At 46.0% G+C, this 70,909-nt stretch overlaps 3 protein-coding genes across 3 annotated transcripts; 2 read left to right on the forward strand and 1 right to left on the reverse strand.

The window, feature by feature from the left end:
* Positions 1 to 11,810: 11,810 nt before the first annotated feature.
* On the reverse strand, positions 11,811 to 23,743 carry RGR (retinal G protein coupled receptor). Its single transcript, XM_077124449.1, has 7 exons — positions 23,665 to 23,743; positions 21,366 to 21,522; positions 20,158 to 20,279; positions 17,915 to 18,068; positions 17,229 to 17,346; positions 12,465 to 12,578; positions 11,811 to 11,957 (listed from the first exon to the last, which is right to left on the reverse strand). The coding sequence occupies exons 1-7, from the start codon at positions 23,741 to 23,743 to the stop codon at positions 11,811 to 11,813; spliced, it is 891 nt and encodes a 296-aa protein (XP_076980564.1).
* Positions 23,744 to 26,638: 2,895 nt separating this feature from the next.
* LRIT1 (leucine rich repeat, Ig-like and transmembrane domains 1) lies at positions 26,639 to 39,369 on the forward strand. Its single transcript, XM_077124371.1, has 4 exons — positions 26,639 to 26,760; positions 30,251 to 30,717; positions 37,370 to 37,675; positions 38,393 to 39,369. Exons 1-4 carry the CDS (start codon positions 26,639 to 26,641, stop codon positions 39,367 to 39,369), a joined length of 1,872 nt encoding a protein of 623 aa, XP_076980486.1.
* A 6,394-nt stretch (positions 39,370 to 45,763) lies between these two features.
* LRIT2 (leucine rich repeat, Ig-like and transmembrane domains 2) lies at positions 45,764 to 49,399 on the forward strand. Its single transcript, XM_077124450.1, has 3 exons — positions 45,764 to 45,873; positions 46,067 to 46,848; positions 48,633 to 49,399. Exons 1-3 carry the CDS (start codon positions 45,764 to 45,766, stop codon positions 49,397 to 49,399), a joined length of 1,659 nt encoding a protein of 552 aa, XP_076980565.1.
* Positions 49,400 to 70,909: the final 21,510 nt, after the last annotated feature.

Raw genomic sequence — 70,909 nt, forward strand, 5'->3', positions numbered from 1 at the left:
AAGCTGCCACCCACAGATAGACATACAGGCACCCAAGGATGTGCATGGGGGGTCCTCCTCTGCCTCTGGAACAGGGCTGGAAATCCCCAGTGGGAGATGCAGCTGAGCTCCACAACTCAACCGGGAGGGCATGGGGGAAGGACAAGCAAATTTGCTATGTACTTCTCCACCTTTTTTGGGGGGTGGGGTGGGGAAGAGGTGCATGGTCTGGGATTCGAACCAGGGTCTCCCGCATGAAAGGCGGGCATTCTACCACTGAACCACCCATGCACCCTCTCCTACCATTTTTAAAGCTGTGTTTTCTTGATTTGGCACTTGCCTAATTATTGCAACCCTTTCACCGTATCCTGGAATTTTGAGGAAGATGGCTCTGCCAATTTTTGCTAGTTGTTCAAAAATTATGGGGGGGATCAGGACCCTGGAGCATCTTATGCCACATCTCAGTCACATGGTACATTTTCTGCCCTCATTATTATTGCTGTTTTTTGAGTCATTTAATGTTGGGTTTTCTGTCACCCCCCCAAAAAAAGCATCCAAACTGATAAACTTTTTCAAACCACCAGCAAGTCCTGTCACATGCATCCCTAAAACCACATATCAAGTCTATTCACTTCTCACCGCTATCACTACAGCCAGCCTCACTCAAGACAGAGGCATCTGTTGCCTGGGCCGTTGCCAGAGCTCCTTTTTCACCTTCCATCCCACTGTTGGCCCCTCCAATCTAGTCTTCCCACAGCAGCCAGAGAGCTGTGTTAAAAATAGAAATCTAATCTGGTTATTTTCCTGAAAGAAAGCTTTCAAAGGCTTTCACTTGTTTTTAAAATAAAACCCAACCCCTTTCCTTACCTGCACCCCAACCTGTGGGACACGGGCCCTACCACCTCCCACGGCTTCTCTTCGACTTCTTTGCTCCAGACTCCTGCCTCTTTAAGTTCTTTAAGCAGCCCATGAAGTCCCACCCTGGGGCCTCTTCCTCCAATGCTTTCCCCTTGCATTGCATCCTGTTTCTCACCCTTTAAGTCTCAGCTCAAATATCACCTCCACCGAGAGACCCTTCCTCATCAACCCTCTCGGTTACTTCCTATCTTGTCCCCCATCCCGATTCGTAATAATCCTTTTTATGCGTTTACTTGCTTATTGTGACAAGCCTGAAAGCCTCCTCTGTCCTAGTAGACCCAGACTCACACGTGGGTTCAATGAAGCTTTGCTGCGGCTCTGCCTGAGGAAATCCCCTCGGGAGGCGTTCCCAGCGCGCCACCTGGTGGCGACCGGAGACCTAGCACGGAGCGCCGTGATTCGCAGGCATCCAATTACACACCTTGAAACATTGGCCTGAATCCCAGCTGGCAGGTGGGAGAGACTGGATGAATCCCCCAATCCGCTGGTAGGCGCAAAGGAGAAGCAGCTAGGATCTGCGTTGGCCAAACACACTACAACTTCGGCAGCAGTGGTTCACCCGGGGCTGGTAGCCACGCAGTGCCTCCGCCAGCCCCGGATCTATTGAATCCGAGTCGGCATTTAAGATCCGCAGGTGATTTACGTTCATCTTAGTTTGAGTAGCAAGTGCTGCTCTATAGCACCCTGGATGTGAACTGCCTGCACTGATAATGGAAAAGCACAGGGTTTAGGGGATTGAAATGTGCAGAGGAGTTTGAGAACGGCGCTTTTGAGGATGTTGTGGAGTGAAATGAGATAGTAGATGTGAAACATTGTAGCCAGTAATTGGCATTCAATCATAATTCTATGCATTCCTTTATTGAGTGACGAATAAATAAAATGGGGGGACAGCAAGGAGTAGTGATGAGGTCCCCAGTGGAGGGAATCCAGTATTTATAGAGCAATGTGTTCCCCGGGTGGTTTATGCCACCCCAATGAGTTCATTTTGGTTGGAGTGAAACCAACGGGATGATGAAGAAAAGAACTGGCTCCCCAGGTCATGCACTGAGTAGGTGGCAAATCCTGGATTTACGTCCAGTCCAAGTCTTTCTAACACCCAAACCTAAGTGCTTTCCAAGCTGCCACTCACACAGAAGGACTTGCGACAGCTGCAAGGGACAGCTGTGTGAGGGACACTGAGCAGAGACTCAAAGAAGGCCCTTTGTGGGAGGGCTGGGACGACAGAGGGAGAGCAGGTGTGCAGTGTTGCAACCAAGGGGACAGTCTGAGAGAGGAGCAGCAAGTTTCTTCCAAGAGGATGGCGAAGACTCGGGAGGTTACTTACCTGGTACTTTTTCACTACTTGGTATCTTAGAAACATGCCCCCACCCCCACCCCCATCACCAAATGCCATTTAGTTTTGCACCTGCCTGGGGTGCCTCTACGTGCAATGGAGTTGGAGCATCTTGAGGCTGGCTCTTGCGGCTGGCAGGTCCCTGAGAGTCCCACAAGACGCATAAGAGCCGCGCCCTCCTGTCCGGCAGCCGCAGTTTGCGGTGTGCCCTCAAAGTTGCCTTAGCAAAAGGTGTCACACCCCCACCTGTCTGATGAAGAAGCCGAAGTCAGAGGAGTACAGACACAGACTCCGAGCTCAGATCCTGTGCCCAGAAAGCATTCCGAGGTCTAGACTTTCAATGGTTGCTCCAGAGGCAAAGAAACGGGGAATTTTATGGAGCCGACTGGGAGCCCTTCGGCCTATGGGCAGGCAATTCTGTTTCTCTCGAATATGCGAGATGCAGAATTTCGTCATCATTTGTGTTAGGGATGGACCTCGGGCTTCCATACCAAGAGTTAGCAAAGGAAAGCTTGTCAAAGATTCCACAGGACTCAATAACCCACCACAGGACCATGCCAGGAGACTTCCAGACTCTTCCAAAAGGCACCGCCCCCACCGCTGGCTGGCCAGAAATAATTTATCATTGAGACGACACTGCCACCTTGCGATAGTTTCTAAGTATTGCAGCATCTTAAACCTCAGCTTATCAGATCTCTGCTTTTTCCCTTCCTTTTGCACTTCATTTAACTTTTAGATGTGTGGGTAGACAATACTGATACTGAGATCAGGAATATAAAAGGCGAGGCAGGTACAGTGGGAAGGAGAGCGACCTTGTTTTTTAGCAAATTGAACCAGGAGTCTCTCATGGAGGAAATAGCAGATATCCTATCAATTCCAGGGCAAAGGAGAAGAATAATCAGACCAACTTCCTTACTTTTGAATTTCTTTATCTACATGGAAAATTCACAAAATCACCTCATCTCTAAAAGGGAGTGTAGAGATAGTTTAAGCTACATCTAATTTATATTTACTATTTTTTGCTAATCCATCTGGCAAACAGCCTTTCCCTCCCCAGGAAAATTGTCCCAGGGGGAGTCTCAGGAAGCAGGTTGAGGGGAATGCTCAGGGACTGAGCATGCCTGTAACTTAAGAGACACTTTGGTACTTTATCTGTGAGCTTAATTCAATTGTTTTTGGCAATCACCAGAGCCACCTTTCCCAGTAAGAAGATGGGGTGGCATGAGAGGACATTATTCCATTGTACTTACATTTATTTCTTTGTTAAAGATCTTAACTAAATGATAGAATCAATGACTCTTAGAATGGTAAGAGAGCTTAGAAAGGAGATTTTGTGCTTTTAAATTGGGTTTTATACAGCCCTTGGGATTCTACAGAGGAGCCCCTGGGTATTCTTGGAGAGAAACAGGGGAGGGTAGCACCCCTCTGCCATCTGTTCTAAATAAGGCCTTTCTTAACATCTTGTTTGAAAAACAGTTCGACTTTTGTTAAGTTTGAACTCCTCAATTATTAGAGTCTTCCAGAACCTGAGCAAGCGGAGAGGGCGCTCTGGAGAGGACAGGTCAGTGAAGTACAGACACTCCCCGGGCCAAGGGGTGTGGCAGGGGAGGCAGGGAAGCCAGAGCCAGTCACGCCACGCGAGAACACGAACAGGGACATTTTTCGTGGGTTACATTCCAGGCACAACCATTCTTAGAAATAATGGCGGGCGTTTAGGCTCCCGAGTAAAACCACAGAAAGTTTTTTTTTAAAAAAAGCAAAATCCAGAATGCAGTCAAAATGCACTGTGTGTTGGAAATCATCAGGGAACAATTCTGCTGAAAGGTGATTAAACCAAATGCACAATAATAAAAAAAACAAAAAAAAAACCCCACAAAAAACAAAAGAAGAAAAAAACCAAAAAGATACAAAAGAACAAAAAAAATTAAAAAAATAAACCAAATGCACAAGGGAACTGACTTATTTAGGAGGGAAAAGAGAGTTTTGTTTTGAAGTAGGTGAAGACTGGCAGACTTCCTGAAGGAGCTGTCTTGATAATCTTGATAACCCTTATGCTTGAGCCCACTTTCTTGGACACAGGTGTTCCACAATACTTTTGATTTCTTAGCCATTGTTGGCACCTGGTTTTATTCCCAAATGCCAACAAGAGATGAAGAGACCACAGACGTGTTCCTGAAGTTTCCTGAAACTTCCCATGGTATCCCCAGCATTTTGCACAGTGTCTGATGTATCGTAGCTGTTCATTCAATATATATTGAATGAGCAAATAAGCAAGTGTTAAATGACAGAGACAGGGAAGAGGGGCCAAATGGATACTGGCTTACAGATGAGGAATTGGTTGCCGGAAGGGGGCATTTTCTGGCTCCTGGGGCTTGTCTGGTTTTAGTTGTTCACTAGAACCCACCCCAGAGGTGGCACATCAACTTATTCCTTCGGTGGAGCAGTGATGGCCTGGGCCAGTGGGCTAGGAGTGGAGTGAGGCAGGAAGGGGAGGGTGCAGCTGGCTCCCCAGGCCTCCAGGGAGGGAGCCTTGAACCTCCAGGATCCATGGGCAGAGCTCTGTGGGCGGGGCTCTGTGGTGGGGCTCCATGGGTGGGGCTCAGCGGGTGGGGCTTCGTGGACAGGGCTCTGTGGGTGGGACCCCGTGGGTGGGACTCTGTTAAGTGCTCTGTGGGCGGGGTGGGGGCGGAGCTCTGTGGGTGGGACTCGGTGGGCGGGGCTCTGTGGGCGGGGCTCCAGCAGAGTCTTGATTGCATTCACCATTCTCTTCTGGCTTTTGGAACTCGGGCTTCTCCTTCCAGCTCCTATTCCCCTTTCCCCGAGTGGCGCCCATGCTCCTGGGTGCTGCACTGGGGCTGGGCTTTGGGAGAATTCAGAGCAAGTATGGTGACTGGATGGCATGGGTTGGAGGCCTTTGGTGGGCGAGGGCGTTATGCATTAGGGGATAACAGGGGTGAAAGGCAGAATGAGTCTTAGGTGTGTCCGGGAAAGGGCCCCAGGTGGCGCCCGGGGAGCCAGGGGGAGGCAGGAGAGTGAGGGAGCTGAGGAGGGAATTCAAGAAAATTAGTTCAGGCCAGAAAACAAACCCTCCAAGGAGGCAGATGTAAACTTCTTTCTTGAAATATGTCTTTCTGATTGTAAAAGTGGTACACGTTCATTGCAGAAAACTTGGAAAGTAGAGAAAAGCCCAAATAATTCCAGGAATGAAAATTGTAAATGTTTGGTGTATGTCTTTCCAGAAAGGTACAAACACACGGATAAATATAGATGTAAAATACCAAGTGTGCTGGTTTGAAAGGATTTATGTACCTCAGAAAAGCCATGTTTTAATTTAATCTGTCTTGTGGGAGCAATGGTTTCTTCTAATCCCTATTCAGCCCTACAGGTTAAAAGTGATTAGGTTATCTCCACAGAGCTGTGATTCAGTCAATTGTGGGTATTAAACTTGATTAGATGGAGATGTGTCTTCTCCCATCTATGTGGGTCTTGATTAGTTTATTGGAATCCTATAAAAGAGGAGCAGAGAGAGAGTTCCTTTAGAGAATGACGAGGAGACACCGCAGAGCTGAGCAGAGCCACAAGGCTGAGACAACCAAAGACTCCCCCAGCCAGTGACTTTTGGTGATTCTGAGAGAAGAGAGAAGGATGACAGGACGACATAGCCACCAGAAGCAGAGTCCACCAGCCAGCGACCTTTGGAGATGAAGAAGGAAAACGCTTCCCGGGGAGCTTCATGATGCAAGAAGCCTGGAAAGAAAGCTAGCAGATGCTGCCATGTTCACCGTTTGCCCTTCCAGCTAAGAGAGAAACTCTGCATGTCATTGGGCTCCTCAAACCAAGGTATCTTACCCTGGACATTGCTATAGACTTGTTTTAATTTGGACAATTTCACAGCCTTAGAACTGTAAACGAGCAACTTATTAAATTCCCCTTTTAAAAGCCATTCTGTTTCTGGTATATTGCATTCCGGCAGCTAGGAAACGAGAACCATAAGTAACAATGTATTTTGCCAATCCCCATTGTTAGATAGACTGAAGTCATTCTTTTTCTTAATTTTTTTTTTTAAACATAACAACACACAATGAAATGATTTCTTACGGGGACATGACTTTATGTCTTGGTCTTCAGGAAATCTGAGTTCAGTGGGATCGCCCAGCAGTGTCTTGGTGTCTTGGAGTCTGCACACACAGGCCCACCTCCCTCACTGACCCTTTTCAGGGCCCTTTAACCCAGGATTTGGTTCCCCACAGACTTGGGATCAAACCTTGATGCTTCAACTTACCAGGTATTCTCAGTTTGCTAAAGCTGCTGGAATACAACCCCAGAAATGGGTTGGCTTTTATAAAGGGGATTTTTAAAGTTACAAGTTACAATTCTAAGGCCAGGAAAATGTCCAAATTAAGGCACCAACAAAAGGATACCTTTTCAGAAGAAAGGCTGTTGGCGTCTGGGATACCTCTGTCAGTTGGGAAGGCTGACATCTGTTGGTCCTTTCTTTGCTTCTGGGTTCCACTACTCTCAGCTTCTGATTCCAGTGGCCCTCCCAGCATGTGTGTCTGTGTGGGCTCTGAGCTCTCTCTCCCCATGAGCTCTTTTAAGGACTCCAGTAAACCAAGTCTCACTTTGAATGGGTGGGGTCATATCCCCATGGAAGTGATCGCACAAAAATGTCCCACCCACAGTTGGGTGGGTCACATCTCCATGGAAACAGCCTAATCAAAAAACCCCACCCATAACAAGTCTACACCCACAAGATTGGATTAAAGGAGCATGGCTTTTCTGGGGAAAATAATAGTTTTAAACCAGCACACCAGGCGTGTGCCCTGAGACAATCCCCAACACAATTTTTATCCTGGTTTCATTCTTTTTAAAAAAAATTTATCTATTTTTATTGATATATGTTATATATTCATATACCATGTAATCATCGTAAGTGTACAATCAATAGTTCACAATGTCATCATATAGATGTGCATTTGTCATCACAGCCAACTTTTTTTATGAAAAATAACATACATACAAAAAAACAATAAAATTTCAAAGCACATTGCAACAATCAGTTGTAGAAGAGAATTCAGGGCTTGGTATGGGTTACAAGTCCACCATTTTAGGTTTTTACTTCTAGCTGTACTAAGATACTGGAGAAAAATAAATATCAATATAATGATTCAGCAATCATACTCATTTGTTAAACCCTACCTTCTCTGTATAACTCCATCATCACCTTTGATCCTTCTCCCTCTCTTTAGGGGTATTTTTCATGTTGGAAGGGGCTGTCAATAATATGGGGTAGGGAGATGGAACTAGTTGATGTTCTGGAGAGGCTGGGCCCTCTGCATTTCAGGATTTATCTGCAACATCCCGGGACCCATCTGGAGGTTGGAGGTTTCTGGAAAGTTACCCTAGTCTCTGGAACTTTTATAGAATCTTATCTAGTGCCCTAGGTGTTCTTTAAGATTAGTAGGAATGGATTTGGTTGGGTTTCGGCAAGTTATGTTGGTAGCAATGTCTAACTGAAGCTTGTGTAAAAGTGACCTCCAGGGTAGCCTCTCAATTTTATTTGGACTCTCTCGGCCACTGATATTTTATTTGTTATGCTTCTTTCCCCCCTTTTGGTCTGGATGGTATTGCTGATCCCACAGTGCCAAGGCTAGGCTCATCCCTGGAAGTCCTCTCCCCTGCCTCCAGGGAGACTTTCACCCCTGGATGTCATGCCCCATGTAGGGGGGAGGGCAATGATTTCACTTGCAGAGTTGAGCTTAGAGAGAGAGGCCACATCTGAGCAACAAAAGAGGTCCTCCAGAAGTAACTCTTAGGCATACCTAAATTTAGGCTAAGCTTCTTTGCTACATACATAAGCTTCACAAAAGCAAGTCTCAAGATCAAGGGCTTGGCCTATTGATTTGGGTGTCCCTAATGTTTGACGCAGTATCAGGGGTGTGCTGGTTTGAATCTGTTGTGTACCCCAGAAAAGCCATGTCTTTTAATTCTCATTCAGTATTGCTGGATGGGAACTTTTTGATTATCCATGGAGATGTGACCCATCTAACTGTGAGTGGTAACTTTTGATTAGATGGTTTCCATGGAGATGTGTCTTCACCCATTCAAGGTGGAGTTTGCTTACTGAGCCCTTTAAGAGGGAACCATTTTGGAAATAACAGCCAGAGACCTTTGGAGATGAAGAAGGAAAATGCTCCAGGGGGAGTTTCATGAAACAAGAAGCCTGGAGAGAAAGCTAGAAGACATTGCCATGTGTGCCATGTGCCTTTTCAGTTGAAAGAGAAACCTGAATGTCATCAACGTTCTTAAATCAAAGTATCTTTCCCTGGATGCCTTAGATTGAACATTTCTATAGCCTTGCTTTAATTTGGACATTTTCACAGCCTTAGAACATGTAAACTTGCAACTTAATAAATTCTCTTTTTAAGAAGCCATTCTGTTTCTGGTATGTCACATTCTGGCAGCTTGAAACAAGGAGTCTCCCTGATGGCAAAGTTTAATAGTTCCATATTTTTTCTCCCATCCCTCAAGGGTCTTTGCCAATACTTTCTGATTATCTGCTTAATATATTCTGGGATGTATCCAGGCATTACCTTAAGCTATACAGCTTATATTAAAGGCCCTCATTCTTATTCTGGGCTCCCTGTGTTTGGATTGATTAAATGATCTATCCAGGCAGGTTGAGTTAGATTATGTGCTGCAGGAAATTTAGGTTCTGGGAAAAATAAACCTTTCTTATTTTGGTCCCAAAGAGTAGTTGAGGTTCTAAAATACAGATAAGGTCTTCCTTACCCCTGTATTCTGAATCATCTTAACCCTGACCTGATGGCCCAGTTTCACTTTTGAAAACCAGGATTGGAATTATAGTCTCCCAGGGGTGCTAAGAGGAGTAGGTGAAGCTCTCACCAAATGGGCACCAAATGCCCTGGAGGGCTGGGCTCCACCCCCAGAGTTCCCGATCCTGCAGGCCTGGGTGGGACTCGAGAAAGCGCATTCCCATCAGGGTCACTAAGTCTAGGGGCCACACTTGAGAACTACTGGTCCAGGGCATCTCTGGTCCTCCAACCCAAGGAAACATCATCCCCCAGCAGACAGTCTGAGGCCTGGGACGCCATCCTGGGACCTGGTGGAGCAAAGTGAGCCTCAGGAGTCTGTCCTGAGGTCCTGGTCACGTTAGTGACCTCCTTTGTCTGTCTATCCCAGAGGCACTAAGATGCTTGCAGTGCTGGAGAGCTAGTGGGAAGGAGGGGAGAAACCCTTCACGCCTCCCTCCCTCCCATCATTACTCACAGGGGACTAAAGATTTGGAAAGTGCCTGGAACTATCAGGCAGAAAAGTCAAAGGCGATGATGCTTTCTAAACCCATTGAGGTGGAGGCTCAGGGGCACAGGTGGACTTAGGGCTTCTGACACAAAAAGCCAGAGGATGTGGGTTTGGTCATTCTTGCCTGGTGCCATCTGCTAACACCCAGCTCAAGAGGGAGGCACCCTGAGCCCCTTCACTCCTCCAGGAAACCTCGGAGATGCAGGGCTGGAGCTAAAGGTGCCCTTCACCATGGCCGGCCCCCTGCCTTCCTTCCTTCCTCCTCTGAGCCTAGGTGGGATGTCGGTCCATTGGGCTGGTTCTCCTTCTCTTGGGGACCCAGAGACTGGTTCTTGGGAGAAGCAGACACTGGCCCCTCTTGCTGTGTGTATGTGTGCACTGAGCCTTCTTTACTCTCCACCCTTCTCTCCCTTAGCCTGGGGGTCACCTCCCTTCTCTCCTCGTGCTCTCTTCCTGCCCCATCTGTTGTGGTTTAACACTATTATGGACCCGAGGAAAGATCATGTTCTTAAAGCCAATCCGTCCCTGTGTGTAGACCTGTTGTGGGTGGGACCCTTTGATTAGGTTCTTTCAGCGGACACGTGCCCCAGCTGGTCTTAATCCTCTTACTAGAGCCCTTTATCAGAGCATGGCATGGAGAGAAAGATGCAGAAGCTAAGAGAGACTGAAGACAGAGATAAAGACACAGAAGCTGAGAAAGAAATCCATGACAGAGAAGCCGAAACCCGAAAGCAACGAAGCCCAGGAGAGAAGGGAGAGACCAGCAGGCCCGCCGTGTGCCTTGTGAGTCTCAGATCGCTGGTAGCCAGGCTTCAGGGAGAAAGCATCACCTGTTGATGCCTTGATATGGACATTTCACAGCCTCAGAACTGTAAGCTTGTAAATTAATACATCCTCATTGTAAAAATCAACCCATTTCTGGTATGCTGCATTTTGGCAACTTTAGCAAACGAAAACACCATTTTTAGCTGGTTGATGTCTCTAACGGCGGAGTGAAGGTGGATTCCCAGTAGAGACATCCTAAGGATCCGTGACCAGCATCTCTGGGCCCTGGAGCCCCCTCACTTTCCTGGTGACTGCTCAGCCTGTGTGAGCCCAGCTCTGGCTCAGATACTAGAATTCCCTCCACCCACCCACCCATCCCTCCTCTAGACCCTAAGGCAAGGCTGGGGCCCCTGAGGGCACCGGAGTGACGCCAAGAGTTATGGTCTCCGCAGCACCTGGCTCAGGGCCTGGGCAGCAAAAAGTGCTGCGGAAAAGGCTGCCCTCCTGCCTACCTACACTTCATTTTATAAAATGACTAAGCCGGCCTCCACTCTGTGCACAGACCTATTGTGAGTTCTGTGGGTGGGACCTGATTTTCTTCTGCATCTGTAAAATGAAGAGGCTGGTCCTGGCTGCAGGTATCCCAGATGCTGTTGGCCGAGCCCCTGCCTGTCCCCTCTGTGCACCCCCAGGACGTGTCTGCCTCCCTTCAGTGCCACTGTGTCTCCCCGCTGCAGCCCCAGGGCGGCTGCACCTCCCCCAGCAGACTTTCTCTATGGCCCTCAGTTGCCTGCCAAGGGCTCCCTTTCTCTCTAGATCAGCGGGTCCCGCCCAGGACTGTGCACCTGCCACAGCGGCTACATTTAACTCTGGTGCTGGTGGCTGAGTCTCAGCGAGCACTTACTCAGGCAGGTAGCATTTCAGACCTTCCATGTGGTCATGTTGCCACGACCATCATCACGTGTCACATGTTAGGGAACAGGTGCACAGGCAGAACTGGTCCCTTGGCCCAGATCATGATTTAATATGCAGCATTTGAAGCCTGGAGCCTAAGCCCTGTGCTCTGACTGTTTCCTGGGTAAGATTCCAAGTTCCTGGAGGGCATGGACAGGGCCTCTGCTACAAGCTACATTTAATGGGCATCTTCTGTGTGCATGGTGTGTACACATTATCCTGTTACATCCTTGCAACAACCTCGTGTGCTACACATTAACACCCTTATGTTGGGGTCAGGATGCTCAGTTGACAGATGCGTCTCCTGATGTCCTGCAGCCTCTGGGTGGAGGGTGCTGACCAGCGCTCAGACCCGTCAGACTCCAATGTCCCGGGTCTCTGTGCCCAGACTGGGACCAGGCTCAATGTGGGCAGCAGGGGTGGTGGACGAATGTCTGGGACTTGGCTCAGAGGCTGCTGGGCAGGACTCCCGGTGCAGGTCCGGGGTGGAGCTCTGTCCAGGGGTAGGGGGCTGGGCCCACGCGGCCACACAGGAGGCTCAGCGGGCTCGGTCATGCACGCTGGAGCGGCCTTGGCTCCACGGCCTCGGGAGGCACTGCCAGATGTTCCTGCCGGCTGTCTCCCTCCCCAGGGCATACTGGAGGGCGTTGATTGTGGGCACAGTTTTGGCAATGAGGGCAGGCACCTGTTGGGGAAGAAAAGTCCAGGAAAGGAGCTTGAAAGCCTCTTCCCTTTTCTCTAGTTCCACCTAGAGATTTCCCCCACCCCAGCCCCAGCTGCCACTCATTGGTCCTTGGTCAGAGTCCTCAGCCTTGAAGGCTTCCGTGACCTGTTGGGGGGGCATGCATGGGGCATGGAGCCCCGTGGAAATACACTCCTCCAGGCCCCACACGCTCCCCAACCACCGATCTCAGCCCTGGTCAAAGTGTGCGCTTGTGCACGTACCATCTGGCCATCTGCCCCTGGATCTCACATGGGGCTCAGTCAATGCCAAGCAGCAGCCAGGGGTGGCCCTGGGAGATGAGTTGGGTTGGGCGGGTAGGTAGGGAGTTAAGAGGCAAAATCTCTCTGCGCTATGATTGTTCACAGGACAAAGGAAAGAAACTGACACAGAGGACATAAAGGAGAGAGAAAGCTAGCGTGAGACAGAGACACCGAGGGTTCGAGGTCGGGGTGTGGGACATTGGTGTACCATCTGCAGTCTGGGGGAGATGGCAGTCATGTCTGTGATGGCCGCACACAGGTGCAGGAGGGCATAGGGGCCCCAGCCGAGCAGCAGCGTCCTGCCCGGCAGCCTGGTGTTCACCTGGGGGGAAAACAGCACAGGAGGCACTGCCTTGCCCAGAGCGGCGGGCAGCTCTGGGGCTCCTGGGAGACCAAGCAGGTCAGGGCTCAGCAGAGCTGGTGGCAGAAGCCAGAGGCCAGGGAGGGGCTGAGCCCACAGAAGGGCTCAAGTAGGCCTTGTCCCAGGGTGGGATGGGGGCGCCAGGACTTTGCTGCCTTTTAAGGCTGTGTGACCCTAAGCACGTCCTTTAAGCTGACTTGGCCTCAGTTGTCTCACCTGTAAAATGGCCTGATAAAACCTGACTTGTCTGGAGGCAGGGACTGGACCCTGTGATGAGGTTCTTTCCAGGTATAGGCCTTTTAATGGGGAATCTTAGGCTCGGGAAATGGGGGGCAGTGGATGAGGGGCCCAGGCTGAGCTGTCCTCAGATTTCCTTCCCAGGATGCATCTCTTTATCAGCAGCTGCAGCCACCTGGTGAGATCAACTTGTCCTGGGTTCAAAGGGGCTGTTTTCCCCCTGTGTGAGATACCCCCCAGGGAGCAGGGCAGACCCCCTAATTGGAGAGGCCATGTTACCGTCTCAAACCACAAGGGGGCGCATGGCTTGCAATCTAATTTCAGGGTAGAAGTTGCCACGTACGCTTACAAAAATTTTAATACTAAAAATCCGTGCTATTTTCTTACTGACATGTCTCTTTAACAAAGAAGGCCATTTAAGTGGAAGGAACGCATTTTCCTTGTGGAACAATTACTTATTTCAATTTGGGATTTTAAAAATATGTTGATGGAGGGATAATTTTTTCCCTTGAATTGTCCCTCATTCGAAAATAGAAGGGTCTTGGCACTGGTGAAGGGACTCCTGGGGAGAAGCTGGGGCCAGTGGAGAATCTGATCCCTCAGCTGAGAAAGAGTCTCTTCTGTAGAAGCTGCTCTGGGCACAGCTGGTAGTTTAAAAGTCAAACCAGAAAAATTATAATATCATGATGGCAGTTTTATCTCCTTGGGTCTTAAACCTGAGAATAAATGTGAGAACTTCAGACCACCAGATAGGATTTGGGATGAGTAGTGTGGAGCTGGTGGCCTGGAGAACTGATTCTGATTCTAAACACAAGTCTTGTTTTCCTTCTGTGACTTCAGAAGAACATAGGTCTTCAGCTAAAACTGGCTTGAATGAGTCTTTTTTCCAATTCACAGGAAAAAAAAATGAAGTAGCAGGTTATATGTCTCAATAAAAGGGGTATTTCTTTTGTGCATTATGATTGACAGCTGGGCAATCCAAACCAGGTTTGGATCTGACTTTGAACTTCTGAGCAGCCTGGCTTGTGTGAATTGCCTAACTAACCCCTCTCAGTCTCGATTTTCTAGTCTGCGACATAGGCATAATAAAATCTTCCTCAGAGGGTGATTGCAAAGATGAAATAGCATAATGTTCATAAAATAATTTTAGTATCTGTGTTTTGAACCTTTGCCACTTGTAATGATTCATCTGCTAGAGATTGCCCGGGTGATAAAATTACAAAACAAATTATAGTAAGTGAATAATAATTCAGAAATTTGGAAATGGCCTGAAGAGCTTATTCTTTTCCACTTTATGGATAAAGAAACTGAGACTTAAAGAAGTTAAATATTTTGCCAGCAGCTACACAGCTGGTAAGAGGCAGAGCTGAGATTTCTGCCAAGGATGGTCACTAGGAAGTCTGTCTTCTTAGCCATCATACTGCAGGCTCCTTCCCTAAAGGACTAAGGGAGCAGCAATGCAATCACACAAATGAAGATTTTTGAGCACTGTTAACCTGTTCAGTTTCATATGCCACTGGTTTTTGATGATCATGGTAGATATTGGGGAACATTCAAGATGCTGGGCAATCAGTAGTGTGGTACAGATGAAAATGTGCCAAGCTAGGATTAAAGACAACCTCTTGCAAAAGGAGTTTAATCTATTCCAGTTTGTCCCAGTGTCTATTTCAGAACACATTTCCAATTTGGCACCCTGAGCCAACCAATCGAAAAATGAAAGGAACAAACAAACAAAAAATAGGGTAGTAGTCCCAAGCTCAAATGTTAGGTGAGCACTGAATACCCACATCTTCCTCCTGGAGAATGACATTTTCACATCATTTTAATACAGGGTCTAAGAAGAACTGCAGTTAACTGTGGATTGCATTAAACTTTAACCCAGAGTTCCCCAAGGTTGTGTGACCCATGTGGCCTCTCTTCCTTTTAAAGCATAGTAATACCTTGGGGAATACCAGAGCTCGTCAGAGGTCTGTTCGGTTCTGTGGTCCATTCTTTAAGGAGTTCCTTTCTTGGGCAGTCACTCTAAATGAAAGAGCTTGCCCTATTTCTTTAAGCCTCTGAGTAAAAAGTATGGACATGAGTCTGAAAAACTTGTCATTTACTGCCCTGATGGGAGGAACAGATGAGCATATGTGAACATTTAGTTCCCTGATTAGTCCCATCTGTGTTTGAGCCAGCCATAGCTGATGGGGACGGAACCTTTGCATGGGATCATGTCGCCATTGCCATCCCATGGAAAGTTGAGTCTCACAAAGTTGCCAGGTAATGAAATACTTTAAGCCAGTTGGGTCATGTTGCCCAAGGTTAAGTCACATTACACAAGGAACCATCCGACATCAACAGAATTCCTTTTGAAAATATCCATCTTTCTCTGGGAAAGAATGATTGTCTATATCCTTTTGCCTACTGTTGACATCTGATATTTTCACTCACATGTTACTTATAAATGAAGCACTCAGTCTCTTCGGTAAACAAATTCATGAAATTCCTATGTGCAATTCTTATTGGGATGGACGTTAAATCTAGAGTGGGCTGTGAAAATAACATACAATGGTGTAAGTTCTTTGATGTACAGAAAATAAATGCACAGGGGAAAATGAAACTAAAAATCTCTTCTTTCTCTGTGTTCCAATGATTACTTTAAATAATTACTTTAAAAATAGAACCATAGAATTTTAAACCTGGAAAGGATTTTAGAAATCCTGTGCCCAAAGCCCTCCTTCACAGATATCAGTTCCACACAGCTCATTTGTGAAAGAGCTGGGGTGGGAGGTCAACTCTCTCTGTCCAGTGCTCTTTCTCTTAAACTCTTTTCTTCTCATTTAAGGATCCTTTTAAGGAGCTACTTTCTTGGGCAGTCACTCCAATGAAAGAGCTTGCACCATTTCTTTAAGACTTTGTGTTGCAGCAGCAGGCAAGCCGCGTGCATGTTGTTCTCAGCTCTCTGGCTCTCCTGCCCTCTCTATCACCCAGTGGAGGTTGCTCCCTGTTGACAGCCCTCCATTTTGCCCCCTTTTCTGCCCTTCTGCTCTCCCCTTCCACTTCAAAAGCACTTATCTTTGGAAATACATGTGTGCACTTTCCAAGCAGTCTGGGACACAGAGGAAGACGACTCTGGCCTTAGAGGGGTTTTTCCAGAGCACTTGAAATTTCCCCAAGGGTTTGGAAGGCTGGCGCACTAACCGAAGGTAAGTTGCCATCCTCTCTGTCTTTCCAGCCTGCTCTGTGTTCCTGTGCTCCATTAATATAAGGACATTTTGAAATAAGGGCAGCAAGTCCATCTGGAGAACTTGTCAAGTCCTTGGAAAGATTAAATGTAATGGTCTTGATGGAATCCTGCAGGCAGCCACAGCTCACAGGGCGGTGGGATCTGCATAAGCCTGAGCAGTCCTTATGGTGCCTCCCCCAGCCTTCCCCAGCCTCCCCCAGCCTCCCCCAGCCTCCCACAGCCTCCCACAGCCTCCCCCAGCCTTTCCCAGCCTCCCACAGCCACCCATAGCCCCTCACAGCCTCCCACAGCCTTCCCCAGCCTCCTGCAGCCTCCCCCAGCCTTCCCCAGTCTCCCACAGCTTCCCACAGCCTCCCACAGCCTCCCACAGCCTCCCCCAGTCTCCCACAGCCTCCCACAGCCCCCTACAGCCTTTCCCAGCCTCCCACAGCCTTCCCCAGCCTCCCCCAGTCTCCCACAGCCTCCCACAGCCCCCTACAGCCTTTCCCAGCCTCCCACAGCCTCCCACAGCCTCCCACAGCCTTCCCCAGCCTCCCCCAGTCTCCCACAGCCTCCCACAGCCCCCTACAGCCTTTCCCAGCCTCCCACAGCCTTCCCCAGCCTCTCCCAGTCTCCCACAGCCTCCCACAGCACCCTACAGCCTTCCCCAGCCTCCCACAGCCCCCTACAGCCTTTCCCAGCCTCCCACAGCCTCCCCCAGTCTCCCCCAGCCTCCCCCAGCCTCCTCCAGTCTTCCCCAGTCTCCCACAGCTTCCCACAGCCTCCCACAGCCTCCCACAGCCTCCCCCAGTCTTCCCCAGTCTCCCACAGCTTTCCACAGCCTTCCCCAGCCTCCCACACCCTCCCACAGCCCCCCACGGCCTTCCCCAGCCTCCCACAGCCTCCCACAGTTTCCCCTCCCCCTAGTTTTGCCCAGCTCCCTGCAGCCTCCCTCAATTTCCCCCAGCCTCCCCCAACCTTGGTGATCCCCAGCAACGGGCTGCAACTAAATATTCCAGCCCTAACATCCCAGGGCTCCAAGAAAGCTAGATTTGCTCCTGGTCATTGAAAGCACAGAGATCTCCTGGTTGCAGCCGCATCATTCACTGTCCCGTGTCACTGTTAGGGACAGAGAGGGCTCTGCGTTGTAGGATCTGGGTCCTTACCTGGAGATGGCTGCTCTTTTTAAGCTTCTGCTCCAGCAGCCAACAGGAGGTGAACGTGACAGAGAGGGGCAGGATGAAGTTGAAGAAGGCCACGGTGAACAGGAAGCTGGTGGAGTTCCTGCGGGCAGAGGGTCGGCTCTCAGGCTGCTGGACCCTCGCCCCTGATCAGCCTCTGGTCCGGATGAGACTCTGAGACAGCCGGGTTTGGAGAACCACCCCCATCAGACATGCCCTTGGAGGGTGGAGGTCGGGGGGAGGTCCTCGTGGCCTCCAGGAACCAGGCAGCTGAGGCAAGGAAGAGTCTCCTGCAACGCGCCTGCTCACCAGGGCTCAGCCTGCTCTCCGGACGTGTCCCCGCTCTTCTGCTTGTTCCCCAAGCATGGAGACTGGGACACTGTCGCTTGGGAAGTCCAGTCATCAAATAGAGGAGATGTTAGTGGACCAAGAAGACAGGGGATTCAAGAAAGTGGTCCCGGTACAAGGATTTGAAGGGGATCTCGGAATGGAAAGGAAACTGGAGACTGTGTCACAGAACATACAGTTGAAGGAACCTCAGAAGAGCCTGGGAGAGGGGTCCCTTTGGGTATGGTCAGGGGGTTGTGGGAGGAGGCTTGCCTCAGAGAGTGGAGATTGTCTGGCAAAGGTTGACATCTCTCCATTTGGATTTTCAGCCCCTCGCACCTCACCTGTCCCCCCTGGAGTAGCCCAGGGTGCAGCATGTCCCCAGTGGCTCGTAGTCATAGTGGCCCCAGCCCAGTAGGGGCAGCGCTGCCCAGAAGACAGAAGACAGCCACACACAGAGCACCAGGCAGCCGGCCGTGCTCCAGGCCAGTTGGCTTCCTGCACAGAACAGAGGGGGCCGAGGGGCCGGGAGGAGGAGAGAACCAGGCACGATGAAAAAGAATGGACTTTGTGGCCATGCAGCCAAATCTCAGCTCTGATGCTTAATAGCTCAGTGTCTCAGACAGTTCAGGGGCCTCTCTGACCCTCAGTGTTCTCTTCTGCAGAAGGGGGGTGCCAGGTCCCGCCTTCGATGATTGCGATGAAGAATGAAGGAAACACTGGGTGGGAAATGACCCCCAGCAGATGTTTTGAATCATCTTCATCAGAGGATGGGGAGAAGGAGGTGGTGGCAAAGAGATAGATGTGTTCCTCAAAGCTGAGGCTACGGAGAAGCATGTGCAGGAGTTTGGATGAGGCTCACTGGGGAGGGCAGGGGCAGGCTGGACTTAGCCCTCTCTTCAGCTCTTACTTGGAAACATGACAGTCTCTGCTTCCAGGGCAGTCTCTTGCCTCTCTTGCCTCAGGCTTGGGGCCCATCTCATGGGCAGTGACAGAGGCTGTGTTGCAGCAGCCACTTTTGGCATGATTGGGTCTCCCCGACCTGGCTTCCTCCACATCCTCTACTCCTGAGTCCCTTCCCGACACGTCCACTCTGCGGCCCCTTCAGAATCCCTTTCCCAGGTACCCAACTCTGTTCTGTAGACATGACCCCACGGCAGCGGACAGGACCCCAGCCGCAAAAAAGCATGTCTCCCACTTCCTTCATTCTGACACTGGCTGTCCATGAGTGCAGCCCCAGATTGTGCAATAACAAATATAACAAATAGCAGATATCCATTTTGCCCGAGGCTACCCAGGAATGGAGTTAAGTACAGGAACTGAGACCTCCTCCAGCCCTGGCTCCAGGCAGCTCCCCCAGGTCCCTCCCATACAAGAAGGGGCTTTGCTCTCGAGGCCCCTGCAGAGGGGCAAGTGGGGCGGGGGGGCTGGGACTGGGATGGAGTGGTGGCAGAGGGGTTCTGAGACAGGAGGAGGGACCAGGAAGGATAACCTCGTAAATGATAAGAACAAAGGCGTTTGGTGACCTGGAGGGAGGCGCCTGCTAGGAGAGCCCCACGTGGGTCAATGACTTTGTGGCCGGGAGGGTACCGAGGCAGAGCTGCAAACTCCATGGGGGCTGTGCCCAGGTGGCGGCCCTGCAGGAGTGGACCCCGCAGCCACCACACGGGGCAAAGCCAGGGCGCAGGACTTGGGGCTCCGGAGACGAATGGAGCACCTTCCTGCCCCTCTCCAGGCCACACCAGAACCTTGCTCTGTCCCTACTAGCTGTGTGATCCAGAGCAAGCTACTTAACTTCTCTGTGCCCCTGCTTCCTAATCTGCAAACTGGGGAGGGGGTGTTGCTGTGAGGGTGAGCTGAGCCACGGCTGCCCAAGTATATTTCCACACCCCATGTGGTGGGCAGAGACCCTTGATGGTTGATAGATGAACTTGTTTTAGCTTCAATAGTTATTACTTTAATGTATATTAAACTTATGTTATTTCTGTGATTTCGTGGGTACTGTTAACAATTGGACTAAAGTACATATTCAAATGTTTTAAAAGTGAGTCACTTTAAAGAAAAATCTCAAGTAAATAAACAGAGCAGGTGGTCCATTGATATGGACAAAGTTCTGAAGATGCCATGTAATGACCCAGCTTGGGAAACCTAGAGCTACTACAACCTTCATCAAACATCAGCATAATCCTGGGGCAGGTGCCCAGCTACCCACACACCCCTCCCCCACCTCCCTGCCCCTCAACATTTCACATCTGCAAGGGCATTTTCTGCATCCATGTCTCATTTGATTTCTAAAATAAAACTGGTCTTGGTTATATAACGTATCCTATAGAGGAGGAGACTAAGGTTCAGAGAGGACCACTGACCTTCCTGAAGCTGCAGTGATAGCACAGGTAGCATTTCCAATGTGTGCCCTTACACGTCTCTGCACACTCTTGCACCCTCCTTTCCTTCTTGAAATGAGTGCCCCCACCCAACCTTCGTGCTCCCTCATACCTGCCTGCAGCGCCCCCATCCCCAAACACCCTGAGCAGACCTTCGCCCTGACCACCACCCACTGCTCTGCTCTGGGAGCCCAAAGACATACGGGTGCAGTGGTGGTGACAGCGCTCCCAGGCAATGGCTGCACTGTTGGAGATGCTGGCCAGAGCTGTTGCAAAGCCCTGGAAGCCGTGGGCCTGGCAGCTGTCCGAGCCGTAGGGCCAGCGCCTATGGGTGACACCGGGCACCAGTTAGCCTCTGCCCTTCTCCCACACCCACCGAGCCACAGCTTGGGCAGCGCATTTGTGAAAGCCCAGGGCTGAGGGCTTTATCTGTGCTTTCCTATGAGGGACCCGAGACCATAGATCTCAAGGTGCCAGACACGAAGTTCGGCTAGAGGCAAGTTTTCTAGACTGTGTCTCTACAGCCCTACAGTGGGATTAAAGGATGTCCCTGTGTGATCACAGGGAGTGGTGGGGAGGGCCCTCAGACCTCATTGGCGTCTGCTGGGGAAACCGCGGCTCAGAGAGGCCACAGTATTGGGCTGAGGTCACATAGCAGATGAAGGCAAAGTCGGTGGGTCGTCCCTGGCCTCCAAACTCTCAGCCCCACGGGCCAAGTGAAGGTCAAGTCTACAGGTGCCCTATCAAGCAGAGGCAGGAGGGTATCAGGGCAATGAACTGGGGGAAGAGGAGCCCTCACTGTCCCCACGAGCTGGTCAGCCCTGGGCATTACCCACAGATGGGCTTGAGCCTCAGTGTGCAACGCCCAAATCCAAAACAGGAATGCTTAGTCTGTTTAAGAAAACAAACTTGCAAACACTTCTCAAGGCCATGCTGGAAGACCCTGGTTTGCTCAAAATAGGCCTTAATACTTTGCAAAACCCATTTTTGTTCTACCAAGCACCCATTTAGGGCTTATTGCATGCTAGGCATTGCTTTAAGTTATTTACAAATAATAACAAGTCAACACTCTCAACCACCCATATGCGCTGGGTAATTATATCCAATTTAGAGAAGAAGCTCTGAGCTCAGGAGTGAAGACAGAAGGGTTCAAATGTAGGCAGTCTGGTTACAGGTCCATGCTCTTAATTCCTACAGTATGATTTAATTTGAGCAACTCCTGCATCCCAGAAATCAGCTGCAGTTCTTTAGGGACAGTCTGGAATTTGGATTTAGCCTGCCCATCCTCCACCCTGGGGGCAATCTCCTGCACATAGGAGGAATGCCATTGGCATAGCCACCCAGGGCTGCTGTTCCCAAAAGAGGTAAGATTCCAGCTGGGGTGGGGGGCAGGAGGGAGGGTGGTCGGTACCCGAGGAGGCTGGACGTGGCTGCGATGAGCGCATTCAGGCTAATCCCACTGTCCGCCAGGGCCAAGCTCAGCACCAGCAGGCGTCCGGGACTCCGCAGCTCTGGGCTCTTGCAGAAAGAGAAGATGGTCAGGCCGTTGAGGGTGAGGCCGGAGAGAGCTGAAAGAAAGGGTGGGGGCCGCATCAGGGCTGCCCGGGCTCAGAACCTTGGGTGGATGGAGCCCCAGCAACCAGCTCCTTTCACACCCAATGACCTTCTCAGCACCCTTCGTCTAACATCTACGGACATTGACCGGTGCTTGGGTACAGAAGCCACAAGACATCTTGTCCTCTACCAAGTCCCAGTCTAATGGGGAAGACGGATGGGCAGGGGAATTAGCACAGCACAGCAGGCTCATGTACGACAGTATAATTTATCCCCCACCCCCCAGCAGTTGTCAGGTGCCAGGAATCATGCTAACCATTCTACAGGGATCACATCATTCAATCTTCACCCGATAGTATCTTCCCCATCTACAGTTGGGAAACTGAGGCTCAGGGAAGTTGGCTAGGTATTTCATATAAATGACATTATACAGTGCTGGTCCGGGTGTGCCCTGCTTATGTCACTCAACGTCAAGTCTTCAAGGCTCTTCCATATTGCATCATGTCTCAGAACTTCGTTCCTTCTTAGGGCCGAATAATATTTCTTTGTGTGTCTGTACCACAGTTTATCTGGTCATCTGTGGATGGACACCCGGGCTGCCTCCATCTTTTGGCTGTTGTCAATAATGCAGCTATGAGCATTGGTGTACAAGTATTTGTTTGACTCTGTTTCCTAGCAAATTCGTAGAGATGGAAGACAGATGTTGCCAGCGATGGAGATGGGGAGAAGGGGGATCTATTACTTGGTGGGTATAGAGTGTGAGTAAATTTTAGAAAATTTGTAATAAAATCTCTAATAATAATAATAATAAAGAGATTGTGGGAAAATAAAAAGAAAAAAATAGAAGGAGGCTAACTACTAACTTCCCTGAACACAGCCAGGAAGTGGTAGAGCTGGGACTAGAACTCAGGTCTATCTCATTCCAAAATGCCTGCTTTTCCCACCCAGGGATGTGGAAGCAATGGCAGGAAGCGCTTGGGCTGGAGGAGGTGGTGTTAGAGCTGGGGGCTGCTGGGGCCAAAGGCAGGGAAGCATGCTTGAAGGGAGAAGTCTCCGGCAGCAGAAGACCTGCCCTTGACTTCTGGTTTGACCACTCATTCACTGTCCCTGAAGCTCTCCGAAGCTTGGCTTCTGCCATCTAAAACAAGGAAAAGGGAAGGATCCTGCCTTCAAAGAATGCAGGAAGAACATTCCAGAAAGAGGAAACGTGCAAAGACATGAAGTGGTAAGATTGCATGGCAGGCTTGGGGACCTGGAGAGATGCTAGATTGTAGAGTTCTTAGGAGAGAGGCAAAGAGACTAGACTCCCCCCACCTCACACCCAGGTCCCACGGGTCCACTGCCAGTTCTCGATGGATAAGAAAAATGTGCCGCTTATTTCTCTAGAGTCACTTCTAATGAGGGCTGGCTTTCCCATCAACCTGGGCTTGGGCTGGTCCAGCCACCTTGGTTTATCCTGTCTCCAGTTCTGGCCTCAGCAAGCATCCTGGGGATTCTGGTTGGAGGCAGGTGCATCACGGATGCAGGTGGAAAGGCTTAGGGCATATGGAATGGGTGTGACGATAAGAATGATGAGGTTTTAGGGGGTGGGAGGGAGTAAACTTCAATTCCCCAGTGTCTACCTAGGCAGGCACTTTGTATCCTGATCCCATTGAACCTTCTCAACAATCCATTTAGAACGGCAGGGCACTGGAGGTCAGAGAGCTGACGTGCCTTGATTACAGTCACACAGAGAGCAGGTGGCAGAGCCAGGGCTTAAACCCACACCTGTCTGTCTCCAGAGCGTTTCAAAGGCTTTAGCTTATATGGGATTCTTTGCAGGATTTCCCAGAGAGCGGATTAAACTTTCCCTAGCTGGAGGGCCATGAGAAGTTCTGAAGTTCTTGGTCCTCTCTCCGGCAGATGTCTCCCATCTCAATGTTTCTGCCTCCCTGATCTTGCAGGCCTTCTCTGTTTTAGCTCCCAGCCCTTGTGCCACACCCTACAAGTACAGCCAACCAAACAGCCTGTGGGTCGAGGCCCAGGGAGCAGGTGGCCAGGAGCACAGCGTACCCTGGCTGGGATCAGGGTCCTCTCCTTGCTAGCTCCAACTGCTGTGGCCTGGGTTCTGCAAACCCGCCGGGCTTCTACAGCACCCCACATCCTGCCTGGCTCACCTTCCACCAGCAGCACAGTCCCCACGGTGAGCACCTCGAGCTCCCCGAAGCCGGTGGGCAGAGCCCTAGACGGTGCCATCCTTGCCTTCACTCCGGCTGGCCCAGCTCTTCTCTGGCTCGCCAAAGCCAGACCCTCCTCTCTTTAAAGGGCCATTGTGCTCGCTGGCACAGGCAGGTTATTACACTGCCCCTCTGGCTGCTTTTTGCTGCCTCCCCCTCTAAATAATCTTTTCAGCCTAAGCAGAAAGAACTCATTCACTGGTTGAACAGCACAGCCTTTGTGAAGTCAGGATGGAGTCCGGACTCACTCACTTCAGCCCCAGTGGGCAGGATTAAGGACCAAGAATCCAAATCGTGTGTGGCTGAGAGCCGAATAGGAAAAGAGTTGCATAATCAAAAAAGGAGGGGAGTGAAGGAGGGATTTGGGCTGCAGCTATTCTTGAGAATGAGGTAGGAGCCAGGTCCTTCTGGTTTTGTAGGGGCTAACAAGCCGAGCACAAGCATGGATGTGTATCTGAGTGTATTGTGTATATGTGTATCTGTGTTTCTGCGTGTGTGTATTTGTGTGTGCACATTGATTGTCTGTGTGCATGTGTGTGTGTGAAAGCACATGCGTGTGCTCACAGAACATCGAGGGAAGTGTTGGAAAGTCATCTGGTGTCACAGAAAGAATCCCAACTGGACTTGAGCCTGGGGTTCTGGTTCTGAATCTGCCACTGACTGGCGAGACTCCCTGGGGTGGGACCACTGGGCACTTCTTGGTTTCTCCCTTTGCAGTGTAAGAATTCCTTTTTTTCGTAGCCTGTAGGAGTCTCGGTTAGAACAACACATCTGGATATAGGCTGCAGGGTTGCACGGCCTGTCCCCATAGGGCACTTGAGCTACACAAGCATAAAGATTCAAGAGCCACTGTCCTGGCTGCCGGAGGGGCTGTTGTCTTCTTGGAAGTGATCCTAGGGTCCTCTAAGGGCCCCTCTGGCTTCTGCAAATGAGATCCTGGAACAAGTGATGCACTGGCTCGTGGCAAAATTTACAGCAGGAAACACTGATGTACAGCAGCTGAACTCATTTTTAGATAAAGGAACCAAGCCCTGGAGAGCTATTAGCAATCTGGCTGGCGCCTATTGCACACTGCCGTGGACCCGTGCAGAGCTAAGGTTTGTTCGTGTGCTCTTAGGATGACCATACAGACACCACGGATTGGATACTATTATCCTTTCTGTTTTCAGTGGAGGAAACTGAGGCTCAAAGTGGTTAGAAATGGGACTGAGATCCCCTCTGATTCCTGGAGGGAGACGGGACAAAGCCAGATCTCCTGTCCTCCGCTTCCAGCACTTTTTGTTGGTGTCTTCTGACTCCCTCCAGCCAAGCAACTCATCTGATCCCAGGAATGCTTGCCCATTTGCTCTGCCTTTCTTATAAGGTCCCCACTTACATCCAAGCCTAACCCCTCCCAGGTCCAGCGTCGGCCTGCTGCCTGCAGGAGTCTTCTCAGTGACTCAGTCACCACAGAGCCTTCCTTGCCCTTTCCTATCCAAATCTTGTATTTTTGGTCTAATATGCATGTCTCAGGCTTTTTCCCACACTTTCAAGGGTGCAAAAGGCCTCATGAGAGAAAAGGAAATGGGAGAGGGCTGAGAAATAAGAGCAGAGTTCAACGAGGCAGAGAAGAGAAGGCAGGCACCTTTGATGGATTCACTGGTCATAGACAAAGACACAGTTATAGGAATGGGCAGGGTTGGTTTTCTGGTTTGGGGACGAAGAGGTACAGCTGGAAGTACTGAGAAATCACAGTGGAAGGACAGGAAGAGAGGGGGGGATGGAGACCAACATTTATTGGGTGCTGATACTGTGAAAACAGGCCTGGCCCAGGGCTAAGCATATCACCTGTGCACCAGGAGCCCAAGGGGCTGAGCCTCGGCCACACCTCGCTCCACATCCGTGCTTAGACCCATGGGCAGGAGGGACTAAGGAGTCTTCTGAAAGAGCCAGCAGAGCCAGGAATGGCAGGGTGGAGCCAAGAGCATGCCTTGGCGTTAAAGTTGCAGGGGTCTTAGGTGGGGTTTGGGGGGGTGAGGTTGGGAGTGGGGGGCAAGATGTAAAAAATGGAAGAGCCTTCTCTAAAAACTGTGAGCCTGACACATCAAGGAGCGGGTGTTCTCTGAAGTCCCATGGGGATGGGGAGGAGCCCTGCTTCGGCCTTGGCTCAAAGGAGGCAGCAGGCACTGCAGACTGGGATGGTTCCTGAGCCCACTGGAAACATCTCGTGGGCCTCCGAAACCATGAGGCTCTGTCTGACCCCACGTGAGCAGCTGTCTGCAAGTGCAGGGAAATTTGGGCACTAGCCGTGAACAAGAAGATAGCTTCCGTTCCCACAGGCTGTCAGGGCCTAGGAAAATATGGGTTATTTAATTTTCATAAACATCCAGGGTGGAGCAACATTATGTTCCTTTGTCAGATGAGGATACAGAGGCTAAGAGATGCTATGTCACCCATCTGCGGTCATGGTGTGTAACAGAAAAGCTGGGATTTGAACCCCTGTAGCTTGGCCCCAGAGCTGGGGCTCTTTCTAGCACCTTCACTGCCCTCAGGAAGGCTTGCTTCATCTCAGATTGCTTTTTTTTTACTATCAGATAATGTCACAGGAAGAGAATTCTCAAATTCTCCAAATTTCCGTCTCCATCTCCCCAGAGCCCAGGGCCCCACCTGGGTCTACGCTGCCCACAGCCTGGCTGGCACGGTGGCTCTGCAGGTGGGAGGTGGTCCCCCACCCTCAGGAATGGGTGCATCCGGAAAGCAATAAGCTGCTGAGTGCTGTGGCCAGGGCTCCCGCCCTAATCCCCAGCCTGTCTGTGTTTATCTGATGGCCTTGGGTGGGGACAGACAAGTGGGTGGGCAGCTCAGCTTGCCGGGCTGGCAGGACAGAGCACTTCAGGGCCAGGCCCCTGCCACGGCCTGAGAGGAGCCAGGTGCCATGAGGGTGGTTGTGGGCCTACTCTGGCTCCTGGCCCTCGGGGGGACCTTCCAGATCCAGGGTTCCTGCCCGTCTCAATGCAGCTGCAGCCTCCACGTTCTGGGTGATGGCAGCAAGGCCAGGTAAGGCTCTGGGTGGGGGGGATGGGTGGCCCAGCCCCCCACTGCTCCATCAGCTGGACTGAGCTACAGCGGGGCTGGCACTGGGCTCTCGAACTGTGTGGCCAGTTGCCTGGCCCTCAAGGCCTGGGGTCTGGTGGCAGTGCTCTCTGCTACAAATCTCCCCTAGTGGGGGCTTGGCCCTGCCCAGGAGGTACCTCTGCACATGAGATTTGGGGTAGAATGTGGGGCCATGCCACTTCCTGGGAAACCCTCCTTGGGGTCCACCAGACTTCACGTAAAGAGCAGGGCCCCCTTAAAGGCATGGAATATCTTCTTCCCTTACCTCTTCCTTTTTCTCCCCTCAATTCCTTCCACTCCCTCGTCCTCTCTGTATCCTTGTATCTCTCACCCACCCCTTCTTTCCCAGCCTTTTCCATTCTCTTGCCTCACCTCCTTGGGACATTCAATCCTGTCCCAAATATCTTCTCCCAGACTATCCATGATGGGGCCTCCTTCCCCTTTGGATCTTCTCTGGTCCAGCCTCTGGCAACCTTGGCATTGACCCCTCTCTATGGGCTCCTCAAAAGGCCCAGGGGTGCCCATGGCACTGTGAGTAACCTCCTCTCTACCCTCAGAGCCTTTCCTCTGATTTTTCTCCATGCTCCTGTGAGCCCTTAGCGAACCTTCCTCCTCTCATCCCCCCTCGAATCCTTCCACTAGAATGTTCCCCATGGTCATGTGGTCTGTGGACCCTCGTCTCCCACCATGTTTAATCCTTTCTTCTCCTGAGCTGTCAGGAGACCATCCTCTCCCCCAACTGCTTCACCCCATCCATTAGTGACCTGAGCAACCCGTGACTTCCTCAGGGATTTGAGCCCCCGGCTCATGGCCTTTCCTGCCATCTTTCCAACCTTCTGTAATTCCGTCCCATCTTTCTCCCTTATCTTAGACCAGCAGTCGTGCTGGTCTCTGATCAAAAAGCAAGGTTATCAGAGCTGTATTCTGCATGATCTTGGCAATGGCTGTAGGGTCGATTGGGGTAAGAAGAGGTGGAGAATGGAGATACATCCTCAAGGAAAGACACCCCTTTTGGTTTGAAGAGCAGAAAAAGCCCCATTTCTGGCCCAAGTCCCTGTGCTCCAACCCATATGGGGGGTGAGCATACTCTCCCCTACGGAAGCCATAGCTGAGCCCTGGGGAGGTCCATAAATAGCCCCTGGATAAGAGGGCATGATTAGGTGATGAAGACCTCTCCCCCCACCCCCCTCAGCTCCCAACTCTCAGGAAAGGGCTCCAAGCACCGAGCTCACAGCATCAGTGGCAAGGCTGGTCCTGGAACCCAGGGCTTCTGCCTCCATTTTTAGAACTGTTCCCACTGGGGAAAGCTGCCACGTACAGGAACCACGCACAGGACTGAGGAGGGAAAATGAAATTCCAAGGACAGTTTCCAGGACCGTTAATTGTCAGCCAGTGGTCATTCCCTCCTCAGGAGCCAGAGCCCTTCACATCGGTTCTACCTGCCTGAGAGGCCCAGGGCTGCCATGGCATGAGGCCAGCTGCACGGAGGGTCCCACAAGCGAGGCCATGAAAGGCTGGAGCAGGCCTGAAGGTACAGATGGTGCAATCTGCCCGAGTTTCTGCCCACATCTCAGAGGCCTTCATCAGGCTCACAGCTCAGCAGCCTGCACAGCCCGCCTGGGCTCCGCGCTCCCATGGCGGGAGCAGAGTCTGTGTACCTCTGGACTAGAGAAGTGTCCCCTGGCTCTTTGTGTACAGTTTGCCCCGCTGTCTCTTGGTGGATTCCTCTGTTCCCTTTTTTTAAATCCTTTTGTCCCCCACCCTGGATATGCTCCCCCATCACCACTTTCCTCCTACCTCCCTCCAACCTTCCTCCTTGCAGCACTCAAGCCTGGGTTGTCATCTGATGATATCATCGCCACACATGCTCCTTCTTCCTTAGCTGTCTTATAGGTTAGAGGGACAGGGGCTGAGAGTCTGAGGCTTTGACTCATGGCAGTACCCACATTTAGTAGGGGTCCCAGGTCCATCTGAGGAGCCGCATGGATGAGTGGAGGATACCTGTGTCTTTTGTGGGCTCAGTTTAGAAGGAAACATACGCCAGCAGACTTTGAGCACACCTGTCCAGCTAGTGGATGCTGAGGGAGTGTGGTGTTAGGAAGGCCTGTTTTAGCATTAAATGATGACATCGCAAGAGAACAAGTGGCTTATCAAAGCAAAACATGGTCATCTCTTTCTCCTGCCCAGTGTGAGCGGAGAAGTGTTCCAGGTGAAACTAGGGCTGGGTGAGGGCGGAGCTCCTGATGACCAGCCTCCAAGGGGGGGGGAGGGGGGAATTTTTCCTTTTTGAGTTTTATGTGAGTGAACCTCCATCGTTGCTAGTGCAAAGCTCAGCCCTAAACTGTAAGCTCTGCGAGAGTAGGAAATGCTTCCAGCTCCGACCCTCTATCCTCAGCTTTTGGTATTCAACTTACCAGAAAGTGTTGAGAAGTCTGCTTGGGGAGGTGGGAGCCCAGCAGCAGCTGCTAACCCTTGCAGCTGTGGGCTCAAACCTGCACACGGTGGTTGTCACCTCGGAGGACAGGTTCCATTCTGAGCGAGGACGTGCGTGATCACGTGTACACTTCATTACCACCCGATGAGGTGCGGTCTGTGTTTACTTTTTCATATGCTGTGAGGTGGGGGTCACATTTCATTCTTTTTCACGTGAATATCCCACTATAGCAGCACCATCTGTTGAATTTATTTTAGGGCGTGGGGGGAGTGCATGGGCCGGGAATCCAATGCAGGTCTCAAGCATGGCAGGTGAGAATTGAAACACTGAGCTACCTGCACACCCTGAGACCTATTTTTAGGAGGAAGTTGAGGTCATACGGCCAATAAGCAAAGGACCCTAGATGTGACTCGTCGCTGAGAGGCTGCAAAGTCCAAGCTCTTGTTTGTTTTTTTTTTGGCAGGGGGGTGCATGGTCCAGGAATTGAACCCGGGTCTCCTGCATGGAAGGCGGGCATTCTAATCACTAAACTACCCATGCACCCAGTCCAAGCTCTTTGCATCTTTTGGTCCCTCGGAGTTAGGAGAGGCTTGAGGCACGTCCATTTTGGGTGCCCTTAGTATATTAAAAAATAAAATAAAATGCAGAAAAGCCAAAATGATTTTAAACATTGAGGTCTATTAACACACACATGCAATTCAGTGCATTCATTCCCAGTGCACTGCAGTGGGGCAGGCCTATTATGGTACATCAAAGTTTAAGCTCAGAATCCTTCTGGTCAGTGAACCAAGCCCAAATGGCCCTTCTGGGACTCTGTAAGAGGCTCTTAAGGTGAAGGATCCAAAAGGGAAATATGAGGCTGTGCGGCTGTGTGCCCAGGGGCTCCCTCTCCAGGGTCCAACCCCGGGGACCCCAGGAATGATCTCTTCAAAGGGAGGCGGTGGTGGGGAGCCCACATCCAGCAGGTCCTTCGCTCAACTATCCCCCATCTCTGCCCAGGACGGTGCTGTGCCATGAACGCGACATGACCCTGCCCCCTGCGTCCATCCCTCCGGACACCACCCGCCTGCGCCTGGAGAGGACGGCCATCCGCAGGGTGCCCGGGGAGGCCTTCGGGCCGCTGGGCCGCCTGGAGCAGCTGTGGCTGCCCTACAACGCCCTCAGCGACCTCAGCACCTTCATGCTGCGCGGATTGCGGCGCCTGCGCGAGCTGCGGCTGCCTGGGAACCGCCTGGCCATCTTCCCCTGGGCCGCCCTGGGGGACGCGCCCCAGCTGCGGCTGCTGGACCTGCGGGACAATCACCTGTTGGCTGTGCCACCCGAGGCCACGCACTTCCTGGGGAACCTCACCTTCCTCGATCTCTCCAGCAACCAGCTGATGAGGCTCCCGCAGGAGCTGCTTGCCGCCTGGGTTCACCCGCAGACCGGGCCCTTCCTTCCTGGCCACCACGCGAAGCTCGTCCTGGGTAAGGGACGGCGATGGGTCTCCAGCATCGTTCACCAGGAACAACCTTGGGGCGGGGTCTTAGGCCAATTCCAAGCCTCTCTGAATCCTGATTCTTTATCTGAAAAAATAGAATGATACCTGTCTTCCAGGTTGGAGTGCACATTGATTAAGAGGCAGAAGGAGGGGGACAGGTGTGGAATCTCAAGCTCCAATTCAGAATGCTGCAGTTCAAACCCCAGCTCTACCTCTTGGTAGCTGTGTGTCCTTGGGCAAGTTACCTCACTTCTCTGTGCCTTGGTTCCCTTCTGTTTAAGGGAGGAGGAGAATGATGTTGCTCTCAAAAGGTTGGAGTTGAGTGCAGGTGCCAGTGTCAGCATAGGGAGGTTTACAAATTGCTCCCTTCTACCAGAAAAATGAAAAAAGTTGGAAAAAGAGACTGGAGTTAACTAGGTGGTAATCCTGGAACCAGAATGGACATTTAGGCAACCACAGGACTGCAAGAGGTAGCAGGAGTCTGCCGAGAGTATAGCTTTTATACTATGGACCAGTGACCAGCCCCCATTCCTTAGTCCTGTGGCAGCAGCTGTGAAAAATGATGCGGCTGTGGCAAAGTCACCCAGATTCTCGGAGTGGCCAGACAGGACCAGGGCTGGCCAAGGAAACGTTCCCTTCTGAAAGTTGGATTTGAGGGTCAAAGTCCATTTGGGGGAATCCATAAGGGACCAGCATGGAACTGCCTCAGTCTCAGCCCTCTGGGCGACGTGCTTCTAGCCTCCCATTAGCACCCAACTGGTCTTAAAGAGATAGTGTCTTCTTTTCTTTCTCCTTCCTGATCTGGTAGCGCTCTGAAGGCACAGAGGAGACTCTAACGTTGGTTTCAGCCCTTTCTGCAGCAGCAGCTTCTGAACTTATACCAACATCTGCCAGGACTTAAAGACGCAGTGTATTTTTTCATCGGTAGGGTTTCTTCTTGCTCCGTCTTGAGTTGTATAGTCTGGCAGATCCATGAGTGACCAGGGCAAAAGTTACCCTTGGTTTCTCTCAGAATCAACATCTTCTGGCCTCATACCAGCATCTACAGGGACATAAAGACTCGGTGCACTTCATTCTCTTTTTCTTTTGGTGGGTTGATTTTTTTCTTCCTCTGTTTTATATTTTGAGACTTGTGGATCCCTGAGGGATGAGTAGAGATATTGGCCTCAATTTTGGCTTCAAAAGCAGTAACTTCTCCCTTCCCACCAGAGACATGGAGAAGCAGTGCAATTTACTGTGTTTTTCACCCTTGTTTTGTGGGGGGGGGGGGGGGTGAGTGGGGGGGTGTATGGTATGTTTATTAGTATATTTTCCCTCCCTTCCTTCCTTTTTTTCCTTCTTGTTTTTTGGCTGGTGGACCAAAGGTCGGATAACTAGATTTCCAGAATTATCACAACATAATATTTAGAATATCTAGTTCTCAGTGCAAAAGAATCAATTGAACCAGAAGATGTAACAATCATAAACATATATGCACTTAAATAGAGCACCAAAATATATGAAGCAAACACTGACATAATTGAAGGGAGATATAGATAGGTCTACAGTGATAGAGATTTCAATACACCACTTTCAACGCTGGACAGAACAGAAGATCAATAAGGAAACAGAGGACCTGAACAACACAATAAACTGACTAGATCCAACTGACATATATAGAATACTTCACTCAACAACAGGAGAATACACATTCTTTCCAATTGTACACAAATCATTCTCAAGGTAGACCATATGTAAGGCAAAAGAGAAATCCAAATAAATTTCAAAATATTGAAATCATAAAAAGTGACCTTGTCAATCATAATGAATGAAGCTAGAAATCAATAAGAGAAGGAAAATTGGAAAGTTTATAAATATGTGGAAATTGAACAGCACATTTTTAAACAACCAAAGAAAGGGTCAAAGAAGAAACTGCAAAGGAAATTAGAGAATACTTAGAGACAAACAAAAAAGAAAAAGACACAACATACCAAAATTTATGGGATTGCTTTGAGGGAAATTGCTATGAATGACTCTTTAAAAAGAGGAAAGATCTCAAATTAATAACCAAATTTTACATCTTGAGGAACTAGAAAAACAAGGACAAAGTAAACCCAAAGTAACAGAAGACAGGAAATAATTAAGACTGGAGCAGAGATAAATGAATTAGAGAATAGAAAAAACAATTGTGAGTATAAACAAAACAAAAGGTTAGTTCTTTGAAATAAAAACAGTGCAATCAACAAACCTTTTGCTAGACTGATAAAGAAAGAGGAAAGATGTGAATAACTGAAATCAGCGAGGAAAATAGTGATATCACTACTGACCTCACAGAAATTTTAAAAAAAGGTTATTAGAGAATGTTAAGAAAAATTGTATGCCAATAAGATAATCTAGAAGAAATAGTAAAATTCTTTATACCACTTACCCAAACTTACTCAAGAAGAAACAGAAAATATCAACAAACCTATAACAAGTATGGAGATTGAATCAATAATCAAAAACCTTTCACCAGGATCAACAAATCCATCCTGACCAAAAGGGGGAAAAGAAGTGTAACTAATGAAATATCAGTGGTTGAGAGAGTTCAAATAGAGTCAAGAGGCTACTCTTATGCAAGCTTCAATTAGATATTGCTACCTATCAAAACTTGCCAACCCCCAACCAAAACCATTCCAGCCTATCTTAAAGAACACCTAGGGCAATATATAAGACTCTACAAAAGTTCCATGGACTAGGGTAACTTCCCAGAAACCTGCAACCTCCAGATGGGTTCCTGGACCAGATAAGTCCTGAAACCTAGAGGGCCCAGCCTCTCTAGAACATCAGCTAGTTACATCTCCTTACCCCATATTATTGATAGCCCCTTCCAACACAAAAAAGTTAGAATGGCTAGAGTCCAAATACCCCTAAAGAGTGGGACAGAAAAATTAAAGGTGAAAGTTATACAGAGAAGGTCAGGTTTAACAAATGAATATGATTGCTGGATCATTAAATTGATATCTTTTAGTCTCCAGTATCTTAGAGCTGCTAGAAGTAAAAACCTAAAATTGTGGAATTGTAACCCGTACCAAACTCTGAAATTTGTTCTACAACTAATTATTGTGCTGTGCTTTGAAATTTATTGCTTTTTTGTATAGATGTTATTTTTCACAAAAAAAAAAAAAAAAAGAAAAAGAAGTCGTCTGTGATGATAAAAAAAACAAAACATTTATTCCTTCTAGCCTCCTATATTCTGGAGCAACTAGAAGGAAAAATCTGAGATGATGGTATGGTAGTCATGAAAAACTCTGGGATCTGTCCTGTAACTACTTGTTGAAAAGTGCTTCGAAAACTACCGCTTTTTTATTTCTTTGCTTCATATATATGTTACAATAAAAAAATTTAAAAAAAAGAAACAAAACACCTTTCACAGAAGTAAAGTCCAGGATCAGATGGCTTCACGAGTGAATTCTATCAAATATTTAAAGAATAATTAATAATAATCCTTCCTAAACTCTTTCAAAGGATTCAGGAAGAGGGAACACTTCCTAATTCATTCTATGAGGACAGTATTACCATGATACCGAAGCCTGGTAAAGACATTGCCGGAAAAGAAAATTACAGACCAATTTCCCTCATGACTATAGATGCAAAAATCTTTACCAAAATACTAGCAAACCAAATCCAAAGGTATTGAAAAAGAGTATATACCATGACCAAGTAAGATTCATCCCAGGAATGCAAGGGCCATTCATTATCGATTATATGAAAATCAATCAATGTAATACACTACATAATAAGAATGAAGGAAAAACATGATTATTTGAATAGATGCAGAAAAGACATTTGACAAAATCCAGCACCTTTCTAGACTAAAACACTCATAAAAGTAGAGAAGAAGGGAACTATCTCAACATAATAAAGATTATTTATGAAAAATCCACATCTAATATCATACTCAATGGTGAAAGACTTAGACCTTTCCCCTAAGATCAGAATGAGACAAGGATGCTTCTTTTTTTTTTCTCTTGCATGAGCAGGCACCGGGAATCGAACTCGGGTCTCTGGCATTGCCAGGGCAATTAGGCAAGAAAAAGAAACAAAAAAGGTTCAAATTGGAAAGGGAAAAGTTAAACTATTTCTATTTGCAGATGACATGATCTTATATACAGAAAACTCAAAAGAATCTACAAAAAAACTATTAGAGGTAATGAATGAATTCAGCAAAGTGACAGGGTACAAGAGCAAAATAACAAAAACACTTGTATTCCAATGCACCAGCAATGAACAATCCAAAGGAGAAAGTAAGAAAATTCCATTTACGATAGCATCTAAAACAATAAAATATCTAGGAATAAATTTGAAGATCCAAAGACACGTCTGCTGAAAACTACAAAACACTGCTGAAAGAGATTAAAGAAGACCTAAATAAATGGCAAGACATCTCATGTTCATGGATTGGAAGAGTTAATGCTGTTAATATGTCAATAGTACCCAAAGAAATATAGAAATTCAGTATAATCCTTATTAAAATTCCAGTAACCTTTTTTGCAGAAATGGAAAAAAACAATCCTAATATGTATGTGGAACTTCAAGGGGTCTCAAATAGGCAAAACAATCTTGAAAAAGAACAAAGTTGGAGGACTCACACTGCTTGATTTCAAACTGTATTATAAAGTGACAGTAATCAAAACAGAGTGGTACTGACACAAAATGAGACAAATAGATCAGCGGAACAGAATTGAAAGTGAAGAAATTGACCCATGCATTTATGGCCAATTGATTTTGACAAGGATACTAAGTACATGCACTGGGAAAGAATAGTCTCTTCAACAAATGGTATTGGAAAAACTGGATATCTCTATGTAGAAGAATGAAGTTAGACCCCTATCTCACACTATATACAGAAATCAACTCAATGATGAGGACCTAAATATAAGAGTTAAAACTATAAAACTCTTAGAAGATAACATAGGATCAAATCGTTATGACCGGGGGTTTAGCAACGGATTCTTAGATATGATGCCAAAAGCAGAAGCAATAAAGAAACAATAGACAGATAGATAAATAGATAGATAGATGGATGGATGATAGAAAAATTGATTTCCTCAAAATTAAAAAAAGCTTTTCTGCACTAAGGAAATTATCAAGAAAGTGAAAAGACAACTAAAAAATGGAAGAAAATCGCTCAAACCATATATCAGATAAAGCCTTAATCCAGAATAAATAAAGAACTCCTATGACTCAACAACAAAAAGACAAACAACCCAATTTAAAAAAACAGGCAAAGGACTCAAATAGACATTTCTTCAAATAAGATACAAAAATAGTAAATAAGTACATGAAAAGATGCTCAACATCATTAGCCATGTTAGCAAAATTCAAGTTAAAATCACAAGGAGATACCACTTCATACCACAAAGATGGCTGTTGTTATAAAAATGGAAAATAAAAAGTGTCGGAGAAGATACTGAGAAATTGGAACTCTAGTACATTGTTGATGGAAATTTAAAATGGCTCAACCACTATGGAAAGCAATATATTGACTTCAAAAAATTAAATGTAGAATTACCAAACACCCTCTCAATCCCACTTCTAGGTATATACCCAGAGAGAGTGAAAACAGGGTTGCTGCAAATAAATAGCTGTACACTAATGTTTATAGCAGCATTATTAACAATAGCCCGAAGTAGGAAACAACCCAAATATTCATCATCAAATGAACGGATAAACAAAACATGGTACATAACCACAATGGAATATTATTCAGCCATGAGAAAAAATGAAGTTATGGGACATACCACAACATGGAAGAATCTTGAAAACATGCTCAGTGAGATAAGCAAGACACATAAAGACAAGAAATAATCAAGACACATAAAATAAAAAATTGTATGGTAACACTTAGATGACCAGAAATAGCTAATTCAAGGAGACGGAAAGCATATGAGAAGTTTCCAGAGGAGAGAAGGAAGAGGAGTGTTTGCTTGTAAAAGAAAAGAAAGACAGAAGGGATAGAAAGGGGAAGGGAGGGGGAAAAAAAAGAATAAACAGACACAGGGAAGTTCTGAAAACCATATATACTTAACGTTTCTCTAGGGAAAAAAGTTGGAGTGCTGGGTACAAAGGTGAGTACACAGAATGGGAGCAGTGACAAGCTTTCAGCTCTACACAGGTGTTTACTTTTAGCATGAAAGAGGGCTGGGGTATGTCATAGAAAATTTTTGCCTCTGAGCAGCAACCCTCTCTACTGTAGTGATGCTAAAGCTGCCACTTAATACTGGGAGGATGGAGCCAAGGGTTAGGGGCAAGTGACAAACTTTAGAAATGGAAATTTCTAGTATTTTTGGCATCCCAGTTATTGCAGAAAGACTCTGTGCCTGGCCAGTGGCTTAACCTGATCAATCTAAGAATGACAGCAATGACTGTCAAATTTTACTAATATGCTATCTGGCCTACCCATCATTCATGCTTGCAGCAACCTTGAACGAGAAATAAAGCTGTCATTTGGGGCGCAAGCTCACACAGTTAGCAAGGCAAGGAGCTCAACCTGAAGCCCAGTTCCATGGACTCTGAGCTCAGGAAGTGTCTTGCCCTCCCCCAAGAGAAGGGGATCCTGGAATCTGGGGGTCTGAATACTTTCAGCTCATCTCTTGCCTTCTCTCTCACCTCTGCAGGACTACAGGACAACCCCTGGATGTGTGACTGCCGACTCTATGACCTGGTCCACTTTCTGGATGAGTGGACCCCAAACTTGGCCTTCATTGAGGCCGTGCTGAGGTGTGCCAGCCCGCGCAGCCTGGCCGGAGTGGCCTTGAGTCAGTTGGAACTGAGGAAGTGCCGGGGTCCAGAGCTGCACCCTGGGGTGGCCGGCATCAGGTCCCCTTTGGGCAGCACAGTATTGCTACGCTGTGGGGCCACTGGTGTCCCAGGGCCCGAGATGAGCTGGAGGAGGGCCGATGGGCACCCAGTCAATGGCACAGGTGTGTGAGCCACAGGGACGGCTGGGCTGGGGTTCCAGACTGGAGTGGGGGAGTGGGGTTGTCAGGAGCCCCAATGGGGAGTGACAGCACCTCGTCTGTCAGAGATAGAAGTAGTCCAAGCAAGGCTGGGCTCCCAGCCCTTCAAGTGGAGTTAGCACAGGATCAGAAAACCTCACATCCCTTCCATTGTCTTCTTTGTCTCCCTCAACCAGCCTGGGGACCACTGCTCTAGGACGCTGGGTTTGAAATCAATTTATAAACACAATTGTTCAAAGATTCCCACCACAATAAGGCAGAAAGTTGCAGATGCTTTGATTTGTGGGGCTGGACTGGGGGTACAGGGTACTTTCAGCAAGGTCTCTGCCTTCTGTTCACCCCTTGATCTGCCGCATCCAACCACACCTACCCTCTGCCCCGAGGTGTCAACTTGCAGAACTACAGGGCTCTGCAAAACAAGGTGAGCATCTCAGCTTCAGAAGGCAGACCGTTGTGAGGGCCTGCCCTAGCCTGGGGTTCCTGGGATTCCCTAATTTTGAGGCCAGCTCATCTTGATATCCTATTGGCTATTCTCAGTGAGGCTGAATGTTTCCCAGTGTTTTCTCCCTGGTTGACAGCAACCCGAACAGAGTGTGCACAGTCCAGAGGCTGAACTTGGCCTGCAGTGGGAGCTTGGGGGAGGGGGCTCATATTCACAGATGCCTTTTCTCCCCCCCTCAGTGCACCAGGAAGTCTCCAGTGATGGGACCAGCTGGACTGTGCTGGGGCTCTCTGGAGTGTCCCACCTTGACTCTGGGAACTACATCTGCCAGGCCAAGAACTTCCTGGGAGCCTCCGAGACTCTCATCTCCCTGCTCGTCACCGAGCCCCAGACACCCACGGAACTCAGTGGGAATCCAGGGGCACCGCGGACAAGGACTGGAGAGGCGGCAGAAGCTGCTGCCTACAACAACAAGCTAGTGGCCAGGCACGTCCTCCCTGTCCTAGGGCCTGCTGTGCCGGCCACCCAGCCCTCTGGACCCAGCACGAAGGACGAGCTGAGCCCCCAGCACTTCCAGTTGGGTGCCCCGGAGGAGCTCGCCCCGGAGCGGGGGGACCCCGAGGACGTCCAGGTGGTGAGGTCGCTCAAGGTAGTGGGGGGTACTCACCACAGCGTGTCCTTAGTGTGGAAGGCCCCCCCGGCCGGGAGCACCGCTGCCTTCAGTGTCCTCTATGCTGTCTTTGGGCAGCGCGACATGCGGCGGGTGGCTGTGCGGCCCGGGCAAACGAGCGTCACCATCGATGGGCTGCAGCCCAAGACCCAGTACGTGGCGTGCGTGTGCGCGCGGGGCCTGGCGCCCCGGAGGGAGCAGTGCATCATCTTCTCCACCGACGAGGTGCTGAACACCGAGGGCACCCAGCGGCTCATCAACGTGGTGGTGATCAGCGTGGCCGCCGTCATCGCGCTGCCCCTCACGCTGCTGGTCTGCTGCGGGGCCCTCCGCAGGCGCTGCCGCGACGGCCGCGCCGGAGCCGCTGCGGAGGCCACGGGCGCCTACATCCACCTGGAGAGGCTGGGCCGCCGCGGGGACGGCTCCGGGGCACTGGGCCCGCACAGCCCCGGCGAGACCCAAGGGCTCCTTTCCTCCCGCTCCAGCCTGGATTCGCAGGCCCTGGGGACCAGCGCAGGCGGACGGATCAATGAGTACTTCTGCTGAGAGGTGTGCCCCCGCGCCCCCGCAGCGCCCCCACACCTACCCTGTCCACTCGCCAGGGTGGCCTTTGACACCTGAGTACACGCTCACTCACGCTTACCAGCTCAGGGACATGCTTGCTTGTACACTCACAGACGCACACAAATCACATCAACAACTAACACTTGTGAAGCACTTACTATGTGCCAGGAAGTGTTCCAAGTGCTTTATATGCAGTGAATAATTTAATTCTTATGACAACCTTTAGTAGCAGGCACCACCAGTATCATCCCCATTTTCCTGCAGAGGTAGATTGCCCGCATCAGTCATTTTGTGTAGCAAATAGCCTCAGGATCTCAGTGGCACCTGGTAACAAGCACTTATTTTCAACTCATGGTCTGTGAGCTGACTGGCTGTGCTCAGTGAGTCTCGTTTGGGGCTCAGGTTGGAGGGTCAGTGGCTACATGAAGCAGGTTTTTCTCATGGAGAAAGTTAATGGTATCAAAGAACCAGGGGAAATGCCCTGCCTCTTAACGCGCTTGGCTCAGAACTGGCTCATCATGACTTCTGATCATATTCTATCTGCCAAAGCAAGTCCCATGGCCATACCCAACTTCAACAGGGCAAGAAAGGACAGTTCTCTCAAGGAGGTGGTGGTGGTGGGGTGGGGGATATTTGCTGAATGGTGTTGTAGCCTCCTATATTGCTGAAGATTACACAGCAAGGAAGGGGCAGATCAGATATTTGAATCAGGAATTTAGGTTCCAGAGCCAAAAGCCCTTACCACTCTCTGTACTGTATCTTGATTACACTTATGCTGGCTACCAGGCATGTACCCTATTCCGTCTCTCTATGCATTAACCACGTTTGTACAGAGACCCACACCCACCAACAAATACACATACACACACACACAGACATATTCAAAACCTGATGCACCTCTCAAGTTTTCAGATACACACAGGAGTGTTGTCGTGCCCATTCATTTCACACACACACACACGGGCCCTCACTGTGTGTGCTCACTGATTGTAAAATTTTGTTCTCTGGGTGCCATTCCCCCTAGAGATGGACATTTGATTTTCAGTGAATTCTAGAGGTTTGGGCAATACCTGAGACCACTGATGATTTATTCTTAGAAAGTCAGAATGGAGGGAACTGTACAGCTGGGAGCGATGTCACAGCTGATGCTGGCAGGCACACAGCTCAGCTCTGTCCACCTCCATCCTCCATAGCAGCCTTTATTATTATTATGGAAACTTACCCGGTTTTCGGGTGGGGGGTGGGAAGGGGTCTCGGGGCCTTTCAGGTCACTCAGAAAGACACTTCAAAGCAAGAGTTATGCTCAGTTTTGCTTAAATCTGGGAATTTACAGAGATGACCCTATCCCTATGCACAGGAAAAGGTGAACATTCTCCACGGAAGTCTGATGTGGGGACTTGTCTGCAGACCTGTTCTCTAATGGAGAGACAGAGCATTTGGGGTGCGTGGTTCCAAGATCTTCTGGCAACAGCTGAGGCAACTGGGTGACAGCAAGTGATCCAAAGAAACTGCTTTGTCAGCATCCCACAAAAGACTCCAAATTGCATTGAATGTTTCCTAGACATAAGCCAGGGTCATGCAGTGACTTCTAAAGTGACTCTGCTCCCCTCATGTTTAAAATGATCTCACAGCATATGACTTTACAATATATTTTCCCTGATTTTCTCACAGCTGATCCTTATAACAATGCTCTCTGGAGGCTGGGCTACTTCGTTTATAGACGAGAACACTGATGTGAAAAGTTGAATGGTTCATACAGGGTAGTGATGGACTGTCCTTTGGAATCCAGGTCTTTGACAACTTCTAGATCAGGCTGGGGTTCTTCATTCAGTGTGGTTCTCTGCCATGTGGTTCACAGGAGGTTCATTACGAAAATGGATTTTCTTGAACCAACGAAACTTGGGACCAGCACCATGAGAGCCACGGTGCATGTGGGTGTGGAGTTTCTGTACCTGAGTATTTTCCGCTTATCACCTGGACAGTGTAGCTGACAGTGATTCGTGGGCCATAGTCACTGGTAAGAGAAATTATGTGACTGGAAGATGAGAAAGCCACTGCCTAATCAGGGGTCAGCAAACGTTTTCTATAAAGGGGAAAGTAAGTATTTTAGGCTCTGTTACTACTACTCGACTCTACTGACATATTACAAAAGCAACCATAAACAATATGTAAGTGAATGAACATGGATGTGTTCCAGTGAAACTTTATGTATAAAACCAGGGGAAGAGCTGGATTTGACCCACGGGCCAGAATTTGCCAACCCCTAATCTAGATTTATATTGCCATTTCTTTGTATATTGAGAGATCCAAGACTCAAATCTGATTAATATATGAGAGTAACAGGAATCTCCCCAATTAGAATTAATATAAATGTAATGGATGAAATCGGCCATCTGTTGATGTGATTAAGATGTCTCTAAATGTTTAGTTGAGCCAATTAAGAATGAATTATAATTGGCCCAAACAAGTGATATCCAGCCAATTTTCATTGAACCACTTTTGGACACAATTGAGAAACTTGAAAGCAAGAATTTAGTATATATCCAATACCGATCTAGAAAAAGAGAAAGTTTGATATGCAAGCTTTCCAGTGTATCATTAACAGCCTGCCTTGGTCTCGATGGAATGACCCCTGTGATGGTTGGGTTCTGGTGCCAACTTGGTCAAGTGATGATGCCCAGTTGTCTGGTCAGGCAGGCACTGGCCTGACCATTGCTGCAAGGATATACCGTGGCTCTTTGATGAACTGGAAGACATTAAATCATCAGTCAGTTGACTGCATCTGTGGCTCATTACATCTGCAATCAATTAAAGTGTGTCTCCCACCGAGATAATCCAATCCATTGAGGGCTTTTAAGGAAGAAGAGAGACTCTTTCACTTCTTCAGCCAGTGAGCCTCTCCTGTGGAGTCTGTCCAGACCCTTCATCTGTGCTGCCAGCTTCACATCCTGCCCTGTGATTTTGGATGCTTCCATTCCCATGGTTGCATAAGACACCTTTATAAATCTTATATTTACAGATCTCTCCTGTTGGTTCTATTTCTCTAGAGAATCCTGACTAATACAGCCCCCCAAGATGGTCAGCCTCCCAATATCCATTTGTAAACCCTCCTTTTTGTGACATGACTTCTCTGGTTTGCTCTACTGGGGAAGAATCATCCTGGTGTGGGCTCATGGGCATTCAAGTCACTGGAAAAAAACAAGTTCCTATAATAAAAAAGTAAACTGGTATCTAGTTTATATATATTAGTCTTTATATGAGTCTGATTAGCATGAATCAGTCCCTGGAAATGGAATCCACTCTGAGTGTCCTGAAAAATGAAATTTTGGCTTTCTAGTACTGAAGACCAGCCTATCCTTTGGTGATCACAGCAGGCTATCGATGTAAGCCTTATTTGGGGGTTGGTTAGCATTATGGCATCTATACCATGCCTTTATCTGACTACAGCATGGTTATATTTCTCTTGGCCAGGCAGAAGGCATAAGTGGTGTCACTGATCTGTGATCACATGTCTAAGTTGTGGGATATGAAAATGCAAACAACAGAAGTTGTGTCCTGTAATGTAGATGTGCACTATCAAAACTTTAGGCTGTGCATCAAGGGACTCTGAGCAGTGGGTTCAGAGGCCTAAAGCTGCAAATGTTAAACTGTTAGACAATTCAGTAGAGACAAAAATCAACTCGCAAGTACTCAAGTGTATTTTATATCATTTCAAGGGCGTTGCAGTCAGGATGGGTTAAGCTGATGCTGTGTGAGTCATTTTGAAATTTCAGTGACTTAACATATAAAAATGTGTTTATTGCTCACACAGAGTCTATTTAAGTCGGGGAGAAGGGTGGATGGAGGGAGGATTCTACTCCATTTATTCACTCAAGGACCCAGGCTGATGAAGGCTCCGCATCAGGAATGCCAGCGGTGGCTACAATAAATGAAAAAAAAAGTAGAGAATTATGTAGGGGGGGGGGTTCAAGAATTTCCTCTAACATTTCATTGCCAGAACTAGTCCCAGGGCCCACCTCCTTCAAGGGGGCTTGAGAATGTACCCAGGCTTCCATAGACCATGGGTAGCCAAGGGGACGCCTCAGACCTGGTCAGCAGCATATGCAGGTGTTAGGGAAGAGCACAGGCTTGAGAAAGAGGAAGGATAACACGTTTGCCTCCCAGAAGGTTGTCCAGTTCTCTGCCTGAGCTTTCCCAAAGTTACCCTAATATCAGAGAGTTAAGTGATATTTAACAGATAAGACACACACTTACTAAGATTCTGTTAAGATAAGCCAGGGAATGCCTCCCAGCAATGGTTTATGTCTATTTCATAAGCACAGAGCAACTACCTTTGAAATAGCTCCCCCATAACTCTAAAAGCCAAGTTCTCAGAGCATTCTACAGTAGAGAAGATGGAGTTGTGATATGCTCTGACTCCTCCACTTTGCTTTCAGGTTTCCTGAGTTTAGGGACCCCATTTCACTACCAAAATGACATGACCCAAGCTAACTTTGATTGCCCTAATCTCCTGCCTAAATTCTAGCAAAGCTACTCCCTATGCCCAAAGCTACTCCCTATGCCCATGTGCCAAATGAGGAAATCTGAGGCTTAGGAAGAGGAGAAAGGAGCAGTGGAGGGATGGCTTGGATGATTCCAGGGATGGCATACCAACATTACTCACAAGCTTTCAGCAAACTTCTGGAAAGTTAGGTTGAGTTGGATTCATTTATAAAGGGTGGTTAGAGGGGAAATTGGGGAAAATAGAGGACTTCTTAGGACCTGACCTTTCAGAGTGTGAGAAACAAAAGGAATTCACCAGTGATTTTTGATACCTATGGATTGAATCACATTTTTCCATGAAGTAAGTCTAACAAGTCTCTGCCAACTTCTAGGGGGCTTAGTAGCAAGAACTGCCTGTCAGAGTTGTCCACCATCAGGCTAACATCAGTCCTCACCTCCCCCAGTCCCTGGAATTGGGTTGCCTTTCGAAGGACATGACCTTGTGCATGCATTCCTCGCAGCTGAGCATGAAGTCATTCCCTGAAGGGGAATCTGGGAAACACATCCCAGATCATGCTCCCAGTTTTGGATTTTTACCTTGACATAAACTGCAGAGATCTAACCAGATTGTAGAGTTACTCTGCCTGGAAGGTCCAGGAAATGTATCCAGTCTGGGCTGTAATCAGCTTAGTGGATGACCAATTTCCTGCACTGGTCAGCTGCTAAGTGGATTTTCTTCTTTGAGGCCCATTGCTTTGTTTAATGTATATCATGAAACCTAGGGGAATCCTATGAAATGTTAATGTTCATCTAGAATTCTCCAAGTAAAACAGAAGTGTACTTTTTTTGCACCTCAACAATTGCTTGGATGGGAGGTAAATTAACATTTATTGGAGTAACCTACTGGAACTTCAGTGCTTTATTTTATATGGTATCAAAATTTCCTATAAGCACTATGCAATATCTACTAATATTCTCAGTTTACAGAGGTCAAGTGACTTTCTTAAAATAATAAAACTAGGAAGAATTAATTGGAGAGAAGACTCCACGGGATAGGGTCTATAACTGTTTTCTCATCCTTGCATTTCTTGCACCTAGCCAGTATGTGGCTTAGAGCACATGACCAATAAATATCTGTTGAATAAATGAAGAATGGAAGAGCAAGTATTTGAAACCACATCTATCTGATTTGGAAGTGTAGGTCTTTGATCATGTTTATGTGTGAAATACACTGCATTCAGGAAGATTTGTGAAATCCAGCAAAAGGAAAAATCCTTGGTTTAATCAGAAAACACAAACTTGTGTTTTAACCTCTGCCCATGATGCTTCTCTGACTCTGGTCATCCAAGCTGCAGACCTTCCATACAGTGGAGACAGGACTCTACCACTCAAGGTGTTGGGAGAGAGACCCAATGAAAGTAATGTTTGCAGACATACTTTGTCAACCATCATCTGCCTTCATTCCTAGAGAATGGTTGGAAACTCTAGGTTTCAGAAGCCAGTTGTGAATAATGAAGTGCTAGGTAAACTCTGGCCAAGCCACCCGAACCATGGTGTTCAGGATATCATTAGCTGCTTGCTTTCCAAATTTCTTTGTAAAAGACTGTGGGAAGGTAGTGCTATTCCTGAATGGGACATCTGGTTTTACAGTTTGCTTTCCAGACTCTAGAAACAAAATGTGGATTTTTTTTTTTTACCCTTTGTTAAGAGATATTGTTCCCTCTTCATGAGGTCTTATGGGGCCAGTGATCTGGGCCACAATGGACCTCAGAGCATCTAAGGGGCTTTGCTGCTGTGACCTACATCACTGTGGATTACCAGTAATAGGATTTGCCATTCAGATGCTGGGATTGTGTTTATCCAAAACTCTCAGGATAGTTTCTTACAAAGGAATATGGCTTCAATTTTTCATTCTTTCATGCTAGTTCTTGCCTTTCTAGAGGCACACACAGTTCAGCCAGCCTGTCTGCCAGGATGTACTTGTTCAAAGGAGAGTTTTGGCAGGTGCGCCATGTGGCAAGATGCCAGAGGGTGGTAGTGAATGAAATGTCTTTGGGGATGATGTGGAGTGGGAACAGGCCTGGAATTAGTGGAAAACTGGAAAATTCTCTATGAGACTCATTCTAGTTGGGTGCTAAACTTTGGTGAATGATGCCTTTCTTTTTTCACCAAAATAGGTTTAACTCTTTTATTTCAGGACTCTGCAGTGCATGTCTGTCTCTTTGGGAAATATCCTAGGGAACCTTCCTGAAGAGTTCAAGCAACTGAGAATTGGAAATTCACCCTTATTTGAACTTCCCCGAGGGTCTTTCATCAACATGAGCACCTTGGAATACCTTTGGCTTGGCTTTAACAATATCACGGTGATCCACCTGGGAGCCCTGGAGCACCTGTCGGCACTGAAAGAACTGAGACTGGAGGGGAACAAACTACGTTCAGTACCATGGACAGCGTTCAGAGCCACCCCTCTCTTGAGGGTCTTGGATCTTAAACATAACCGGATTGATGTGCTTCCTGAGCTGGCTCTTCGGTTCTTGGTCAACTTGACCTACCTTGACCTATCCTCCAATAGGTTTACAGTTGTATCGAAGAGCGTCTTCTTGAGCTGGCTTGCCTACCGGAAACTACGGCAGCCTGGCTGTGGGGCTGAGGTTCTCTCTAGCCTGGTGCTGGCACTGCACAACAATCCCTGGGTCTGTGACTGTCGCCTGCGGGGACTGGTCCAGTTTGTCAAATCCATCAGCCTCCCAGTCATCCTGGTGAATTCCTACCTGATGTGCTGGGGTCCTCCTTCCAAGGCAGGGCAGCTTTTTCATGAAGCTGAGCTCAGTGCATGCATAAAACCACTTATCTCAATCCCCAGTGCCAATGTCACTATCCGGGCAGGGCAGAATGTGACCCTGCGATGCCAGGCACAAGCCAGCCCTTCACCAACCATTGAATGGACTTATCCCCTGAGCACTTGGAGGGAATTTGATGGTAAGTCACATGCATGCTTCTGGCTTAGCTGGGGGAATGGGGAATGCTGCAAAAGAGTGGCTCTAAACTAGGTCAGTCATGAAGGAAGGGTGTGGTTAAGACTAGGTTAAACTGGAATTATAGTCACCAGAACAGAAAATGTTCCAAAAGAGCTTTCTGCTATAGGCATTATTTTAAATAGTTGTGTACAGATCTCTGTAGGACATATATACTGTAGGACATATATGTAAATACATATGTAGTGCCTGGTTTAACACATTGTATGAATATTTCAGGTTTGCATATCAGCAAATGTTCATTGGTAGGTGCCTAAATGAATTGTATTTTTAAATAATAGATTTTCACACAAGAGCTTGTAATTTATCCATTTCCAAGACTTGTCTGAGGAGAGGAATCACCTGGGTGCTTGTTTGAAATCAAGTTTTCAGGCCCTTGCTCTTGAGTTTTAGATTCCATGAGTCTTTGGGAAGGCCTGAGACTATGCATTTTAATGCATGCCTCCCATCTTCCTCTTTCCCCCCAGATAATTCTTAAACAAAGAGAAAAAGTTAAGCAGTCAAGCTAGTGCCTGCATTTTTCCCTTTCCACCACTGTGGTGACCAGACCTCACCAACTTAAGGTTGGAATACTGGGGCAGGGAGAGCAGAAGACCTGGAATTCAAATCTTTCCCTCTGCTCCTGGAGCCCTGAACTCTATTTCTGTACCTTAGCTGGAGACACCTTTAATGCCACCCCGGTGTGTTGGGGAATGTCACAAAGCCATGGATGACCTCCCTGGGATTATCTCGATAGCCAGAAGAGCTTCTGTGGATTTCTGCACTTTCTGTGTGCTCTGTCTTGAAGATAACTAGAAAACTATGAACAAAAATTAGGAAATTCAGTCAGTCATCCAGATATTTGTTTTCCATAGCAGTGAACATCTGGATGGCTCTAAAAATACCTAATTAATGACTTTTTTCCCCACTTTCTCCATCATCTTGATCATACTTCATTGGCTTGAGGTTAACTTCCAATAAAGGAGAAATACAGGATTTATTGTCCTAGGCTCTTTGAAAACAGTGAAATGCAGATATTGTCTTTTGTGACAATCCATAGTCACTCTCTTTGGCACTGGGTTAGATCTGTTCTTTCAGTAATAATAACAACTAGCACTTACTGAGCTCTTAGTGTGTTCCAGGCACTGTTCTAAATGCTTTTGCATGTATCAGTTCATCTCCTCCTCTTAACAACTTATGAGGTGGTTAGCATTATTTTCCCATTTTATAGATAAGAAAAATTAAGGCAAAGAGAAGCCAAGAAATTTGCCTGAGATCATCTCTTTAGTAAGGGGGCTAGAACCTAGTGTCTCACTCTAGGTTCTGAACCACTCAATATCCAGGAGGTAAGAGGGCATGTATTGAAGCTCACAATATCACAAAACCACACAGCCATGAAAAATTTCCTGAAAATTGTGCTGGTGGGCTAAGCAAGGCCAAGGCAGTGTGGTGGGGGCAGCTAGTGAAGCTAAAGGCATGTGACCTTCATAGGCAGGAGAACTGGCTTGCATGTCAAGTGCAGCCTCTGAACCATGCTCGTTGTGGGTGAGCTGATGAATCACTCCATTTCCCAACTTCCTATGTATAAAAAGTGGGCACTTACTCAGATGACTGGCATAGCAATACCTGGCACCACATAAGTGCTTAATAAGAGGTCACCCACCATATTTGAACAAAAATTTGGTATTGCTGGACACTCTGCAGCTACTGGGGAAAGGCACTGCTGGTTTTTCTCTTCTTTCCACCCAGTGTTGACCTCTGCTCCTGCGGAAGACGCTGTCCTATCAGAGCTGGTCATACCTGCTGCCCACCTGGCAGACCGGGGCAATTACACCTGCGTGGCCTCCAACTCCATTGGCAGGAGCAGCCTTGTCATCTCCCTCCATGTCCAGCTTGCTTCCCAATCTCTCTCTGTCCCCTGGGAGGGCGACACCTACATTGACCTAAGGGTTGCCAGGCACACGGCACGGGGAATCCTGCTGGAGTGGTTTGCAGAGGCTGACAACCCTGAGAAGCGGTGGTTCACCCTCTCCTTTGCATCTGAGGAGGCTGTCAGGAAGGAGGTGGTCCACTTTGGCCCTGGAATCAACACGTATGCCCTAGAGGACCTACTCCCTGGCACAAAATACAAGGCCTGCCTCAGCCCGGAGGGTCAGGCCCCAGGCCGGGGCCAGTGTGTGGTCTTTGTGACGGGCAGGGACCATGGTAGGCTGGAAGAGCTGGAGGGCCGAGAGCGCCTGCTCCACATCACAGTGGTCCTGTGCGCTGTGCTGCTGGCTGTGGCCGTGGGCACGTACTCCTGGGTGGCCCAGGCCCTCTGCAGCTGCCGGTGGTGGACACTGAGCTGCTGTCTGCATTGCAGGAAAGCCCCAAGGTGTCCCCATGCAGCCCCATGGCAGAGGGACAGCTCCTTGAGAAGCGAGACAGCTGTGTGTGAGGATGTCCCAGGGCACAGAGCCTCTGATGGGGAACAGGACAAAGACGGAGAGGAGCTGGTGTGGGACTCTGGCTCTTGAAGCCAACCCTCCATGGCAGCTCATCTTGGGGAAACCTGTTCATTCAACAGATCTTTATCCAGCAGCTGTGCTCCAGGCACCTAGATGCAGGGGGTCTAACAGTGAGTAAGGGAAGCAAAGACCTTGTCTTCATGGGGCTAATGTCAATGGAGCTCTGTGCTGTCAATCATTTTATTACACGCAGTGACCGGAAATTAATAAATGCCACTCTTTCCATATACACTGTATAAAATTAGTACTTTATTATTTTGAAGTTAATATTTCATAATTTAAATTAGTATTAAAATTGACATATCACATGCCTGATCCCAGTGGAGGAAGGTAGAATTTTACCCCTTTGCACAGAAGAAGGAATCGTAGTCCAGAAAGTTACAATGACCTGCTAACTTCGCCTTCTGGCAGGCAACAGGGAAGCCCCTTCAAAAGAGGGTCTAGCTGCATTTCCTTAAATGCCTGCTCTGCAGTATTCTTGCATCTCCCATTACTGTCAAGTGTCATTCTCTCTCTGACGGGCTGTAATGGATTGAATCGTGTCTCCTTCAAAGCTCTGGTCAAGCCCCAGACCCTGGTCCTATGGATGGGAGCTCATTTGTAAATAGGATCTTTGATGATGGTATTAGTTAAACCAAATCCAGGTGAGCCTTCGTCCAATAGGACTGGAATTTTCATAAGCAGGGGAAATTTGGACACAGGAGGAGGAGACAGATTGTCTGCAAGCCACCACCAGAATGCTACAGACTTCAGAGAAAGCACGACACCTTGGTTTTAGACCTCCTGCCTCCAAAACTGACAGACAAGAAATTCCTGCCTTTTGAGCCAACTAGTCCATGGTACTTGGCTATGGCGGCCCAGGCACACAAACTCCTAATGAGACCCTCTCAGTTTGATGCTCCAAAGAGCTGCCTGGTGGGTGCTGAGCTCCTCTGTGTCCGGGCAGCCTGGGCACCTGCCTTCAAGCTGAGGAGGGGCTTGGCTGCCACCCAGCACTCAGGCCCTGGAAAGCAGAGCTACAGGAGCCACATCCAGAAAAAATGAAACTATATAAAATCACATCTCTCTCTATTTGTTCCTCAAAGAGGAGGCCATGCAGTCTGCTCTGCTCCCAGTCCCATGAGACAGTGAGCTTCTTTGGGCATATTTGTCCAGCCCTGAGTTGCCAGCCTCTGAGTGCTGAGCAGGACAAATGTTATATGAATGAGGGAATAATCCCACCCCTTGCCCTAGAAAATGTTCCAAGTCCTTCCATAAAATCCGAGAGAGGTGGTTGCTTCCTCTAAGTGGGGCTCATATGGGGCGGGTGGGGGACCCCTTGCTAGCCTAGAGAAAGCACCTCGTCTCTCTGAGCAGCCCTGCTGGTGAAGAACTTTCCTAGGATTTATACTCACCTCTTCTTGAAGTGTCACCCGCTGGCCAGACAGTAAAACCCTGGAGGATAAAAGTAGAAGCTCTTCTCCTTATGACATCCCCAAGATTCTTCTTTCCCAGTTGTCTTACCAATTCCTACTCATCTTTCTAGATCCATCTATAGTATAGTGAGCCCTTGGGGGCTGTGTTAGTTAGATTCAGTTGTCAACTTGGCCAGGTGAGCATACCTAGTTCTGTTGCTGCGGACACAAGCCAATGGTACGTGAACCTCATCTGTTGCTAATTACATCTGCAGTCGGCTAGGAGGCGTGTCTGCTGCAATGAGTGACATTTGACTTAATTGGCTGGTGCTTAAATGAGAGATCACAACGTAGCACAGCTAAGCAGCTCGGCATTCCTCATCTCAGCACTCTGCAGCTCAGCCCAGGCCTTTGGAGATGCAGAAAGAAGTCACCCTGGGGAAAGTTGTTGGAACCCAGGGGCCTGGAGAGAAGACCAGCAGAGATCACCCTGTGCCTTCCCACATAAGAAAGAGCCTCAGTGGAAAGTTAGCTGCCTTTCCTCTGAAGAACCAACAAAATAAATCCCCTTTTATTAAAAGCCAATCCATCTCTGGTGTGTTGCATTCTGGCAGCTAGCAAACTAGAACAGAGTGCAAGGGTAGTTTAGTGGTAGAATTCTCACCTGCCATGCAGGAGACCCGAGTTCGATTCCCAGCCCATGCACTTCCCAAAACAAGCAAGCAAGCAAGCAAACAAACAAAATTCAACAAATAACAAATGGTGCTGCAATAACGGCATACTCACAAGGAAAAAGAATGAAATGTGTCATGGTTAGGGACAGGTGTCAACTTGGCCAAGTTGTGGTACCTGTTCATCTGATTGGGCAAGTGCTGGCCTGTCTGTTGCAATGAGGACATTTCACAGGATTAGGTCACGATCACGTCAGCTACATCCACAGCTGATTCCATTTGTAATCAGCCAAAGGGGAGTGTCTTCTGCAATTAGTGATGCTAAATCCAATCCTGAGAAGCCTTTTAAGGAGGACTCAGAGGAGACAGGCCCCATTCCTGCTTTGGCTGGTGAGCCTCTCCTGTGGAGTTCATCCAGGCCATCCATTGGAGTCATCGGCTTCGCAGCCTGCCCTGTGGATTTTGGACTCTGCGTTCCTACGGTCACGTGAGACACTTTCATAAATTTTATATTTGCAAGTGTTCCCTGTTGATTCTGTTTCTCTAGAGAACCCTAACTAATACAAAATGTGACCCCCACCATACAGCATACCAAAAAAAAGTTGAAGGCAGCTCTTCTATTCAGAGCAACCATTCTCTCAGTTCATCGCATTCTCACTGATTTTTGTCTGAATGCTAGAAGAAAAAAACCTTTTGTATTATAGAAATTTTCATTCATAACAAAAGTATGATAATGAACCATTTAGGTCAGCTTCAACAATGTTAACATATTTCAGCCTTCTTTCATCAATGCTTGTGCTGACTTTATTATTATTTTTTAAGCAGGAGTGTTTTAAAGTGAATATGGCGCTTTACATCAGTGGATCTGTAAATGTTTTAGTTTCCTCTTGAACAGATAAAGAGTTTTTTTTTTTTAAAAAAAGACAGTCACAATTTCATGATTACAGCTAAGAGCCTGCATTTTAAAATTACGTACACACATATGTATAAACAAAGACATAATGCAGCAGATTATTCATGAGAAATTCTCATGATAAATTCTTGAAGAAAAGTGGATGGAGTGAGGAAAGAACTTGTATTTCTGTTTTTCGTGTTTCCTCCACAGAATCAAGAGAACACTGAGGCCCAGAAGTTGCTGCGTGGCACAGCAATCCTCAAGTGCCCGGGGCTACCGTGAAAGTGGGAGTGGACGTTCCTGTCTCTACTTGTGGCAAAGGAAGTTTGGTGATGCAGGGAATAGGGGGAGCTGGAGGAGAGAAGGGCCATAGAAGGTGGGAAGCAGATGCAGTGAGTGTGGAAATTTAGGGAGAAGGAACAATGCCTAGAGAGGATTTCCGGGAAGCTGATCGTTTGTTTTGTTTGTTGGTTTGGTTTTTTATTGTACAATGTAACATATATACAAAACAAAGAAAGAACAAAGCAATAATTTTCAAAGCACACGTCAACAAGTAGTCACAGAACAGATCCCAGAGTTTGTCATGGGCTACCATTCCACCATCTCAGATTTTTCCTCTAGCCACTCCAAAACACTGGAGGTTAGAAGGAATATTAATATAGTGATTCAGCAACCATACTCATTTGTTAAATCCCATTTTCTCATTATACCTCTTCCTTCACCTTTAATCCTTCTCCCAGTCTATAGGGATCTTTGGGTAATGCCCATTCTGACTTTTTGATGTTGAGAAGGAGTGTCCACACTAAAAGGCAGAGGGATGAAATTGATTGGTAATCTTGGAGACCCTGGTCCTTCTGAATTTCAGGATTTAATTGACCTAGAAACCCTCTGGGGATTATATGTTCCAGGAAGGCAAACTTGGTACATGACCTCCCCTTATGTGGGACATGACTCCTGGGGTATAACTCTTCCTGGTAATATGGGGCAGAAATTCCAGGAAGAGCCAGGAACTGGCACAAGGGATTGAGAAAACCTTCTTTACCAAAAGAGGTGTTCTGGTTTGCTAGCTGCCGGAATGCAATATACCAGAAACAGAATGGCTTTTTAAAGGGGAATTTAACAAGTTGCTTACAGTTCTAAGGCTCAGAAAATGTCCTAGTTAAAACAAGTCTATAGAAATGTCCAATAAAAGGCATCCATGGAAAGATACCTTGGTTCAAGAAGGCCGATGAAGTTCAGGGTTTCTCTCTCAAGTGAGAAGGCACATGGTGAACACAATCAGAGTTTCTTTCTCATCTGGAAGGGCACATGGCGAACTAGGAGTCATCTGCTAGCTTCTTCTCCTGGCTTCCTGTTTCATGAAGATCCCCAGAAGACATTTTCCTTCTTCATCTCCAGAGGTCGCTGGCTGGTGGACTCAGCTTCTCATGGCTATATGTTTCTGCTCTGCTCTCTCTGGATCTCCTTCATTCTCCAAATGTTTCCTTTTTTATAGGACTCCAGAAACTTATCAAGACCCACCCAAATGGGTGGAGACATGTCATCACCTAATCCAGTTTAACGACCATTCTTGATTAAATCACATCTCCAGGGAGATGATTTAATTACAGATTCAAACATGCAGTATTGAATAGGGATTATTCTGCCTTTACGAAATGGGATTTTGTTTAAAACAAAATCATACATCCTTTCAAACCAGCGCAAAGGGGAAGAGAGAAAAGAGACAAAATAAAGTTTTAGTGGCTGAGAGTTTCAAACAGAGTTGAGAGGTTATCCTGGAGGTTATTCTTATGCAATAAATTGATATCTCTTTTTAGTTTATGGTGTATTGGAGTGGCTAGAGGGAAGTACCTGAGCTGTGTTCCAGTAGCCTTGATTCTTGAAGATGATTGTCTAAAGATATAGCTTCTATAGTGTGATATGTGATTGTGAAAATCCTCTGTCTGTTGTTTCTTTTATCCAGGGTATGGACAGGTGAGTAAAAAAAAATGTATAAATAATAAATAAATATTTTTATTATTTATAAAAATAATAATATAGAGGGTAAAATAAATTGGATAGATGGAAATATTAGTGGTCAATGAGAGGGAGGGGTAAAGGATAGGGTATGTATGAGTTTCTTCTTTTTTCTTTTTATTTCTTTTTCTGGAGTGATACAAATGTTCTAAAAAATGATCATGGTGAAGAATACAGAACTATGTGATGATATTATGAGCCACTGATTGCACACCATGTATGGAATGTATGTGTGCAAAGATTTATCAATAAAAGTATTGAAACAAAATTTACTGCATGACACCTTTATAGAGCTTCAGTTTAGAGCCTTAGGTGTTCCTAAGAGTCAACTGGAATGACACTGTTTGGGGTTTAGCAAACCATGGCAATTAGGACAATCTAACTGAAGCTTGCAAAGAACAGCCTCCGGAATAACCTCTTGGCTCCATCTGATCTCTCCTGGCCACTGATGCCTATTTTATTACACTTCTTTTGCCCCTTTTGGCCAGGAAAGCATTGTCGATCTCAAGGTGCCAGGGCTAGACTCATTCCCAGGAGTCATATCCCACTTTGTCAAGGAGATTTTCACCCCTGAATGGCTTGTATCACATGGGGGAGGGCAATGATTTCCTTGCAGATTTGGGCACAGAGAGAGAGAGGCCACATCTGAGCAACAAAGAGGCTTCCTGGAATCAACTTTTAGGGATGATAGTTTTTTAAGACCCTTGGGCTGCACCTTAAAAACAAATCCTATAGTAAAGGCTTACAGATGATCTGCTCTCACAGAGCTCCCATCCTGCCACCTGTGACCCAAGTGCTGCACCACCTGGCCTTTGATGGTTAGGTTCTGATGTCAACTTGGTCAAGTGATTATGCTCAATTGTCTGGTCAGTCAAGCACTGGCCTGACCATTGCTGCAAGGATATTTTGTGGATGTTGACAAACAGAAGGCTGGTGTATTAAATCATCAGTCAGTTGATTGCATCTGTGACTGATTACATCTGTGATCACTAAGGCATGTCCCCCACAAAGAGATAATCCAAACAGTTGCAGGCTTTTATGGAAGAAGAGAGACTCTTTCATTGTTTCTTCAGTCAGCAAGCTTCTCCTGTGGAGTTCATCCAGACCCTTCATCAGAGCTGCCAGCTTCACAGCCTGCCCTGAGGATTTTGGATGCTTCCATCCCCACAGTTGCATAAGACACCTTTATAAATATATTTACAGATCTCTCCCATTGGTTCTGTTTCTCTCAAGAGTCCTGACTAACACATGGCCCATTTCCCCTCCAGGACGGAAGCCTGAATCCTGGGTCATCTTCAGCATTCTGCCCTCGAGGGATGCAGGAGTATTTACTTTGAATACACTTAATTCCATTATCTAAGAAGTGGATGAAATGGAAAGGTTTCCAGTTTCCTCATGTCCCAGGGGAGAAAATAGAAGATCAAAGAACTTGGAAGAAGGAAGTTAGTTAAAGGCTTACTACACTGTTTCTCAAACTTTTTGACCTTGGTGATTTAGATCAGAGTGGTTGGGAGGTGCTGCAATAACCCATCATGGAATGTGAATGCATTAGTTAGGGTTCTCTAGAGAAACAAAATCAACAGGGAACACTTACAAATATAATATTTATAAAAGGGTCTCATGTGACCGCAGGAATGCAGAGTCCAAAATCTGCAGGGCAGGCTGTGAAGCCGATGATTCCGATGGAGGGTCTGGACGAATTCCACAGGAGAAGCTTGCTGGCCGAAGCAGGAAGAGAGCCTGTCTCCTCTGAATCCTCCTTAAAAGGCTTCCAGTGATTAGACTGAGCATCACTCATTGCAGAAGACACTCCCCTTGGCTGTTTACAAATGGAATCAGCTGTGGATGCAGGGGACATGATCATGATCTAATTCTCTGAAATGTCCTCATTGCAACACACAGGCCAGCACTTGCCCAACCAGACAAACAGGTACCACCACTTGGCCAAGTTGGCACATGAAGCTGACCATGACAGTCCACCCCTTGTCAACTTGGTAGCTATATATATATCACCTTAAACCATACCTAATTTCTAAATAAAAAACATTAAAACACACATTTTTTCTTTCACCCAACAATACTTAACTGTTCTGCATTTAACTGGAAACATAGTAACTCTCTCCAGTGTAGGGTGCAAGTCCTTGGGTAATATTCATTCTTGAACTTGATATCTTACAAGTTAAATAGTATAACAGGAACAAAACAGTATCACAGTCCTCATTTCTGTAACTGATCACGTGGTGGTAGTTCATATTTATCACTACCTTCTTCCACTACCCATTCCATGTTCCTTTTATACTTAGCAAGCACTTCAACTGGCTGTGGTTCTTTGCCTGGTGGGGTGACCCAAACCTTCATTCCTGAAGTTTCAGACCCATTGGTAGTCCTGGCTGGATTGGGTTGTTGCAGTTTTCCATTGATTTTAATCACAGGGCATGGTAGTACTAAAAGACCCCCTAGGGGATCTCCTATGTTTCAAGAAAATTCTTCTTTAACTCCATTATATAGGTGCAGTCTTACTTTCCCCTGATAGTCAGGGTCAATCACCCCAGACAATAATGCAGTCCTCTTCTTGGCTTGTTGATCCAGGGGCATGAGTAGCCCAAAGTGACCAGGTGGCAGCCTTAGATTCCAGTTCAATGGAATCATTGTTGTTTCTCCTAGTGGAAGCACTCTGTCTTTTGGAACTAAAACTGGTAGACCAGCAGAGCTCAGGGTCGCAGGGATAGGAAGCAAAAATTTTCTTAGTGGATCACTAGGGGTAATAGTGAGTGGTGCCACTCCCATTTCCATCCCTTGGTTCCTGGACCCTTGGATCCTGGCTATGGGAGAAACAGCACCGTACAGCGGATGCTGATTCAGAGCATATACAGCTTCCTGGAGAACATTACCCCAGCCTTTCAAGGTATTGCCAACTAGTTGGCATCGTAATTGAGTTTTCAAAAGGCCATTCCACTGTTCTATCAATCCAGCTGCTTTTGGATGATGGGGAACATGGTAAGACCAGAGAATTCCATGAGCATGTGCCCATTCCCACACTTCATTTGCTATGAAGTGTGCTCCTTGATCAGAACCAATGCTATGTGGAATACCATGATGATGGATAAGGCATTCTGTAAGCCCACGGATGGTAGTTTTGGCAGAAGCATTGCGTGCAGGGAAAGCAAACTCATATCCAGAGTATGTGTCTGTTACAGTTAGAACAAATTGCTACCCCTTCCATTAAGGGAGTGGGCCAATGTAATCAACCTGCCACCAGGTAGCTAGCTGGTCACCTTGGGGAATGGTGCCATATTGGGGGCTGAGTGTGGGTCTCTGCTACTGGCAGATTGGGGGCACTCAGCAGTGGCTGTAGCCAAGTCAGCCATGGTAAGTGGAAGTCCATGTTGCTGAGCCCATGCATAACCTCCATCCCTACCACCATGACCACTTTGTTCATGAGCCCGTTGGGCAATGACAGGAGTCGCTGGGGAAAGAGGCTGATTGGTATCCATGGAACAGGTCATCTTATCCATTTGATTATTAAAACCTCCCTCTGCTGAAGTCATCCTGTGTTGCGCATTCACATGGGATACAAATATGTTCATGTTTTTAGCCCACTCAGAAAGGTCTATCCACATACTTCATCCCCAGGCCTCTTTGTCACCAATTTTCCAATTATGGTCTTTCCAAGACCCTGACCATCCAGCCAAACCATTAGCAACAGCCCATGAGTCAGTATAGAAATGCACCTCTGGCCAGTTTTCCTTCCAAGCAAAATGAACAACCAGGTGCACTGCTTGAAGTTCTGCCCACTGGGAGGATTTCCCCTCACCACTATCCTTCAAAGACACTCCAGAATAGGATTGTAGTGCTGTAGCTGTCCACTTTTGGGTGGTACCTGCATATTGTGCTGAACTATCTGTAAACCAGGCCCAAGTTTTCTCTTTCTCAGTCAATTCACTGTAAGAAACTCCCCAAGAGGCCATAGCTCTGGTCTGGGAAAGAGAAGGTAATGTGGTAGAAGTGGAGACCATGGGCATTTGCGCCACTTCTTTTTTTTTTTATTGCTTTTTTTTATTAATTAAAAAAATTAACTAACACAACATTTAGAAATCATTCCATTCTACATATACAATCAGTAATTCTTCATATCGTCACATAGATGCATATTCATCATTTCTTAGTACATTTGCATCGATTCAGAAAAAGAAATAGAAAAACAACAGAAAAAGAAATAAAACAATAGTAGAGAGAAAAAAAACTATACCTCAGATGCAGCTTCATTCAGTGTTTTAACATAATTACATTACAATTAGGTATTATTGTGCTGTCCATTTCTGAGTTTTTGTATCCAGTCCTGTTGCACAGTCTGTATCCCTTCAGCTCCAATTACCCATTATCTTACCCTATTTCTATCTCCTGATGGTCTCTGTTACCAATGACATATTCCAAGTTTATTCTCTAATGTCGGTTCACATCAGTGGGACCATACAGTATTTGTCCTTTAGTTTTTGGCTAGTCTTACTCAGCATAATGTTCTCTAGGTCCATCCATGTTATTACATGCTTCATAAGTTTATTTTGTCTTAAAGCTGCATAATATTCCATCGTATGTATATGCCACAGTTTGTTTAGCCACTCGTCTGTTGATGGACATTTTGGCTGTTTCCATCTCTTTGCAATTGTAAATAATGCTGCTATAAACATTGGTGTGATTTGCGCCACTTCTTCATGTAACTTACTTGTGCCTTCAGGACCTGCTCTGGCCCTATCTCATATATACCACTTCCATTTTACAATAGAGTGCTGCTGCACATGCTCAACTTTATGGCTTGGTGGGTCAGACAACACCCAACTCATGACAGGCAACTCAGGTCTCATGGTAACTTGATGGCCCATGGTTTAACATTCAGTTTCTACTAAAGCCCAGTAGCAGGCCAAAAAGTGTTTCTCAAAAGGAGAGTAGTTATCTGCAGCAGATCGTAAGGCTTTGCTCCAAAATCCTAAGGGTCTGTGTTGTGATTCTCCTATAGGGGCCTGCCAAAGGCTCCAGACAGCATCTCTATTTGCCACTGACACTTCCAGCACCATTGGATCGGCTGGATCATATGGCTCAAGTGGCAGAGCAGCTTGTACAGCAGCCTGGACCTGTCGCAGAGCCTCCTCTTGTTCAGGTCCCCACTCAAAGCTAACAGGTTTTCTGGTCACTCAGTAAATGGGCTGGAGTAACACACCCAAATGAAGAATATGTTGTCGCCAAAGTCCAAAGAGACCAACTAGGCATTGTGCCTCTTTTTTGGTCATAGGAGGGGCCAGATGCAGCAACTTATCCTTCACCTTAGAAGGGATATCCCGACATGCCCCACACCACTGGGCACCTAGAAATTTCACTGAGGTGGAAGGCCCCTGTGTTTTTATTGGATTTATCTCCCATCCTCTGACATGCAAATGCCTTACCAGTAAATCTGGAGTAGTTTCTACTTCTTGCTCACTACATCCAATCAACATGGTATCATCAATATAATGGACCAGTGTGATGTCTTCTGGGAGAGAGAAACGATCAGCATCCCTGCAGACAAGATTATGACATAGGGCTGGAGAGTTGATATACCCCTGAGGAAGGACAGTGAAAGTATATTGCTGACCTTTCTAGATGAAAGCAAACTGTTTCTGGTGGTCCTTACTAATAGCTATTGAGAAAAAAGCATTTGCCAGATCAATAGCTGCATACCAGGTACCAGGGGATGTATTGATTTGCTCAAGCAATGATACCGTATCTGGAACAGCAGCTGCAATTGGAGTTACCACCTGATTGAGCTTACAATAATCCACTATCATCCTCCAAGACCCGTCTGTTTTCTGCACATGCCAAATAGGAGAGTTAAATGGGGATGTAGTGGGAATCAACACCCCTGCATCCTTCGAGTCCTTAAGAGTGGCAGTAATCTCTGCAATCCCTCCAGTAATCCAGTATTGCTTCTGATTTACTATTTTGTTGGGTAGGGGCAGTTCTAGTGGCTTCCACTTGGCCTTTTCCACCATAATAGCCCTCACTGCATGAGTTAGAGAGCCAATATGGGGATTCTGCTAGTTGCTCAGTATGTCTATACCAATTATACATTCTGGAACTTGGGAAATAATTACAGAATGGGTCTGGGGGCCAACTGGACCCACTGTGAGATGGACCTGAGCTAAAACTCCATTGATCATCTGGCTTCCATACGCCCCCACTCTGACTGGTGGTCCAGAGTGATGTTTTGGATCTCCTAGAATTAATGTCACTTCTGAACCAGTGTCTAATAATCCCAGAAATATCTGATCATTTCCTTTTCCCCAATGCACAGTTACCCTGGTAAAAGGCTGTCAGTCTCCTTGGGGAAGGCTTGGAGGAAGATTAACAGTATAAATATGTGGCAGTGTAACAGGGTTCTCCCCCAAAGGGACCTGGCCTCCCCTTCATTCAAGGGGCTCTGAGTCTGTAAACTGTCTCAAGTCTGGGATTAAGGGGCCCTGATTCTGTGTTTTTGTAATTCAGGTTAGACTTCTGTTCACTTGACCTAGAACTCTCTTGTTTATACAGCTCAAACAAGAATTAGTAGACTGCTCTTCTATTGTATTTCTAGGTACCCAATGATTTACTAGCCAATGCCACAAATCTCTGTGAGCCATATAATTTTGAGTTTGCTTTGAGTTTGCTGTCTATTATAATAACCACATCTACCCTGTCTTTGGCGATTAAGTGCTGCCACTTGGCCTCTGCCAACTTGGAGTCCCATCATCCCCATTGTGTTTAAGGATTCCAGCTCAGTGACAGCAGTTCCTACAGTAATATCTGACCTACAGAGAAGTGCAACTATTGAGTTCTTCAGGGATGATGGTGCTAGTCTCACAAATTTATTTCTCACTGTTCTGGTAAAAGGTGCATCCTCCGGACATTCCTGGGGTGTAAGAACAGGCTTTGCATGAAAAATCCACTCTAACATTCCAATCTCTCTAAGCCTCTGGATCCCCTCATCTACATTATACCAGGGCAGTTCTGGCATTTCAACCTCAGGTAATGGTGGCCACCTTTTGATCCATGTTTCAACCAACCATCCAAACAAACTGTTAATACCTTTTCTAACCCCTCAAGCTATAACATTGAATGCAGAATCTCTGTTTAGTGGGCCCATATCAATAAATTCAGTCTGATCCAGCCTTATATTCCTCCCACCATTATCCCACATCCTTAAAATCCATTGCCACACATACTCCCCTGATTTCTGTCTATATAAACTGGAAAACTCATACAGTTCTTTTGGAGTATAACGTACCTCCTCATGTGTGATACTTTGTACCTCACCTTTAGGGGCCTGTTGGGACTTTAGTCTAGTTATAGTTGTGGAAGAAATGATGGGTGGTGGAGGTGGGTCATGAAAAGAATTAGAAATATCTTCCAAGCCATTTGCTTCAGGGCCTTCATTTGCTGTTTCATCTGGTGAAATGGGATTAATCACTCTAGGGCTAATCCCTTCAGGAGGAGGTTGGGTGGCCAACTCCTCAAGGCAAGCTGGAGGTGGGGCAGCTATGTTCTCAGGGAAAACTATTACAGTGTTATCTAGAAAAGATTCAGCATGACCTAGGATTTCAACCTCACCCCCGACATCATTATCAATGCATATGTCACCATCCCATTTTTCAGGGTCCCACTCCTTTCCAATCAATGCCTTCACTTTAATGGCAGACACCATGCAACATCGAGATTTAAGTTTATGTTGTAAAGTTGCTACTCTAACAATAAGATTCTGAGTATGATTTTCAGACATCTCAAGTCTACGGCTAAAGGAAATAAGATTTTCCTTCAGGATACTCATAGAAATGTCTATACCTGTCAGACAGTGCTTAAGCTTCTCGTTTGAAGACTTAAGCTCATCCCTTTCACTCCTTAATGTAGCCAGTGCATCTAACAACAGCCAGCCAATATCTCTATACCTCTTATTTCCACAAAACTCTGTAAAGGTGTCAAAAACATTATCCCTCAGAGCTTGGCTTTGTACAAGTGAAGCATTAGGGGAATTGAATGGTGATATTTTGACTATCTCTTTTCCCAACTCACTCCATGGATTGGGAGTGTCATTCTGATTATGGGAATCAGAGTCCTTAGTGCCTTTGAGTCCAGTCAGAGTAGAAAACCATTCATAAAAAACCATTTTTAAGATTCTTTTTCTTAAGAACCACTCCTGATAAAAGATATATTAGTTAGGGTTCTCTAGAGAAACGGAATCAACAGGGAACACTTGCAAATATAAAATTTATAAAAGTCTCACGTGACTGCAGGAATGCAGAGTCCAAAATATGCAGGGCAGGCTGTGAAGCTGACGATTCTGATGGAGGGTCTGGATGAACTCCACAAGAGGGGCTTGCCGGCTGAAGCAGAAAGAGAGCCTGTCTCTTCTGAATTCTTCTTTAAAGGCTTCCAGTGATTAGACTGAGCATCACTCATTGCAGAAGATACTCCCCTTGGCTGATTACAAATGGAATCAGCTGTGGATGCAGCTGATGTGATCATGATCTAATTCTCTGAAATGTCCTCATTGCAACAGACAGGCCAGCACTTGCCCAACCAGACAAACAGGTACCACCACTTGGCCAAGTTGACACATGAAGTTGACCGTGACAGTGAACAACTTCTAGGCCTTTCAATTAGGGCCTTTTGCCTTGGGAGTCCTCAAATACTTGCTGGAGCCTTCTGAGTGCATCCTTATATTGTTTAACAGAGTATTGGCTTTGAGCAGGTATGTCCTTGTCCCTCTTGCTTTGGACACAGTGTATGAAGGAACAACTCTGCATACACCTACAGGGGAAATTCTTGACTCTCATGTCTACTTCCAACTGGGACTGGATTAAAAGTTGACAATAATTTGAGTCCCTGCAATGTTCTTTTGGGGAACCAGCTGGATGCTTTCTGGATAAAATGCCCATGGAGCTTTCTGGGTGGTCTGAGATTATGCCCCAAGGCTTTGAGTTTTCCCTGAATTCCAGTAGAGATGACAGATTTATTCCACCTAAGTGGCTCCTCAAGAATAGCCTTTTCTACTGTCTGCTATTGGATTGTTCCCTTAGGAGACACAGATATAGTTTATTTTCTGGGCAGGAGTTGGGAGACCTGGGCTACCAAGTGGTAGGAAGGAGTTAGATAGCACATTTATACCAGGAACTTTTCAAGAGAGCCAATACCATGATATTAGGTAGACAAATCTCAAATGTAGTTTAAAAGAAAACTTTTATATGACTGTTATAAGAAGTACATTGTTTTCTTCCGGTTATCTAAACAAACTGGAAAATTATGAGTCATCTTCTACTGAGTGCCCACTGATAATCCATGGCTTCTTCTGTACAATGACTTAGAAGAGAAACACTTACAGAATGTAATTTTGATTTTCTGGTTCTGGTGCTTTGCAGATTCTTATGGGGTTTCTTAAGCAGCTATGGCATCCTCAGGTGCTAATAAGGCCTGTGTCATTCCATAGCAGTTGCTGAGGCAATGAAAATTGCAATGATGTTATGTAATCAGTCAAGACTCAAACACTTTTAAAATAAGTGTTGGCATGAAATTTTACAAACTGAAGGATAACACAGGTCCTCCAGAAGTAACTCTTAGGCATGTCCCTAGGTAGTCTAAGCTTCTCTGCTACCTACATAAGCTTCACAAGAGTAAGCCTCATGATTGAGGGCATATTAATCTGGATATCCCTAAAGTTTGACTCACTATCAGGGCTTCCCTGATGGTAAGGTTTAATAATTCCATGGTCTTTCTCTCCTCCCTCTGGGGACTTTGCCAATACTTTTTGATTATCTGCTTAATGTACTCTAGGATATTTCCAGGCATTATAATAATCTATTGTAATGATTAAAGGACCTCTTTTTTTATTCTGTGCTTCCTGTGTTTCAGTTGTTCAAATGAGCTATACAGACAGGTTGAATTAGATTATGCACTACAGAAAATTTCAGTTCCAGATCAAATAAACCTTTTTTCCATTGGTCTCAGAGAGTATGTGTGGTTCTAAAATAGAGACACTGTCTTCCTTACCTGTATGTTCTGAATTACTTTAACCCCAACATGTTCAGCTTCGTTCTTATCTCTAAATATCAGGTTATATTTATAAAACAGCCTCTCAAAATCCAAAAATAAAAACACCACTACAGACTTAATGTGTCTGCTCTAAAAGCTTACAAACTAGGCCCCTGCTTTCTTAAAAGTATTTTCTAAAGTTGACCATACCATTGTTGTTTTTTTTTGTTTCTGGCGTATTTTGTCTCACCAAATGTCCCACATGTTCATTCACATCTCTGCATGCCTATAAACATTGTTTCTTTTTGTAGCATCACAACCTTCATTCATAAGTATACACCATCATTCACCAATCTACTTCTCCAGAGTGCACCCTTCAGCCACCTACATTCATCAGGCATCATGTAGAGGACCTAAAGTCCACAGTCTATCAATATTCTCAATTTTAGATAATTCCATTATTCCTAAGAGACAGAAAACCAATAATTACACACTCACCAAACAGGAAATCTAAACCTCCTCTTAACTCTTCTCCTCACCCCATTATTTACCTCTATCGTTGGTGTGGTAGTGTTGATGGTTTCCTTTTGAACATAGCTCATAGCATGCAATAGCAGTTTTCTCCCTGTACCCTGGACTTAAACACTCTTTATACAAGTATTATACCTTCAAAGTAATTCTTACAAGAATTCATTCATATTTCCAGTGTGAGTCAATGTGGCACGTAGGTCTATACAACCCCTTGCAATGTTGTTCATCTTCAATATGGTAATATTACTTCTAGACCTTCTAGAGAATCACCTTTGATTCTATCTGTTCCCTTACACTGGAGTCCAACCTCATTAGCTAATGGTTCACCCATCACTAGCTTCTATGTATCTCTAAGTCCCCTATATTCTGTATTATAAGCCTCTGATTATACCTTCATGCTGGTCATAAAAGTGGAATCATAGAGTATCTGTCCTTTTGTGTCTGGCTAATTTCACTCAGCATTTTGTCCTCAATGCTCATCCATCTTGTCATGTGCTTCAGGGTGTCATTTTGTCTTACTGCTGCATAATATTCCATCATATGTATATACCACATTTTCTTGATCCACTCGTCTGTTGATGGGCATTTGGTTTGTTTCCATCTTTTGGCGATTGTGAATAATGTTGTTATGAACATCAGTGTGCAAATGTCTGTTTGTCATTACCTTCAGCTCTTCTGGATATATACCAAGCAGTGCTATTGCTGGGTCACAGGGCAACTCGATATTTAGTTTCCTAAGGAACTCTTCCATAGTGGCTGCACCATTATACATTCCCACTAGCAGTGCATAAATGCCCCAGTTTCTCCACATCCTCTCCAACATTCATAGTTTCCTGTTTGTTTAATAGCAGCCATTCTTATAGGTGTGAAGTGGTATCTCATTGTAGTCTTGATCTGCATTTCCCTTATAGCCAGTGAAAATGAGCATCTCTTCATGTGTTTTTGAGCCATCTGTATTTGCTCTTCAGAAAAATGCCTATTCATATCTTTAGGCTATTTTATAATTGGATTGTTTGTTCTTCTGCTGTATGATTTCTTTGTATATACAAGAAATCAATCCTTTGTCTGATATGTGATTTCCAAATATTTTCTCCAATATTTGGAGTTGGCTGCCTCTTCACCTTTTTGACAAAGTCTTTTGAGGTGCAGAAGCATTTGATTTTGAGGAGTTCCCATTTGTCTACTTTTTCTTTTATTGCTTGTGCTTTGGGTATAAAGTTTAAGAAGCTACTTCCTATTACTAAGTCTTGAAGATGTTTTCCTACATTTTCTTCTAGAAGCTTTATGGTGCTGTTCTTATATTTAGGTGTTTGATCCACTTTGTGTTAAATTTTGTGTAGATATAAGACAGGGGTCCTCTTTCATTCTCTTGGCTCTTGATTTCCAGTTCTTCCATACCCAATTATTGAAAAGACTATTTTGTCCCAGTTCAGAGGATGTGGGGTCCTTGTCAAAAATCAGGTGACCATAGATTTGGTGGTCTATGCTGCACTCTCAATTTGATTCCATTGGTCAGTGCTTTCAACTTTGTATCAGTACCAAGCTGTTTCGACCACTGTGGCTTTATAATAGGTTTTAAAGTCAGGGAGTGTTAATCCTCCCACTTCATTCTTTTTCAGGATGCTATTCAGGGTCTCTTTCCCTTCCAGATGAATTTGGTAGTTAGATTTTCCAAATCTTCAAAGTACGTTGTTAGAATTTTTACTGGTTCTGTGTTGAATCCGTAGATCAATTTTGGGACAATTGACATCTTAAATATATTTAGCTTTCTTATCCATGAGCACAGAATGTCTTTCCACCTATTTAGATTTCCTTTGATTTCTTTTAGCAATGTTACGTAGTTTTCTGTGTACAGTCCTTTACATCCCTAGTTGAGTTCATTCCTAAGTATTTGATTCTTTTAATTGCTTTCCATTTTGAATGGATTTTTTCCTTAACTGACTCATCAGGTAGGTCATTGCTTGTGTATAGAAATGTGATTTTTGCACATTAATTTTTTATCCTGCCACCTTGCTGAATTTGTTTATTACCTCAAGTAACTTTGCTGTAGAATTCTCAGGATCTTCCAAGTATAGTATCATATTATCTGCAAATAATGAAAATTTTACTTCTTCCTTTCCAATTTGGATGCCTTTTATTTCTTCGCTCTGCCTGATTGCTCTAGCTAGAACTTCTAGCACAATGTTGAATAATAGTGTGACAATGGGCATCCTTGTCTTGTATCTAATCTTAAGGGGAAGGCTTTCAGTCTCTCTCTATTGAGTATGATGTTGGTTATGAGTTTTCATATTTTCATATATTCCCTTTATCATATTGAAGTAGTTACCTTTGACTCCTATTTTTTGGAGTGTTTTTATCAGAAAAAGATGCTGAATGTTGTTAAATGCTTTTTCAGCTTCAATTGAGGTGATCATGTGATTTTTCCCTTTTGATTTGTTAATGTGCTCTATTACATTAATTGATTTTCTTGTGTTGAACCATCCTTGCATTCCTGGTATAAACCCCACTTGTCATGGTGTATAATTCTTTTAATGTGCTGTTGGATTCAATTAGCTGTTATTGAGAATTTTTGCATCTATGTTCGTTAGGGAGATTGGCCTGTAATTTTCCTTTCTTATAGCAACTTTACCCAGTTTTAGTATTAAAATTATATTACCTTCATAAAATGAGTTAAATAGAGTTCTCTTTTCCTCAATTTTTTGGAAAAGTTTGAGCAAGATTAGTGTTAGTTCTTTCTGGAATATTTGATAAAATTCTGCTGTGAAGCCATCTGGCCCTGGACTTTTCTCCGTAGGAAGACTTTTGATGACTGATTGAATGTCTTTACTTGTGATTGATTTGTTGAGATCTTCTATTTCTTCCTGAGTCAGTGTACTTTGTTTGTGCGTCTCCAGGAATTTGTCCATTTCATCTAAGTTGTTTAGTTTGTTAGTGTATAGTTGTTCATAGTATCCTCTTATGATTTCTTTTATTTCTCAAGGGTCTGTTGTAATGCATCCCTTCTCATTTCTGATTTTGTTTATTTGCAACTTCTCTCATTTTTTCATTGTCAGTCTTGCTTTTGGCCCCTCTATTTTATTGATTTTCTCAAGGAACCAACTTCTGGTTTTATTGATTTTTTCTATTGTTTTTTTGTTCTCCCATTCATCCCATTTATCTCTGCTTTTATCTTTGTTATTTTTCTTCTCCTATTTGCTTTGGGGTCAAGTTCCTACAGGTTTGCTGTTAAGTCCTCCATTTTTGCTCTTTTTCTAAAAACGTTTGTTAACTGTGAAATACATATCAAAAAAAGATAATAAATTTCAGTGTACATTTTAACAAGTAGTTATGGCACAGATTTCACATTTTGGTATGAGTTACAGTTCCACAATTTCAGATTTTTCCTTCTAGCTCCTCCAAGACACTGGAAACCGACAGAAATGTATATTGATTCTGCAGTCATAATCATTTGTTAAATCCTATCTTCTCTGTTATACTTCTCTCTTTAAATAACATATATACCTAAAAGCAAAACATTTCAAAGTACATCACAACAAATTGTTGTAGAACGGGTTTCACAGTTTGTCATGAGTTACAATTCCACAACATTAGATTTCTATTTCTAGATGCTCAAAGGTACTGGAGGCTAAAAGAAATATCAGTAAAATGATTCAGGACTCATTTGTTAAGCCCAACTTTCCCTGTATAACTCCATCATCACCTCTGATCTTTCTCACACTCTGTAGGGGTATTTAGCTATGCCCATTCTAACTTTTTTTTAAACTTTTTTAATTGTATAGTATAACATATATACAAATCAAAGAAATAAAAAAGCAATAGTTTTCAAAGCACTCTTCAAAAAATGGCTACAGGGTAGATCCCAGAGTTTGTCATGGGCTGCCATATGATCGTTTCATATTTTTTCCTTCTAGCTGCTCCAGAATATAGGAAGATAGAGGGCTTAAATACTTTTTTAATCATCACAATTGACTTTTTTTCCTTCTTTTTTTGTGAACAATAACATATATACAAAAAAGCTATAAATTTCCAAGCACAGCACCACAATTAGTTGTAGAATATATTTCAGACTTTGACGTGGGTTACAATTTCACAATTTTAGGTTTTTTTTTTTCTAGCAGCTCTGAAATACTGAAGACTAAAAGAGACATCAATTTAATGATTCAGCATTCATATTCATTTGTTAAATCCTATCTTTTATGTGTAATTCCACCATCACCTTTAATCTTTCCATACCTTTCTTTGGGATTGTTTGGGCTATGGCAATTCTAAATTTTTCATATTGGAAGGGTCTGTCACTAATATGGGGTAAGGAGATGGAACTATCTGATGTTCTGGAGAGGCTGGGCTAAGTTTCAGGACTTATCTGGACCAGGGGCCCTTCTGGAGGTTTTAGGTTTCTGGAAAGTAACTGTAGTGCCTGGAACCCTTGTGGAATCTTTTTTTTTTTTTTTTTTTTTCCTACATTATTCTTGTTTATTGGTGCTTTTTTTTTACTAATTAAAAAAAGAATTAACAAAACAATTAGAAATCATTCCAATCTACATGTACAATCAGTAATTCTTAATAACATCACATAGTTGCATATTCATCATTTCTTCGTACATTTGCATCGATTTAGAAAAAGAAATAAAAAGACAACAGAATAAGAATTAAAACAATAATAGAGAGAAAAAAAAACAAAAACAAAAACAAAAAACCTATACCTCACATGCAGCTTCATTCAGTGTTTTAACATAATTGCATTACAATTGGGTAGTATTGTGCTGTCCATTTCTGAGTTTTTATATCCAGTCCCGTTGTACAGTCTGTATCCCTTCAGCTCCAATTATCCCTTCTCTTTTTTTTTTTTAATTAACGGAAAAAAAGAAATTAACCCAACATTTAGAGATCATACCATTCTACATATGCAATCATTAATTCTTAACATCATCACATAGATGCATGATCATCATTTCTTAGTACATATGCATTGGTTTAGAAGAACTAGCAACATAACCGAAAAAGATATAGAATGTTAATATAGAGAAAAAAATAAAAGTAATAATAGTAAAATCAAAACAAAACAAAACAAAACAAAACAAAAACCTATAGCTCAGATGCAGCTTCATTCAGTGTTTTAACATGATTACTTTACGATTAGGTATTATTGTGCTGTCCATTTTTGAGTTTTTGTATCTAGTCCTGTTACACCATCTGTATCCCTTCAACTCCAATTGGCCATTATCTTACCCTGTTTCTACCTCCTGCTGGACTCTGTTATCAAGGACATATTCCAAATTTATTCTCGAATGTCTGTTCACATCAGTGGGACCATACAGTATTTGTCCTTTAGTTTTTGGCTAGACTCACTCAGCATAATGTTCTCTAGGTCCATCCATGTTATTACATGCTTCATAAGTTTATCTTGTCTTAAAGCTGCATAGTATTCCATCATATGTATATACCACAGTTTGTTTAGCCACTCTTCTGTTGATGGAGATTTCGGCTGTTTCCATCTCTTTGCAATTGTAAATAACGCTGCTATAAACATTGGTGTGCAAATGTCCGTTTGTGTCTTTGCCCTTAAGTTCTTTGAGTATATTCCCAGCAATGGTATTGCTGGGTCGTATGGCAATTCTATATTCAGCTTTTTGAGGAACCGCCAAACTGCCTTCCACAGTGGTTGCACCATTTGACATTCCCACCAACAGTGGATAAGTGTGCCTCTTTCTCCGCATCCTCTCCAGCACTTGTCATTTTCTGTTTTGTTGATAATGGCCATTCTGGTGGGTGTGAGATGATATCTCATTGTGGTTTTGATTTGCATTTCTCTAATGGCCAGGGACATTGAGCATCTCTTCATGTGCCTTTTGGCCATTTGTATTTCCTCTTCTGATAGGTGTCTGTTCAAGTCTTTTTCCCATTTTGTAATTGGGTTGGCTGTCTTTTTGTTGTTGAGATGAACAATCTCTTTATAAATTCTGGATACTAGACCTTTATC

Source organism: Tamandua tetradactyla, chromosome 13 (genome assembly GCF_023851605.1).
Source record: "Tamandua tetradactyla isolate mTamTet1 chromosome 13, mTamTet1.pri, whole genome shotgun sequence".
Lineage (NCBI taxonomy): Eukaryota > Metazoa > Chordata > Mammalia > Pilosa > Myrmecophagidae > Tamandua > Tamandua tetradactyla.

Bases quoted from the DNA above. Each gene is read 5' to 3' on its own strand.
- LRIT2 (XM_077124450.1), top strand. From the start codon at position 45,764: ATGGCTTCAATTTTTCATTCTTTCATGCTAGTTCTTGCCTTTCTAGAG. The intron at 45,874-46,066 runs GTGCGCCATGTG...CTTTTATTTCAG, and splicing joins TCAAAGGAGAGTTTTGGCAG to GACTCTGCAGTGCATGTCTG. The intron at 46,849-48,632 runs GTAAGTCACATG...CTTTCCACCCAG, and splicing joins CACTTGGAGGGAATTTGATG to TGTTGACCTCTGCTCCTGCG.
- LRIT1 (XM_077124371.1), top strand. From the start codon at position 26,639: ATGAGGGTGGTTGTGGGCCTACTCTGGCTCCTGGCCCTCGGGGGGACC. The intron at 30,718-37,369 runs GTAAGGGACGGC...TCACCTCTGCAG, and splicing joins CCACGCGAAGCTCGTCCTGG to GACTACAGGACAACCCCTGG. The intron at 37,676-38,392 runs GTGTGTGAGCCA...TCCCCCCCTCAG, and splicing joins GCACCCAGTCAATGGCACAG to TGCACCAGGAAGTCTCCAGT.
- RGR (XM_077124449.1), bottom strand. From the start codon at position 23,743: ATGGCACCGTCTAGGGCTCTGCCCACCGGCTTCGGGGAGCTCGAGGTG. The intron at 21,523-23,664 runs GTGAGCCAGGCA...CCTTTCTTTCAG, and splicing joins GACTGTGCTGCTGGTGGAAG to CTCTCTCCGGCCTCACCCTC. The intron at 17,347-17,914 runs GTGAGGTGCGAG...CTCTGCCCGCAG, and splicing joins GGCTACTCCAGGGGGGACAG to GAACTCCACCAGCTTCCTGT.